The sequence below is a fragment of the Rattus norvegicus genome, chromosome 2, assembly GCF_021556685.1.
Source record: "Rattus norvegicus strain SHRSP/BbbUtx chromosome 2, alternate assembly SHRSP_T2T, whole genome shotgun sequence".
NCBI lineage: Eukaryota > Metazoa > Chordata > Mammalia > Rodentia > Muridae > Rattus > Rattus norvegicus.
In genome coordinates, this window is record NC_141535.1 from 250882434 (window position 1) to 250954522 (window position 72089).

At 37.9% G+C, this 72089-nt stretch overlaps 1 protein-coding gene and 1 long non-coding RNA gene across 3 annotated transcripts in view; one reads left to right on the plus strand and one right to left on the minus strand.

The window, feature by feature from the left end:
• The window catches only part of LOC108350149 (uncharacterized), a 15345-nt gene extending 14946 nt beyond the window's left edge, over nucleotides 1–399 (minus strand). The window contains exon 1 of the long non-coding RNA XR_015678403.1: nucleotides 360–399. This is a non-coding gene — a long non-coding RNA (uncharacterized LOC108350149). The remainder of the gene's footprint in view (nucleotides 1–359) is intronic.
• A 25056-nt stretch (nucleotides 400–25455) lies between these two features.
• On the plus strand, nucleotides 25456–59036 carry Depdc1 (DEP domain containing 1). Of its 2 annotated transcripts, NM_001305205.1 has the most exon segments (12): nucleotides 25456–25599; nucleotides 28518–28783; nucleotides 35323–35479; nucleotides 36473–36594; nucleotides 36992–37122; nucleotides 37889–37936; nucleotides 42995–43135; nucleotides 44685–45524; nucleotides 45942–46114; nucleotides 55734–55910; nucleotides 57102–57287; nucleotides 58095–59036. In NM_001305205.1, coding segments are annotated over 12 exon segments (2430 nt in total). In that variant the 5' UTR covers nucleotides 25456–25551; the 3' UTR covers nucleotides 58236–59036.
• The last annotated feature ends 13053 nt before the right edge of the window (nucleotides 59037–72089 follow it).

Sequence of the window (72089 nt, forward strand, 5' to 3'; positions counted from 1 at the left end):
CCTTGTCATTTGTGTAGCATATACTAGTTATTTTGTTCATATCTGAAAGGAAATGCCTGACAAAAAAGAAAGAATGATTCCTTAAGGCTGACAGTTTAGAAAGGTACAGTCCATAATGTCAAGAAAGGCATGGCAGACTTCATGGTGGAAGGACATGCATTTGGGACTATTGACATGTAAAGAGACTAAGAAACAGAGAGTAGAGAATGCTTATGCTCAGTTTATACTATATGTTCTTCCACATTCAGGATGGAGTTTCTTTGCTAAATTAATCCCCTCTAGAAACACCATTACAGATATACCTAGTGATAAACATCTTAGTTACTTCAAAGCCCAGTCAACTTTACTGTGAAGACTACCTGTCATCTAGGCCCAGTGTTAGCTGGTCAGGTCACAAGGAATTCCTAGTTGTTGAACATTCTAACCTTGAAGCCTAGTGTTCTATTCTTTATGACAAAATTTCCATAAGTATACTTTTAATGGGTTTTGAAGAAAGGGGCCAGAATTTATTAAACATTTTTGTCTCTTTGCAGTGGTTACTATGCATCTCATCATCCAACTTCTCCTTCACATATTAATGTTATCTCTTTGAAAAATGTGGGACTCCAGAAACTATAACAGCCATAATTTCCAGTATCAAAAAACATCACCTCCTTAATCTGAGAGTTTGGAAAGATTGTGCTGGCTTCTGTCTTTCTTTGTTTCTTTGGTTCTGTCTATTTATCTGTCTACCTATCTTCCTTTCATTTTCTCTTTGAAAATAGATTCCACTATCATGGAATACATTCCAGACACAGTTTACCCATCCTCAACTTTTTTTAGCTCCCCCTGATCTTCCCTCTCCTCCAGATCCAGCCCTCCTTCATCTCCCTTCAGAAAAGAACAGGCCTCTACAAGACAGCAATCGAACACAATAACACAAAATACAATAAAGCAACAAAAAAGTCCTCACAGAGAAGCTGAACGTGACAATCCAGTAGGAGGAAAAGAGTCTCAAAAGGAAGCAAAAGAGTCAGAGACACACACATTCTCACACTTAGGAGTCAACAAAACACCAAGCTAACAGCGACAACACATATTCATAAGATTTCATTCAGACCCATATAGGCCCAGCATTTGTCACTTCAGTCTATGTGAGTCCATAAGCACCATGTTTATTTTCAACAGTCTATGACACCTATACTATAAGAAGTTTTAGCATTTTCTTTTTTGGAATAGATCAATTCCCTTGGAACCACTCTTAGTCAAAAGCAATCAACTTATATCATCTTAATAGTCCTACATTTTCAAAGACATCTGTTTGATATTGTATTAGTCAAGTGACTGGGTAGCTGGAAAAATAGAGAGAGAGAAAAAACACATCTGAAATAGAGAAATCTGACTACATTTGGGGGGCTTTTCATTTGGTCAGATTACCAAAGTCTACATATAATAATTATATTCCTTTCATGAGATCCAAAATGTACACTCCATCTCCTAATCTTGAAAAAAAATCATGCCTAATAGTTGACTCCAGAGCCCCTAGGTATCAAGTCACCATCAAATCAGGACCAAGTCCAGAAGACATTTTCCTTTCCATCTGTACTTGCTGAACAAATAAACTGCCTAGTATAAAATACAGGATTTATGAGGCCCTAATATTATACAACTTGGGAGAGGAGTTCTTTTAAAAATATCATTAATTCTATATATGAATACAGATAATTATCTAAAATGATAAAATAAATGATAATTATCTAAAATGAAAAATAAATCTGACAAGTTACCATTTTTATTATCAAACTTTAAAAATGTATTTATTAATTACTATTTATTAAATTATTTTGGTTACCAGATCTTTTATTACTAGAAACATGTATAGTTTTAGCACTGTTGCAACATTTACAACAACCTTTTGAATAACCATTTTAATTTAGTATTATTGAAATATTTTTCTACTTCTAATTCAACAGATATTTGGATTAATTTTCCACAAACTAGTTTCTGGCTCTGTATCTTTCTAACTTTGTTCTCTTTGTCTTTAATATTACTAATTTTTATAATAAAATTTTCATGCAATATATTCTGATCATGGTTTCCCATTCCCCATCTCTTCCCAGATCTTCTCATGTTTCCAGCCCTACACCTTTTTTCTTTCTTATTAAAAAAACAAAAAGAAAGACAGAATAAAAGAAAAACAAAAAGCACAAGAAACACATATACGCATAAACAAAACACAAAACCATAAGACATAATATACAAGCAAAAGAACAATATAATTTTTAAAATGTCTAGACAAAGCACTACAAAACAGAAAAATCTACAGAAATAAAATACCATAGAATTCATTTTGTTTTTCCCATTTACTAAGGCATGAGGCACTCCCTTAAGTATCCCATTGGTCAATGAGATAATTTCTTCAGCATTAGGGCTGTAACATAAAACTTTGTTCTCTTCTACTAACACACATTAGTAGCTGAGGCTTAGAAAAGCTTTATTTTATGGTATAACTGCCTATGCTACTCTTTCATGTATCAAAAGTTGCACAGTCAAAACTGTAGGCACGGTAATACTCCTGAAAAATATCCCTATATAAGTATGGATAACAGTAATTTTAATCAGACAAAAATGGTTATAAATTACATAATTCTCACTAAATTGAGCCTATTGTAAATCAGTTTCTTACATAAGCTACATCCCTTAACTATTCACAATTACCACTACTGACTCTACATAAAAAGAAACAAGACTGAGGTAAAGATACTTTGGAACATTAGCTTTATCTTTAAAATATTTCACTTTAAAGAATATGACAAATAGGACTTGAGTGTTTTCAAAGTATATTATCTACATGTATTAGAATGACACAATGAAACATATTTTTACTTTTTACAATTAATATATTCTAATTAAAATTAAAATTTTGTGTGAGTATATGAATATGTTTAGGACTTCTTGGGAGACTATAAATGAGCTCAAACAAGAGGGAAGCCCAAAAGCTATGCCTTCATTGATCCATGCTAAATCATCCTATCATGATTCGTGCTTCCACTGGCAAACCCAGTGGTTTAAATAAGAATGCCCCCGATATAGTCAAATATTTAAATGTTTGGCTCCCCACTCTCTGGACTGTTTAGGAAGGATTAGACTTTATGGTCCTGTTGGGGGTAATGTAACACTAGGAGTGGCCTTTTAGGTTTAAGAAGCTTGTGCCAGGCTGAGTTCCCTCTCTCTGCCTCTTGCTTATCAGATGTGACCTCTCAACTACTGCCTCAGCATTGTGCTTACTTGCCTGCCCTCCTGCCTTCTTGCTACCATATTCCCCATCATGATAGTCAGAAACTAATCCCATGAAACTGTAAACTTTCCCCCAATTAAATGCTTTCCTTTATAAGCTGCCTTGGTCATGTTGTTTTGTCACAGTAATAGAACAGTATAAAGAAACCTTACCTTAGAAACATGGGATAATGACAGTTGATTTTAAAAAGATTATGAATTTAAAAGAGGTCAGAAAGGAGTAAAGAGGAGGGTATGAAAGGACAGGAAAAGGAGAAATGATTTAACTAATCAGATAGACAGACAGACAGACAGACAGACAGACAGAGACAGACAGACAGACAGATAGAGATAGAATTTAAAGCTGGGTGTTGTCTGAAGGTAATATACACTGGAATCAAAGAGATAGCGTATAATATCCGGGTTCTTAAACTTTCTATAATATCTGGCTTAGTTAAAGATTTACTGCTGAGAACAGATACCATGACCAAGACAAATCTTATAAGGACAACATTTGGGGCTAGCTTACAGGTTCAGAGGTTCAGTCCATTATTATCAAGGTGGGAGCATGACCGTGTCCAGGCAACCATAGTGCAGAAGGACCTGAGAGTTCTACATCTTCATCTGAAGGCACTAGGAAAAGACTGGCTCCAAAGTAGTTGAAGGTCTCATTGCCCACAACCACAATGACACACTTTCTCCAACAAGGCTATATCTTCTAATAGTGCCAGTCTCTGGGCCAAGCATAATCAAACCACCACAGAACCCATAATGTATTTTAGTTGCCTTGTTTTCATTACAAACCTGAAGATAATAATATCCCCAGGAAGATGTACATAAAGCAGTATCATTTTTAAATTCAAGGACATGTTTTATGTGAAATATGCTGCTCCAGAGTTTTTATGTTGAAATCTAATCCCCAGAATGATGATGGGGACTTCAGAAAGTAGTCACAGGAGGTCACAAGAAGAAAGTGCACTACCTAAAAGGGGCCCAACAAACACCAAGTCATCTAGAGCTTTGATCTTAGATCTTCCAGTCTCAAGAACTATGAGAAATCAATGCATGCTATAAAAGCCACATAGTCTATGCCGTTTTTCTTTTATCAGAACAAATGAATTAAGGGAAAGTAAATTATATGTTAACAATTACGTTTATTAATAATGTCAGAATTATGGTTAGACTAATGTTACTGGTCCTGTTTATAAATAAAAGTTAGGAAACTTATTTTGCCCTCTGCACTCTAAGCTTCTAATTCTTGCAATGCTACCTCCCCAGTTTCTAAACTAGAGAAAATTAAAAGTATACAACAATTTCAGCCTTGCTATGCATGAATATACACAACACAATTATCCTTTGCTAGTGAGGAAAATATTTCCCTGGTACCTTGTCATATGAAGGCTTCCTATAACTACTTGCAACTAGCCAAATATATAAGTAAATTTTTTGCCAAACACTATAATGTTCTAGCAATCTTTAGAATACTACCTCTGTAAAAGAGCTATTCCCTTTCTCCTCTTTCAAATATTTTTTAAATATTTTATCATTTTTTTCATGTTTAAACTTTGTTCATATCAAGTAATCTTGCTGATATATGTAAAAATTGCTGTGGGATAATTTCTCAGGCAAATCTTCTTGAGAACTGGCTAAAGGTCACAAAGTGTCTAAAGAATCATAAAACATAACACCCATTCCCTTTCAATGGACTTTTAGCCATTTAATTTGACAAATTAAATATAGTTTCTCTCGTTTATTTTACTTAAAAAGTAAGCTTTCAAAAATTTTAGATTATATCAAAGAAATTAAGTATATTAAAATAAGTATAAACAGACATAATTGTGGCAAGCCTTAAATCCAGCACTTGGGAGGCAGAGGTAGGGGGATTTCTGTGAGTTCTAGGCCAGCCTGATGTATATAGTAAGTTCCAGGACAGGGAGAGTCTATAAAAAACAGAATTATTAAATAAATTTAAATTAAGTACAACCCCCATACAAAATCAATTAAATGAATAATACACTTTGGAAAAGAGTGAGCAAAAATAGAATTTTTTTATTAATGGTGCACATTTTTTTCTATCTTCTCCCCTTTTTTTGGTTTCTAATTTTTTATTGGATTTTTTTATTTACATTTTAAATTTTATCCTCTTTCCCAGTTTCCCCTCCAGAAACACCTTATCTCATCTCCCCTCACCCTGCTTCTATAAGGGTGCTCTCCCACCAACATACCCACTCCATCCCACAACCTCCCCGCCTTGACATTCCTCTACACTGGGGCATAGAGCCTTGACAGGACCAGGGGTCTCTCCTCCCATTGATGCCCAACAATACCATCCTCTGCTACATATGATCCTGAAGCCATAGATCCATCCCTGTGTTCTCTTTGGATGGTGGTATAGTCACTGGAAGCTCTGTGGGGTCTGGTTGGTTGATATTGTTGTTCTTCTTATGGGGTTGCAAACCCTTTAGTTCCTTCATTGCTTTCTTTAACTCCTCCATTGGAGACCCCATTCTCAGTTCATTGGTTGGCTGCAAGCATCCGCCTCTGTATTTGTCAGGTTCTGGCAGAGCCTCTCAAGACACAGCTATATCAGGCTCCTGTCAGCATGAACTTGGCATCAGCAGCATTGTCTGGATTGGTGGCTGTATATGGGCTAGATCCTCAGGTGGGGCAGTCTCTGGGTGGCCTTTCCTTCAGTCTCTACTGAACGTTTTGTCTCCATATTTCCTCCTGTGAGTGTTTTTGTTCCCTCTTCTAAAAAGGACTAAAGCATCCACACTTTGGTCTTCCTTCTTCTTGAGATTCATAATCCCTTTATTATGAAACTATTTCATTTACATTGATTTTTATAAAGCTGGACTCTCATTATGTAGTACTTAAAATATGTAGCAAAAGACAAGGTGAAAGAACATAAGTAAAGATGTCACAGAGATGAGGAAAGTGAAGTGGTAGCCCCAGTCTGCCTTCAGTGACTCATTTAAAATCTTATGCACAGATCAGGCATGAAATGTGACAGAATTCTGTTTGACCTACATGGTGGTTTTAACTATAACAACAATATAACTGATGGAATGAAAGTCTTCACATGTGTAAGAACTGGTGATGGGCAAGACTGAATTTTTAATTTTGAGCTATTTGTCTGATATCTCAGCTCCTCTTCAACAACCCTGATCACAGAAATGAGTGCACAGGACGAGAAGCAACACTTAGGGGCAAGGATCTTTCCACAGCATTTAGAGTAGTCTGCTAATAGAAAATATATTAGCCATATCCACAGAAACTTACTGAGAAATTCAAAAGGTTAATATGAAATGCATCAAGGGAAATCACTTATGTAGTATTCTTCATCTATTAAACTTGACCTTATCATTGATGAAACTAATGTTTCCCTATCACTTGGATGATATTTCAGAAATGTCATAATCAGGCCTTATTTTAGGACTATGCTACAATTAAGGGCTTAACTGTTTCCTTGGTTTTAATTCCCATTAATTTTCCATTCTTTCAAAAGAATTTTCAACGACAAAACAAAAAACTCAGATTTTTTTTCTTTTCCTAATCTACTATTTGTAATATAATCGGGGTAAATAAATAAATAAATAAATAAATAAGGCTGACTTATGGATACAACTTAAATAACTGAAAAAACAAGAAGAAGAAAAATGAACAAACCAAACCCACTATACAGAGGGAGACTAAAAGTCAAAGCCAAAATTAATAAAATAGAAACAAAGACAACAACACACAGAGTCAATGAATCTAAGAGCTGTTTCTTTGAGAAAATAAACACAGTACATGGATCCTTGGCTCAATGAACAAAGCAAAACAAAGAGAATCCAAATAAACAAAATCAGAAATAAACAGGGTAAAACTATAATAGACAGCAAAGAAACTCAGATTATGAGGGTTTTCTGCTTTCCAGGGATCAAGAGCACAGGCTGTTCTTCCAGAGGTCTTGACTTCAATTCCCAGAAACTACATGGTGGCTCACAACCATCTGTAATGGAATCCAATCTAAAACAGTATATGAATTCACTCCAGAATTTTTCTAGACTTTCTTTAAACTCTTCAAATATGTGTGTTTGTGTGTGTGTATGTGTGTGTGCGTGCGTGTGTGTGTGTGTGTGTGTGTGTGTGTGTGTGAAGGAATACGCCCAAACTTCTTTTATAACTCCGAATCACACTAATATCAAAACTACGTTAAGACACACAAAAAATAAACTATAGTCCAATAGGTTTAATGAATAGAAATTAAAAAATGATAGATAAAATGCTGGAAAAATGAATACAAACATACATCAATAAGGTTATCCACAATGACCAAGTTAGCTTTAGCCTATAGATACAGAAGTGGTTCAATATATGCAAGTCAATAAATATAATAAATTTCATAAATAAACTTAAAAACAAAAATCACATGACTACCTCAATAGGTGCAAAAAAGTCCTTTGACAAAATCCAACATGCCTCCATGATTAAACTGTTAGAACAAGCAAGGTTAGAAGGATCATACCTAAACATAATAAAAGCACTATAAGAGGAACACACAACCAACATCATTGTAAATGGACCAACTTGAAGCATTCCCAATGAAATCAGGAATGACCATTACCACCACTCTTTTTCAGTATTGTATACTAAGTACTAACTGAAGCAATAATGCAAGAGAAAAATTAAAGGTATACAAATAGAAAAAGAATTCAAACTATACCTATTTGCAGAAGACATAATATTATATATAAGAGACTCCAAAAATTCTACTAGAAAAAAAATCTACAAATCAATAAGAATTTCAACATGGGGCCTGTGCCCAGAGCTGAAAGCCAATCTCCAGCAGCATTAACACAACTGAAAGCAGAGTAAGACCAACACTTCTGCTCCAAGCAACCGCATGGTGGCCGCAGGACACACAAAGGCAGGAGCAGTCTGGGACAGGACACTTCCCGTTTCTGCCTGCACTCAGAACTGAACAGCTCCCACAGCTCTCTGTACCCAAACCCCATGGGGGAAAGAGCTGGACTCTCAGAAATGTGGATAATCCTAAGAGCTCAGGAGAGACCTCCACTTCTGCTCACATTACTAGACCAAGAGGAACCTGCCTAGTACCCGCTGGATAAAGGAACCTAGGAACAGGCAGGGCCAGGACCCTTCCAGTTTCTACCTGATCTGAGAGCTGAAAGCCAGTTGCCAGGAACGCTGACACACCTAAGAACAGAGGTAAGACCAACTCTTCTGTTCCAAGCAAATTGCCTGGAGGCTACAGGACACACAAACCCAGGAGCAGCTCTCTGTTCCCAGATCCAGCTGAAAGAAAACAGGTCTACAGGAGTGCTGACACACAGGCCTACAAGAGAGTAAAGCGACTGTCAGAGACAGCAAGACAAGCTAACACCAGAGACACCTGATGGAGAGAGGCAAGCTTAGGAACCTAAACATCAGAAACCAAGACTACTTAGAATCATCAGAGACCAGTTCTCTCACCAAAGTAAATGCTGGATATACAAACACACTGGAAAAGCAAGATGTGGATTTAAAATCACATCTTATGATGATGATAGAGGACTGTAAGAAGAACATAAATAACTCCCTTAAAAAAAAATACAGGACAACACAAGTGAACAAGTAGAAGCCCTTAAAGACGAAACACAAAAATCCCTTAAAGAATTACAGGGAGAGTTCTCTGCACCCAAATCCCGTGGGAGGGAGAGCTAAACCTTCAGAGAGGCAGACACGCCTGGGAAACCAGAAGAGACTGCACTCTGCACACAAATCTCGGACGCCAGAGGAAAACACCAAACGCCATCTGGAACCCTGATGCACTGAAGCTCCCTTGCTGCCGCCACAGAGAGCTCATGGGCAGCACCCCGAGAGCGAACTTGAGCCTCGGGACCACAGGTAAGACCAACTTTTCTGCTGCAAGAGACCTGCCTGGTGAACTCGGGACACACAGAGGCAGAATTCCTCTAGGACCGGGCACCTCCTGTGTTTACTGGGAGTCCCACACCCGCGGATCCCTGCCCACAGCAGCTCTCTGCTCCCAGACCCCGTGGGAGAGAGACCTCACCACCTGGTCAGGTGGGCACTCCTGAGGCTGCAGAGCGGAAGAGACCACCAACACTGCCCACCCCTACCCACATCCCTGGCCCAAGAGGAAACTGTATAAGGCCTCTGGGTTCCCGTGGGGGAGGGCCCAGGAGCGGCAGGACCGCTGCGTCTGAGACACCACCAGAACCTGAAGGAAACAGACCGGATAAACAGTTCTCTGCACCCAAATCCCGTGGGAAGGAGAGCTAAACCTTCAGAGAGGCAGACACGCCTGGGAAACCAGAAGAGACTGCACTCTGCACACATATCTCGGACGCCAGAGGAAAACACCAAACGCCATCTGGAACCCTGGTGCACTGAAGCTCCCAGAAACAGCGGCGCAGATCTTCCTGGTTGCTGCCGCCGCAGAGAGCTCATGGGCAGCACCCCGCGAGCAAACTTGAGCCTCAGGACCACAGGTAAGACCAACTTTTGCTGAAAGAGACCTGCCTGGTGAACTCAAAACACAGGCTCACAGGAACAGCTGAAGACCTGTAGAGAGGAAAAACTACACACCCGAAAGCAGAACACTCTGTCCCCATAACAGGCTGAAAGAAAACAGGAAAACAGGTCTACAGCACTCCTGACACACAGGCTTATAGGGCAGTCTAGCCACTGTCAGAAATAGCAGAACAAAGTAACACTAGAGATAATCTGATGGCGAGAGGCAAGTGCAGGAACCCAAGCAACAGAAACCAAGACTACATGGCACCATCAGAGCCCAATTCTCCCATCAAAACAAACAAGGAATATCCAAACACACCAAAAAAGCAAGATCTAGTTTCAAAATCATATTTGATCATGATGCTTGAGGACTTCAAGAAAGACGTGAAGAACTCCTTTAGAGAACAAGCAGAAGCCTACAGAGAGGAATCTCAAAAATGCCTGAAAGAATTCCAGGAAAACATAAATAAACAAGTAGAAGCCCATAGAGAGGAGACACAAAAATCCCTGAAAGAATTCCAGGAAAACATAAATAAACAAGTAGAAGCCCATAGAGAGGAGACACCCATAAAGAAGGGGAGAGGGGAGGGGGATGTTTGCCCGGAAACCGGGAAAGGGAATAACACTCGAAATGTATATAAGAAATACTCAAGTTAATGAAAAAAAAATTTAACTAAACTAACAAAAAAGAAAAAAGAAAAAAGAAAAAGAAATACTCAAGTTAATAAAAAAAAAAGGAAAAAAAGAATTACAGGGAAACACAACCAATTAGGTGAAGGAATTGAACAAATCCATCCAGGATTTAAAAATCAAAGCAGAAACAATAAAGAAATCAGAAAAGTAGACAAACTGGAGATAGAAAACGTAGGAATGATAGATGCAAGCATAATCAACAGAATAGAAGAGATAGAAGAGAGAATCTCAGGGGTAGAAGATACCATAGAAAACATTGACACAACTATCAAAGATAATGTAAAATGTAAAAAACTCCTAACCCAAAACATACAGAAAATCCAGGTCACAATGAGAAGATGAAAGCTAAGGATAATAGGTATAGAAGAGAACAAAGATTCCCAAATTAAAGGGCTTGTAAACATCTTCAACAAAATTATAAAAGAAAATTCTCTTAACCTAAAGAAAGAGATGCCCATAAACATACAAGAAGCCTACAAAACTCCAAATAGATTGGACCAGAAAACAAATTCCTCCCATCGCATAATAGTCAACCGCCAGACTCACAAGACAAGGAAAGAATATCAAAAGGAGTAAGGGGAAAATATCAAGTAACATGGAAAGGTAGATCGATCAGAATTACACCAGATTTCTCTAGAGACTATGAAAGCCAGAAGATCTTGGGCAGATGTCACATAGACCCTAAGAATACAAAAGTGCCAGCCCAGGTTACTACATGCAGTAAAACTCTGAATTAACACAGATGGAGAAACCAAGATGACAAAACCAAATTAACACAATATTTTTCCACAAACCCAGCCCTACAAAGGATAATAGATGAAAAACTCGAACACAAGGAGGGAATATACACTCCAGAAAAAGCAAGAACATTATCTCCTGGCACTAAAACCAAAAGAAAAGAGCCACACAAACATAACAACTCTAACAACAAAAATAATAGGAAAAAATAATCATTATTCCTTAATATCTCTTAACATAAAGGGACTCAATTCCCCTCCAAAAAAAATAGACTAAAGACTGCATACATAGAAAGGACCCACCATTTTGCCACATACAGGAAACACCACTCAGTGACAAAGACAGATACTACCTCAGAGAAAAAGGCTGGAAAAAAATTTTCCAAGCAAATGGTCCCAAGAAACAAGATGGAATAGCAATTCAAATATCAAATAAAATCGACTTTCACTGAAAAATCATCAAAAAAGATAACAAAGGACACTTCATATTCATTAAAGGAAAACTCCACCAAGATGAACTCTCAATCCTGAATATCTATGCTACAAATGAAAGGGCACCTACAATCATAAAAGAAACCTTACTAAAGTTCAAAGCACACATTGCACCTCATACAATAATAGTCAGAGATTTCAACACCAGAATCTCATCAATGGACAGATCATGGAAACAGAAACTAAACAGAGACATAGAGAAACTGACAAGTTATGAAAATGGATTTAACAAATATTTATAGAACATTTCATCTTAAAACAAAAGAATATACCATCTTGCCAGCACCTCATCATACCTTCTCCAAAACTGACCATGTAATCAGTCAAAACAGGCCTCAACAGATAAAGAAGAATGACAGAATCCCATGCATCCTATAAGATCACCACAGATTAAGGCTGGTCTTCAATAACCAAAAAAAGAACAAAAAGCCCACATACACATGGAAGTTGAACAACACTCTACTGAATGGTAACTTGGTCAAGGAAGAAATAAAGAAAAATATTAAAGACTTTTTAGAACTTAAAGGAAATGAAAAAACAACATTCCCAAGCTTGTAGGGCACAATGAAAGCAGTGCTTAGGGGAAATCTCATAGCTCTGAGTGCCTCCAAATAGAAACTGGAGAGAGTATACATTAGCAGCTTGACAGCACACCTAAAAGCTCTAGAACAAAAAGAAGCAAATACACCCAAGAGGAGTAGAGAGCAGGAAATAATCAAATTCAGGGCTAAAATCACCCAAGTACAAACAAAAAGAAAGAATCAACAAAACCAGGAACTATTTTTTTTTTGAGGAAATCAACAAGATAGATAAACCCTTAGCCAGACTAACAAGAGGGCACAGAGAGTATATCCAAATTAACAAAATCAGAAATGAAAAGAGAGACATAATGAAAGAATTTGAGGAAATTCAAAAAATCATCAGATCCTACTATAAAAGCCTATATTCAACAAAACTGGAATATCTGGAAGAAATGGACAATTTTCTAGACAGATATCAGGTACCAAAGTTAAATCAGGATCACACAAACTATCTAAACAATCCCATTATCTCCTAAAGAAATAGAAGCTGTTATTAAAAGACTCCCAAACGACAGAAACCTAGGACCAGATTAGTTTAGTGCAGAATTCTATCAGACCTCCATAGAAGACCTCATGCAAATACTGTCCAAACTATTCCACAAAAGAAAAACAGATGGAGTTCTACCCAATTCCTTTGATGAATCTACAGCTATGCTTATACCTAAACCACACAAAGAATCAACAGAAAGAACTTCAGACAAATTTCCCTTATGACAATTGACAGAAAAATAATCAACAAAATTCTAACAAACCAAAATCAAGGGCACATCAAAACGATTATCCACCATGATCAATGGGGCATTATCCCACAGATGCAGGGATGGTTCAATATAGGGAAATGCATCAACCTTATCCATTACATCAACAAACTCAAAGAAAAAAACCATGATCATTGGCAGGATTAATATAGTAAAAATGGCCATTTTACCAATTATCTATAGATTCGATGCAATCCCCATCAAAATACCAATCCAATTCTTCATAGAGTTACAACAATTTGCAAATTCATCTGGAATAACAAAAAACACAGGAGAGCTGATATTATCCTCAACAATAAAAGGACTTTAGGGGGAATCACTATCCCTGAATTCAAGCAGTATTACAGAGCAATAGTGATAAAAACTGTATGGTATTGGTACACAGACCGGCAGAAAGACCAGTGGAATAGAAGTGAAGACCCAGAAATGAAGCCACACACCTATGGTCATTGGATATTTGACAAAGGCGTAAAAACCATCCAATGGATAAAAGATATCATTTTCAGCAAATGGTGCTGGTTCAACTGGAGGTCAGCATGTAGGAGAATGCAGATTGATCCATTCTTCTCACCCTGTACGAAGATTAACTCCAAGTGGATCAAGGACCTAAAAATCAAACCAGATGCACTCAAACTAATAGAAGAAAAAGTGAGGAAGACTCTCGAACACATGGGCACTGGAGAAAACTTCCTAAACAAAACAGCAAACGCTTAAGCTCTAAGATCAAGAATCAACAAACGGGACTCATACAACTACAAAGCTTCTGAAAGGCAAAGGACACTGATGTTAGGACAAAATGGCAACCAACAGATTGGGAAAAGATCTTTACCAATCCCACAACTGATAGAGGGCTCATATCCAAAATATACAAAGAACTCAAGAAGTTAGACTGCAGGGAGACAAATAATCCTATTAAAAATGGGGTTCAGAGCTAAACAAAGAATTCACAGCTGAGGAATGATGAATGGCTGAGAAGCACCAAAAGGAATGTTCAACATCTTTAGTCATAAAGGAAATACAAATCAAAACAACCCTGAGATTCCACCTCACACCAGTCAGAATGGCTAAAATCAAAAACTCAGGTGACAGCAGATGCTGAGGAGGATGTGGAGAAAGAGGAACACTCCTCCATTGTTGGTAGGATTACAACCTGCTGCAACCGTTCTGGAAACCAGTCTGGAGGTTCCTCAGAAACTGGACATTGAACTACCTGAGGAGCCAGCTATACCGCTCTTGGGCATATACCCAAAAGATGCCCCAACATACAACAAAGACACATGTTCCACTGTGTTCATAGCAGCCTTATTTGTAATAGCCAGAAGCTGGAAAGAACCCAGGTGCCCTACAACAGAGGAATAGATAGAGAAAATGTGGTACATCTACACAATGTACTCAGCTATAAAAAAAACAATGACTTTATGAAATTCATAGGCAAATGGATGGACTTGGAAAATATCATCCTGAGTGAGGTAACCCAATCACAGAAAAACATACATGGTATGCACTCATTGATAAGTGGATATTAGTCCAAATGCCCGAATTACCCTAAATGCACAGAATGCACGAAACTGTAGAAGGATGACCAAAATGCACATGCTTTACTCCTTCTTTAAAAGGGGAAAAGGAATACCCTTGGGAGGAGATAGGGAGGCAAAGTTTAGAATATAGACTAAAGGAACACCCATTCAGAGCCTGCCCCACATGTGGCCCATACATATACAGCCACCAAACTAGATAAGATGGCTGAAGCAAAGAAGTGCAGGCTGACAGGAACCGGATATAGATCTCTCCTGAGAGACACAGCCAGAATACAACAAATACATAGGCGAATGCCAGCAGCAAACCACAGAACTGAGAACGGGACCCCCATTGAAGGAATCAGAGAAAGGACTGAAAAAGCTTGAAAGGGCTTGAGACCCCATATGAGCAACAATACTAACCAACCAGAGCTTCCAGGGACTAAGCCACTATTCAAAGACTATACATGGACTGACCCTGGGCTCCAACTGCATAAGTAGCAATGAATAGCCTAGTAAGGGCACCAGTGGAAGGTGAAGCCATTGGTTCTGCCAAGACTGAACCCCTAGTGAACAGGATTGGTGGGGGGAGGGCGGTAATGGGGATAGGATGGGAAGGTAAACACCCTTACAGAAGGGGAGGGTGAAGGGTTACGGGGATGTTGGCCTGGAAACCAGGAAAGGGACTAACAATTAAAATGTAAATAAGAAATAAGCAAGTTAATAAAGATGGAGGAAAAATAAAAGAAATTGAAGCAGTCATTAAATGTCTCCCAACCAAAGAGAGCCCAGGACCAGATGGACCAGTGCAGAATTCTATCAGACCTATATAGAAGACCTCTTACCAATACTATCCAAACTATTCCACAAAATTGAAACGGACAAAGTCCTAACGAATTCCTACTATGAAGCCACAATTACTCTTATACCTAAACCACACAAAGACCCAACAAAAAAAGAGAACTACAGACCAATTTCCCTTATGAATATCGACGCAAAAATACTCAATAAAATTCTGGCAAACTGAATCCAAGAGCACATCAAAACAATCATCCATCATGATCAAGTAGGCTTCATCCCAGGCATGCAGGGATAGTTTGTTTTTGTTTTTGTATTTTTTTTATTAACTTGAGTATTTCTTATATACATTTCGAGTGTTATTACCTTTCCCAGTTTCCGGGCAATGCTGAATGGCTGAGAAACACCTAAAGAAATGTTCAACATCTTTACTCATTAGGGAAATGCAAATCAAAGCAACCCTGAGATTTCACCTCACACCAGTCAGAATGGCTAAGATCAAAAACTCAGGTGACAGCAAATGCTGGCGAGGATGTGGAGAAAGAGGAACACTCCTCCATTGTTGGTGGGATTGCAGAGTGCTATGTTCATAGCAGCCTTATTTGTAATAGCCAGAAGCTGGAAAGAACCCAGGTGCCCTACAACAGAGGAATGGATAGAGAAAATGTGGTACATCTACACAATGGAATACTACTCAGCTATCAAAAACAATGACTTTATGAAATTCATAGGCAAATGGATGGACCTGGAAAATATCATCCTGAGTGAGGTAACCCAATCACAGAAAAACATACATGGTATGCACTCATTGATAAGTGGATATTAGTCCAAATGCTTGAATTACCCTAGATGCACAGAACGCATGAAACTCAAGAAGGATGATGAAAATGCAAATGCTTCACTCCTTCTTTAAAAGGGAACATGAATACACTTGGGAGGGGATAGGAAGGCAAAGTTTAGAATATAGACTAAAGGAACACCCATTCAGATTCTGCCCCACATGTGGCCCATACATATACAGCCACCCAATTAGATAAGATGGATGAAGCAAAGAAGTGCAGGCTGACAGGAACCGGATATATATCTCTGCTGAGAGACACAGCCAGAATACAGCAAATACATTGGTGAATGCCAGCAGCAAACCACTGAACTGAGAACGGGACCTCCATTGAAGGAATCAAAGAAGGGACTGAAAGAGCTTGAAGGGCCTCGAGACCCCATATGAACAACAATGCCAAGCAACCAGGGCTTCCAGGGACTAAGCCACTACCCAAAGACTATACATGGACTGACCCTGGACTCTGACCTCATAGGTAGCAATGAATAGCCTAGTAAGAACACCAGTGGAAGGTGAAGCCCTTGGTCCTGCCAAGACTGAACCCCCAGTGAATGTGATTGTTGGGGGGGGAGCGTGATAATGGGGGGAGGATGGGAAGCGGAACACCCATGGAGAAGGGGAGCAGGACGGGTTAGGGGGATGTTGGCCCAGAAACCGGGAAGGGGAATAACAATCGAAATGAAAATTAGAAATACTCAAGTTAATAAAGATGGAAACAAATTTTAAAAAAAGAAAACAAAAAAAAGAAAATTGGATTAATATTTTTGAGGTATGTGGGTGGTCCCACCTTTCATCCGGGGCATTGCCTATCCAAGGCATATGTTCTTTACAGGTTCAGTCTCCCCTTTGTTGGGCATTTTGGCTAATATCCTCCCTTTTGGGTCCTTGGCATCTGGGACTATCTATTGGCTACCCCCAGTTCCACCTCCTGCACTGCTACACACCTACTTTCAAATTCCTGACCCTCTGTACTTCTCCCCATCTCAGCCCATATCTGAACTAGCCACCCATTTTCTCTACCCCTCCTCTCTCCTCCCCAGATTGCTCTTTCCCTCTACTTCACAGAGATTATTCCCCCTACTGAGTAGAACTGTAGCATCCACGCTTTGGTGTGATCATCTTTCTTCTTGGTTTTCATATGGTCTGTGAGTTGTAGCATGGGTATTCTGAGCTTTATTTATTTATTTATTTATTTATTTATTTATTTATTTATTTATTTATTTTTGGCTAATATCCACTTATCGGTGAGTACATGCCACGTGTGTTCTTTTGTAATTGGATTACCTCACTGGGGACTGTATTTTCTAGTTCCAGCCATTTGCCTAAGAATTCCATGAAACAATTGTTTTTAATAGCTGAGTAGTACTCCATTGTAAATGTGCCACATTTTCTGTATCCATTCCTCTGTTGAAGGGCATCTGGGTTCTTTCCAGCTTCTGGTTATTATAAATAAGGCTGATAGAAGCATAGTGCAGCATGTGTCCTTGTAATATGTTGGAGCGTCTTTTGGATATCTGCCCAGGAGCGGTATAGCTGGGTCCTCAGGTAGTACTATGCCCAATTTTCTGAGGAATCATCAGACTGATTTCCAGAATGGTTGTACCAGCTTGCAATCCCACCAACAATGGAGGAGTGCTCCTCAGGGTTGTTTTGATTTGTATTTCCCTGATGACTAAGGATGTTGAACATTTCATTAAGTGCTTCCAGACTTTGAGTATCCTCAGTTGAGAATTCTGTTTAGCTATGTACCCCAAATTTTAATAGGGGTTATTGGGTTCTCATGAGTCTAACTTCTTGAATTCCTTGTATATTTTTGATATTAGCCCTTTATCAGATTATCTATTTGATATTAACCCTCTATCATAGGGTTAATAAAGCTCTTTCCCCAATTTGTGGATTGCTCTTTTGTCCTATTGACAGTGTCTTTCGCCTTACTGAAGCTTTTCAATTTTATGAGGGCCCATTTGTCAATTCTTGATCTTAGAGCATAAGCCATTGGTGTTCTGTTCAGGAAATTTCCCCTTTGCCAATATGTTTAAGGTTCTTTCCCACTTTTCTTTCTATTAGGTTCAACTTATCTGGTTTTATGTGGAGATCCTTGATCCACTTGGACTTGAGCTTTGTTTAAGGAGATAAGAAAGGGTCAATTTTCATTCTTCTGCATGCTGACCTACAGTTGAACCAGTACCATTTGTTGAAAATACTGTCTTTTTTCCACTGGATGGTTTTGGCTCCTTTGTCAAAAACCAAGTGAACATAGGTGTGAGTTCATTTCCCATCTTTAATTCTATTCCAATGATTTACCTGTCTGTCTCTGTACCACTACCATGTAGTTTTTATCACTATTAGTGTGTAGTATAGCTTGGGGTCAGGAATAATAATTCCCCCAGAAGTTCTTTTATCATTGAGAATCATTTTTGATATCCTGAGTGTTTTGTTATTCCACATAAATTTGAGAATTTCTCTTTCAATATCTGTGAAGAATTGAGTTGGAATTTTGATGGGGATTACGCTGAATTTGTAGATTGCTTTTGGTAAGATGGCCGTTTTTACTATATTAATCTTGCCAATCAATGAACATGGGGGACCTTTTGATCATCTAAGATCATCTTTCCATTTCATTCTTCAGAGACTTGAAGTTCTTGTCATATAGGTTTTTCACTTGCTTGGTTTGAGTTACATACAAAAAGGTATATTGTACAATTTGTGACTATTGTGAAGGGTGTTGTTTTCCTAATTTCTTCCTCAACCAATTTATCCTTTGAGTAAAGAAAGCTACTGATTTGTTTGAGTTAATTTTATATCTAGTCACTTTGCTGAAGCCATTTATCAGCGGTAGGAATTCTTTCATGGATTTTTTTGGGTCACTTATGTATACTATCATATCATCTGCAAATAATGGTATCTTGACTCCCCCCTTTCCAATTCATATCCTTTGATCTCCTTTCATTGCTAAATTGCTCCGGCTAGAACTTCAAGTACTATATTGAATATATAGAGGGAGAGGAGTGGGCAGCCTGTCTTATCCCTGATTTTAGTGGGATTGCTTCAAGTTTTTCTCCATTTAATTTGATGTTGGCTATTGGTTTGCTGTATATTGCCTTTATTATATTTAGGTATGGACCTTGAATTCCTATTTCCTCCAACATTTTAGCATGAAGGAGTGTTCTATTTTGTCAAAGGCTTTTTCAGCATCTAATGAGAAGATCATGTGGCTTTTTTTTCTGAGTTTATTTATAGTAGATTACATTGATGGATTTCCTTATATTGAACCAATCCTGCATTCATGGGATGAAGCCGACTTTATTATGATGAATGATCTTTCTGATGTGTTCGGTTTGCAAGAATTTTATTGAGTATTTTTGCATCAATATTCATGAATGAAAGTGGTCTGAAGTTCTCTTTCTTTGTTCGGTCTTTCTGTAGTTTAAGTATTAATGTAACTGTGGCTTTATAGAATGTATTAGGTAGTGTTCCTTCTGCTTCTCCTGTATAAATTACTTTGAGAAGTATTGATTTTAGGTCTTCTTTGAAGCTCTGATAGAAATCTGCACTAAAACCATCTAGTCCTGGGGATTTTTTGGTTAGGAGACTTTTAAATGACTGCTTCTATTTCCATAGGGGTTATGAGACTGTTTAGACGGATTATTTGATACTGATGTCTTTTTATTGGGGAATCGAGTCCATTGATATTGAAAGATATCAATGCTTCCTGTTATTTTGTTTTTAGAGGTGGGATTATTTTGTGTGGTTCTCTTTTGGGTTTGTTGTGAAAAGATTAGTTTCTTGCTTTTGGGTGTAGTTTCTCTCTTTGTGTTAGAGTTTTTCTTTTATTATCCTCGGTAGAGATGGATTCATGGAAAGATATTTTTTAATTTGGTTTTGTTATGGACAATTTTGATTTCTTCCTTTATGGTAATTGAGAGTTTTGCTGGATATAGTAGCCTGGGTTGGCATTTTTGCTCTCTTGGGATCTATATGACATCTGCCCAAGATCTTCTGACTTTTAGAGTCTCTGTTGAGAAGTCTAGTTTAATTTTTATAGGTCTCCCTTCAAATGTTTCTTGACCCTTTCCTCTTACTGATTTTAATATTCTTTCTTTGTTCTGTGCATTTGGTGTTTTAATTGTTATGTATTGAGAGGAATTTCTTTTCTGGTCCCATCTGTTTTTGTAGGCTACTTGTATGTATATGGACATCTCTTTCTTTAGGTTAGGGAAGTTTTCTTCTACAATTTTGTTGACGATATTAACTGGCCCTTTGATTGGGGAGTCTTTACTCTCTTCTATACTTATTATTCTTAGGTTTGGTCTTTTCATCCTGTAATGGATTTTGCTTCTTGACTATTGCATTTTATTTTCTTTGACTATTGTTTCGATGTCCTCTAGGGTATCTTCTGTGCTTGAGATTCTCTTTTCTATCTCTTTTATTCTGTTGGTGATGCTTGCATTTGTGACTCCTGATCTCTTTCCTAAGTCTTCCATCTCCAACGTTGTCTCCCTTTGTATTTTCTTTAATATTTCTATTAAATGAGATATTAGATCTGAATCTTGCTTTTTTGGTGTGTTAGTGTATTCAGGGCTTGGTCTTGGGGGAGAACTGGGTTCTAATGTTGTCAAGTAGCATTGCTTTCTGTTGCTGATGTTCTTGTGTTTGCCTCTTGCCATTTGGTTATCCCTAGTGCTAACTGCCCTTGCAGTCTCTGACTGGAATTTGTCTTTCCTGTGATCCTGCAATATTGGGTGTGTCAGAGCTCCTAGAAGTCGAGCTACCTTTGAGATCCTGAAATCCTGGTGTGACCAATCTCCTGAGTTCCTGTTTTGTCAGAAAACCTGGGAGTGAAGCTTCCTCTGTGAGTTTTAGGAGTAGGTGCAGAGCCAATGCTCCAGGTCTGCTCCAGGTTCAGGTTCAAACAGGAAGGAATACATGCCTCGGGCTGCTTGGGGTTCCTGGGTCTCTGGATCCTAGGGGTCTCAGGTACTTCAAGTGTTGGGGCAGATGTTGTGGCCTCACCTGTGATCCTGGGAGTTTTTTTTTCCTTTTTTTTTTTTTTATTAACTTGAGTATTTCTTATTTACATTTCGAGTGTTATTCCCTTTCCGGTTTCTGGGCAAACATCCCCCTAATCCCTCCCCCTCCCCTTCTTTATGGGTGTTCCCCTCCCCATCCTCCCCCCATTGCCGCCCTCCCCCCAATAATCTAGTTCACTGGGGGTTCAGTCTTAGCAGGACCCAGGGCTTCCCCTTCCACTGGTGCTCTTACTAGGATATTCATTGCTTCCTATGAGGTTGGAGCCCAGCGTCAGTCCATGTAGAGTCTTTGGGTAGTGGCTTAGTCCCTGGAAGCTCTGGTTGCTTGGCATTGCTGTACATATGGGGTCTCGAGCCCCTTCGAGCTCTTCCAGTTCTTTCCCTGATTCCTTCAACGGGGGTCCTATTCTCAGTTCAGTGGTTTGCTGCTGGCATTCACCTCTGTATTTGCTGTATTCTGGCTGTGTCTCTCAGGAGCGATCTACATCAGGCTCCTGTCGGCCTGCACTTCTTTGCTTCACCCATCTTGTCTAATTTGATGGCTGTATATGTATGGGCCACATGTGGGACAGGCTCTAAATGGGTGCTCCTTCTGTGTCTGTTTTAATCTTTGCCTCTCTATTCCCTGCCAAGGGTATTCTTGTTCCCCTTTTAAAGAAGGAGTGAAGCATTCACATTTTGATCATCCAATCCTGGAAGTTTTAAAGCACGTTGGAGTTAGGCTCCCTCTGGGTGTTGAAGAAATGGGTGCATAGCCAGCCTCCCAGGTCTGCCCATGAATTTCCTTTAGATAGGAACAATTCTGGAAATGGTCTCTACAGTTTCTATCTTCTCTTTGTTGGTTATTTCAGCTAACGTCATCCATGTTGGGTCCTGGGAACCTCTTGCTTCTCTGGCATCTGGGAATTTCTAGTGGCTACACCCAGATCAACATCCCCTACTGCTACATATTTCTGTTCAATTTTCTGACCCTCTGTACTTCTCTCCTATCTCTTTCCATACCTGATTCTGCTCTCCGCCCCCCCTTTTCTCACTTTCCCTCCTCTCTTCCTCCCAGGTCTCTCCCTTTGCCTCCCATGATTATTTTGTTCCGCTTCTAAGTAGAATTGAAGCATACAGATTTTGGTCTTCCTTCTTGTTAAGAGTCATGTACCTTAGCAATAACTAACAGGTCCCTTATTGGTGTTAAATCCTGCTCAACAAGAGGGAAATCATGCCTGGTGATGGAAAGTAGCCAACTACCTGGTCATGGATAACTTACCATCATAAATTTACTAACTCAGTACTATCCCTAACTAACTTTTAAATAGTTGTCCTTTTACCCACAGATAAATGTAGTCTCCCTTCCTCAAAAAGAAGACTTCTGTTTAAAACAAAGGCCATTTAAAAAAAACACACACACAATCAATCAAATCACAGAGTTGTCGAATCCTGTCCCAGCTGAAAACATAACTCCTGGTTTTAGGGATCATTGCAAAAGGAAAGGCAGAAGAACAGAACAAGAACCAGAAGAACAAGAAGTTTGCTCTAAGACTGTGTCTTCTAGGAATGTGAGAAGCTACACTCATAAAGTTTCAACAATCTGACTGTGGTGGCTTGAATGAGAATGCTTCCCATAGACTCATATATTTGTTACTTACTCTGTATTTGGTAGAATTCTTTGGGAAGGATTAGGAAGTATAGCCTTGATGGAGTAAGCCTGTCACTGATGGTGAGCTTTGAGCTCTCTCTCTCTCTCTCTCTGTCTCTCTCTCTCTCTCTCTCTGTCTCTCTCTGTCTCTCTCTCTCTCTGTCTCTCTCTCTCTGTCTCTCTCTCTCTCTCTCTCTCTCTCTCTCTCTCTGTCTCTCTCTCTCTCAGTGGCTGTTTCAACATTCCATCCTACAGGGTGGTCTTTACTATTGCTGCATAGAGACATCATGGTCATGACAATTCTTATAAAAGAAAATATCTAATTGGGGCTTGCTTAGAGTTTCAAATGGTTTTAGTCCATTATTATCATGGCAAGAAAGCATGATGGCATTCAGGTAGACATGGTACTGCAGACGTATCTGAGAGTTCTACATCTGGGTCTACAGGCTGCAGGAAGAGAGTCAGTGGGACTGGCTTAGACTCTTGAAACCTCAAAGCCCATCTCCAGTGACACACTTTCTCCAAAAGGGTCACACCTACCCCACTGAGGACATACCTCCTAATCCTTTGTTCTACATTTTCTGTGCATGTTTATGAGAGCATTTCCAGATTTAGCTGAATATGGAAGACCCATCATGAATATGGATAGTGCTATCCCATGGGCTGAGATCATCTGCAGGAAAGAAAGAAAAATAGGAAGGAAGGAAGCAAAGAAGGAAGGAAGGTAGGACGGAAAGAAGAAAGGAAAGAAGGAAGGAAGGAAGCAAGGAAGGAAGGAAGGAAGGGAGGAAGGAAGGAAGGGAGGAAAGAAGGGAAGAAGGATGGAAGGATGGAAGGAAGGAAGGAAGGAAGGAAGGACGGACGGAAAGAAGAAAGGAAAGAAGGAAGGAAGGAAGGAAGCAAGGAAGCAAGGAAGGAAGGAAGGAAATCCAGCTGAGCACCAGAATTCATCTTTCTTATTTTTCTGATTGTGGATGTAATATGGCCAATTGTCTAATGCTCCTGTCACTGTAATCTCTGCCATGATAGACTGTTCACTCAAATTATAAAACAATGTAAACCATTCTTTAAGTTGATATTGTTGAGTATTTTGCAATGATATGGAAAAAATAGCTAATACAGATCATTATCCAGAAAAACAAAGGAATACATATTTTAAATTTAAGTAGGCCCTCCAGAACTCATGAAGCTATAAAATAGAGTTAAACAAAAAACCCTACCAAAAAGAAAGGCCTCATAACTTTTCTACCCATTCCACATAGTTCATTAAGGTTATCATAGTGATTAAGAAAATACACAATCTATTTATTTACTTCACAAGTTACATAAAACATGAATTGTGCTTACTGTAAATTTAGGCAAATTGAGAGAAAAACGTCTAAAAGGGACACTTTTTTGAATAGAGTAAACCTTTACAGACCCATTCCCCCTGGTTGATATATTTTCATTTTTTTCCAATAAATTGTCTTTTCAGAAACTAACAAAGCAGTGGATAAAAACAGATCATATACAAATACACATATTAGTAAATGCACATACATATAATATTAAAGATCATTGGGAAGTGTAAGAGAAATAGGAGAAAGAAAATCTTGATATTGCAAGTAAATGTGGACAAGAAAACAGATGATGTGAAATTTATAAATAAACGTCAAGTACTTTGAAAGAATGTTCCTTTTTCTATGAATTTCTATTATACACGTTAATTTCCAGACTTTTTGGTGGCCTTTTCTCAAAAACGACAACAAAATCTTCATAATGTTTTCACTCTTCTGTGCAAATTATTTCTGTCATTGTTATTATATAAATCATTACCTTTCCTAAGAGGAGATAGAAGAGCAAGTCAAAGGAGTTTTTACAGAGGTGTGACTTAACACACACACATGTATGCATCTTGGTTCTACAGTACAACTGTAAAACAGTACAACTAAGGACCACTGTTTTAAACGGTAATAAGTCATCCTAATTGAAAAAACATAAAAAGCATATTAAATAAGGTCAAATATTCTGTGTGCACATGTTACCTAAGCCAGCACTTTCTTCTAACAGGTAGGGCCTGAAAGATGCTAGGAAAACCTGCAAGCCTGGTCTGCTTTGATATGTCAAATAGGCACCTAAGCTGCTTGCCCTGGGTTTAAAACTTTGCGTGTGTGTGTGTGTGTGTGTGTGTGTGTGTGTGTGTGTGTGTGTGTGTGTGTGTGTGTGTGTGTGTGTGTGTGAGAGAGAGAGAGAGAGAGAGAGAGAGAGAGAGAGAGAGAGAGATACAGAGTCACAGAGACAGAGAAAGACAGAGAGACAGAGACGGGGGCGGGGGTCGTCATGGAGGGAAGTTGAAAGGAAACAAACACACAGAGGCCAGCCTTCTAGGTGTAGTGTCCGGGTAAAGCCCAATGTGGTTTATATTAGCATTGGTGAAGAATCAAGAAGGAAGAATCGTTTCTGCTGTCGTGCGGTTCATTCGCTTTGCAATTCCTTCGGATCTGAGCTCCACAGCCCTCCCGTACCACCCAGACAGGCTGCGTGCACGTCAGAGCGCCTTCTCCTCCGTGAAGCATCATGTGACTCAATGGCGCCGCCAATCAGCTTCGCTCCGAGATATTCAAATCAGCAGCGCGGCAGTTGTTCCGACACCAACTCCAGGCCACAGAAGTTCCTGCTACAGCGCTGTTTCCGCCGCCTCAGCCTGGCAATGACAGCATGGAGCGTCAGGGTGCTCCTCTTGGACCTTACCGGGCCACCAAGCTGGTAAGAACGTGGAGGAGAGGGACCAGGGACTGAGGTTTCCCGGGGAATCCTGGGTGTTTGAGGGACTTAAGTCTCCTGAGGGAACTCAGAGTTACCAGATTCATGACGAGCCAGGGATCTGGTACCTCTCCTGAGCCAAGGCTCCAAGATTTCTGAGATGCCGTGGGAAACTAAAGCGACTGCTCCCGCCCCACCCCCGTCTTTGACTTGCGCTCCACTCTGGTGTCTCTCAGCTTCAGATCCAAAGTGCTGTACCCCAAAGCTACACCACTTTCTGACTCTGTGAGACAAGTCCTCAGATGTCTTCTTTCCGGGTTCTCATAATAGTCTTAGCCACTTTACACGTGTGATTTACAGCCTCTCAGAATTAGAAATTAAAGTTTCAAGTCTGGAAGCCCAGACATGACAGTTTGACTTATTGACCCTGTAGAATTCGTAAGTAGCACTAGGAAAGAACTATTCAACCTAAACCCAGAATACTTTTAGTAACCACTTTTAATAATCACTGGGATTGTGCATTTGAATTACGGTAACAGGTTCACCTAACCTGTTTCCATTGGAAAATTGTACAATGGTGCAATACATACCCACTTTAAGAGATTTTCTAAAAATATTCTGTGTATAAGAATGTGTGGTAGTCTATAGAATAGCAAGCAAATTGTCCTCTCACAAATGCTGGTCCTACTTTACCATTGTGGGAACTAAGGCTCAAAGAAGGAATTCTCCTAAAGCCACATAAATGGTGAATGAAAGAACTAGAAAAAAATGAAGCTTTTTCTGGTATGTGATCTTGTTATTCTATTGCTCAACAAGTAGTGGTGGTTATGTTTATCCGTATAGTTCTGCAATGTACCATAAGGAGTTAGTCCTGTCACATTAAAAATTTACTGTATTAGACAAAAGTAGCATAGCACCACCCCCTAAATGCCAAGTACTTACAAATACTTTACATAAAGTAAGGTTCTTTTCTAATTACCACAAGATAGGTATTAATATAAGGATATTGGGGTACAGGGAAAGAAAGAACAAAGATTCATAAACAAGAAGTAAAGGTAAAGTTTAAGCAAAGCCTAAATGTTTCACTCTGGGACCTTATTAATCTGTCATATTTCAAAAGTATTCTGTGATGTCTGTGAGTGCAGAGTCACGTGTCACTTTACTATTGTAGTGAAGCAGTTCAGTAAAGTATTTTGAATGTAAGTAATGAGAGAAGTTTGGGAAGAAAAGAATTATGGTTATTGTTTTTCAGGTGCAAGGTCAATATTGTGATCTTATGTGTGACACAACAGTAATATAAGTAGTAGTCTCTTCAATCAGGTTAATAATCTGATTTCTAACATGACTTTTCTGTTAAAAAGTTATGTTTTTAGAAGCTGACAGGGCACCTTGGGCTCTCCAATTCACCAAGGCAACCTCAGTATCCTTTGGCAAACAGTAAAGGTTTCTGAGAGCACCTGCAGCAGGATGCATGGATAGAGAAGCAGGGACTGTGAATGTTCCCCAAGGGAAAAAAAAAAGTTATGTTTTTAATGTATTATGTTCTAGTGTTAATGTCACAAGTCTAGACAGTTGACTTATTTGAAGGTAGCTCAGAAAATAAGTGATTTTCTTTACACAAATATGCATAAGTTAATTAAATGTGCAATGGATTTGTTTTACTATCATTTTATCTATACGATGTTGATTATAGGTGTTTGTTTGTTTGTTTAGAGGCGGGTCTTTCTATGTGGTTCTGGCCGTCCTGGTACTCACCATGCAGACCAGGTTGTCCTTGAACTCACAGAGATCTGCTAACCTTTGCCACCATACCCAACACTATAGGAATCTTCATAAGAGGCACTGTACTAAGTAACTGGCATTGAAAGCCCTTCGGCATTATAATCGCTGCGTGCCAGAAGTCTTATCTGACTAGCACAGTAATTGAACACAGATTTAAGACAGAGTTGGTTAAACCTGTCTTTTGTTGTTTGTTCATTTTGTTTCGATTTTGTTTTGTGATAAGGACCTATGAAGTCAGTTCTACTTTTCCTTTTCAGACAGGGTTTCACTAAGTTGTGCAGAGTAGCTTTGAACTCACCCTGTATCCCATCCGGGATTTGAACATAACAAAGCTCATACCTCAGCCTCTGAAATTATAGGCTTAAACTTAAACATGGATCTGATTATTTACGTTAATCTTTTAGATCAGTAGTTCTTAACCTGTGGGTTGTGAACTGTTAGAGGATTGCATATCCAATATCCTGTATATCAGATATTTACATTATAATTCATAAGAGTAGCAAAATTACAGTTATGAAATAGCAATCAAATAATTTTATGGTTGGGTATCCCCACAACCTGGGGAACTATATCAAAGGATCCCAACATTAGGAAGGTTGAAAACCACTGATTTAGATACATGCTGTGCTTCTTTTACCTTATATGAAAATGAGCTAATAACATCTTTATAAAACTGAGATTTATAGCTAAATACTGAACATAAGCATATTGTTTGGTATAAATTATTAATGTTAATTAAACAAAAAAAAAACCCTAATAGTAAATGCTTCATTGACTAAGAAATAGGAACATTATACTTCTTTTCATTCTGAAGTTTCCTAAGTAATTGGAATTCCCAATGAATATTTAATAAAGAAAGCCTATTAAAATAAAATATTATTTTGACACTAGAATTAGTAGTAAAAAATCTGTGAGATAAGAGTTTATGTATCACAGATAAGATTTTTTTCTTCAATAATATTTACAGTATAATTACCTGTGAAATAAAGAATTTTCTTTGTTCCATTTGGTTATTTTGAGATAGGGCCTCATGTAGCCCAAACTAGCCTGTAACTGGCTACAAACCCAAATCAATGAGATTTCATTTTTGCTCTGTGTATGTGTGTGTGTGTATAAAAGTATTTTTCTTCTCTTTGCAGTGGAACGAAGTAACCACATCTTTTCGAGTAGGAATGCCTTTAAGAAAACATAGACAACATTTAAAAAAATATAGTAATTGTTTTACTGCAGTTGAAGCAGTAGATTGGCTTTATGATCTATTGAGAAGTAATAGTAATTTTGGTCCTGAAGTTACAAGACAACAGACTATTCAACTGTTGAGAAAATTTCTTAAGAATCATGTGATTGAAGATATCAAAGGTAGATGGGGATCAGAAAACCTTGATGACAACAATCAACTATTCAGGTACTGAATTGATATGTCATTACAAAGCCTAATTACCTCTGCTTTCACCATTATTCCTTGGTAAAAAGCCCCCTAAATAGTTACCCAATACCAGATGGTCATCCCCGAAATCATACACATACAAGTAACTTTATATAGATTGAGCAGGTTGTGTTTCTATATTTAAAACATGTATGTACAATATATACATGAATTTGAGAGAGCAAGGGTATGTGAGAAGGATTGGAGAGAGGAAAGAGAAGGAGGGAATCATATAATTATTTAATTTCAAAAATAAAAACACAAAAAAGATTAAAGAGCTGAAATTACAATATAATTGTAACTCCACATTTGTTACAGCTTCACTGCAATAGCAGCTTCTTTCTGTGGTAATGCTTTTTAGAAAGGTATTGCTGCTACTTTTTTCTTTTATTGAAAATAGATTTTTTTTGTACAATATATTCTGATTATGAATTTCTCTCCCCAAACTCCTGCTAATCCCTCCATACCTCCACTTCCACACAGATCTACATGCTTTCTTCTTGTTTTAGAAAACAAAAAACAAAAAACAAAACAAAACAAAAAAAAAACAGGTATCTAGGGAATACTAATAAAATAAAATATGATAAATAAGAAATAAATCATAACATGATAAAACAGCCAAAACACAAGAAATGTATTTTAGATGCAAAGACACACACATTCAAAAATCCCATAGAAACACAAAATAAGGAGTCATAAATTATATATATGGCTTGGTAAAGGACCTGTAAGGTAAACAAAACAAACCGTGCCTTAACCTTATGAGACAGAGAACCTTTAGAGTTGCTGTCAAGTTCATTTATGTTGGCCGTCTAGTGCTGGGCACAGGGCAATACCCTTAAAGAGTGTTTTGTTTCCCCAGGGAAACTCCCTTGAAGAAAACTTAATTTTTCATTTGAAGTAGATATCAATTGGAGGTAGCTTCTCCGTTAGGGATGGTGTACGTCCACTTCTTTCAGCTCTGGGATGCCGTCTGGTGCAGCCCCTGTGTATTCTGCCATAGTCTTTGTGAAGTCCTCTGTGTGCCAGTCCTCTCGTATCTAGAAGGCCTTGGTTTTTTACTGTTCTCCATCCCATCTGGCACTTACACTCTTTTCGCATTCTCTTCAATTTTTTCTGAGACCTGAGGGGAGGGGTTTGATGGAGACCATTTACAGCTGCGTGTTCCAAGAGCTCTCACTCAGCATAATGTCTGGCTGTGTGGGTCTCTGTACATTATTCCTATCTGCAGAGAAGCAGGAGGAAGCTTCTTGACGATGGCTGAGCATGGCACTAATTTACAAGTATAGTAGAATGTTGTCAAGTATCATTGCTACGTTTTGTTGTTTTGTTTTGTTTTGTTTTAAAATAGTAGTGTTTGGTTTTACCCTAGTTTATCTAGTATCAGGTTTTTAGTCAACCAAGCAATGTTGGGTATGGGTTCCATTCCACAGCCTGCTGCTTTGTTTGTAATGGTGATGTCTTGCTATACAGAAGCTTTTCAGTTTCATGAGGTCCTATTTATAAATTGTTGCTGTTAATGCCTATCCTATTAATGTTTTATTCAGAAAGTCTTTTCTTGTGCCAATGAGTTCAAGACTATTCCCTACTTTCTCTCAGATTTATTTTATCTGGTCTTCTGTTGGGTATTTGACCTATTTGTAATTGAGTTCTGTAGAGGTTGATAGATATGGATCTATGTGTATTCTTCTACATGCATTCAGTTTGATCAGTATCTTTCATTGAAGATGCTCTCGTTTTTCCTCCTTCTGTGTTTCTAGCTTCTTTATCAAAAACCAGGTGTCCATAGATGTGTGGAGCTATATTTGGGTCTTCAGTTTTACTCCATTGATCAACATGTCTGTTCTTGTGCCAATATCCTGCCATATATATATATATATATATATAGATAGATAGATAGATAGATAGATAGATAGATAGATATAGATATAGATATATATGAACTACAGCCCTATAATACAGTTTGAGATATAATATAATTTGAGATCAAAGATGGTGATACCTCCAGCAGTTCTTTTATCATTCGGGGGTGTTTTCGCTAACCTGGGTTCTATGAAGAATTGTGTTGGAATTTTGGTAGGGATTGTATTGAATCCGTAGATTGCTTTTGGTAGGATGATCATTTTTACTATGTTAATCCTAAAGATCCATGAGCATTGGACATATTTCCATCCTCTAACATCTTCAACTTTTTTTCCTCCAAGACTTAAAATTTTTATAATAAAGTCTTTCACTTGCTTTGTTAGAGTTAGCCCAATATATTTCATACTATTGAAACTATGGAGTATTGTGAAAACCATTTCTATGATTTCTTTCCCAGACCATTTGTCTTTTATACATGCAAAAGCTACTACTGTTTTTTGTGATTTAAATTTGTATTCAGCTTCATTGCTTAAAGTGTTTATCAGCTATAGGAGTTCCCTCAGGGAAAAATTTAGGATCACTTATATATACTATCATAACATCTGCAAATAATAATACTCTTTCTTCCTTTCCAGTTTGTATCTCCTTGATGTCCTTCAGTTGTCCCTTCAAGATCAATCTTGAATATGTATGAAAACAGTCGACCACCTTGTCTTGTTCCGGATTTTAGTGGAAATGCTTTGAAGTTCTCTACATTTAATTAGATATGTTGTATGGGCTTACTATAAGGGGATGTAGTGCTTGCCCATAGGGAAGATGCAGGATTCAGTGATGACCATGGAAATGTGTCTCATCGTAGCAGCTAATAGTGATAATGTATCCTGTTGCTGCTAAGTCCCTGGGGCAGGCAGTGGAGATGACTGGTTGCTAACAATAGGTCTGTTTAAATTGCTTATCTGATTTTGATTTAACTTTTATAAGTGATATATATCAAGAAAATTATGCATTTCTTTTAGATTCTCCAATTTAGTGGTGTACATGTAGTTAAAGTATGCCTTATGATTGAGTATGTGGTTAGTTTTAGAGAAAGTTTCATGAGCTATTCTTTTGCTCATGTATGAAATGTTCCATAAACATCTGTTAGATCTAGTTGTCTTATGATGTCACATAGTGCTAACATTTCTCTTCTCAGTTTCGTCTGGATGAGCTGTCAGTTGGTTTGTTGAGAGCGACATATTAAAGTCACCCAGTATCACTGTGTGAGGGTCAATATGTAATTTAAGCTGTATTAGTGTTTATGAACTTGGGTTCTCTTGTGTTTGATGTATAAATATTAACATTGCAATATTTTCTTGGTGGGTTTTTCCTTTGATGTTCTTCCCTATCTCTTCTGATTAGTTTTGGTTTGAAGTCTACTTTGGTGGGTTTTAAATAGCTACACTAGCTTCCTAGGAACATGTTTTTCTGTCCTTTTACCCTGGGTCATATGTTTGGTGCGTGCAGCAGAAGGATGGATCTTGTTTTTGAGTCCATTCTGTTTGGTTTTTGCAGAATTGAGTCTGTTGATGTTGTGTTAGCAATGAGCAGTATTTGTCGATCCCCCTATTTTGTCGTTGTAATGTGGGTCCTCTCCTTTTTTTTGTTTGCTGATCTAATTTACTCTTTTTGTTTGCTTGGGTGTGGTTAGATTCTTCAGGTTAAAGTTATCCTGGCACTTTCTATAACACTGGGTTTGTACACAGAGGCTGTTTAAATTTGTTTTCATCATGGAGTGACATTCTTTTTCCATCATTTGTGATAAAAGAATTTGCATGGAGTCTGGAGTGGATTCGGGTCTCCTAGTGTTTGGAACATCTCTTCAGGTCCTGCTGGCTTCTAGAGTCTCCATTGCAAAGTCAGGTGTTATTCTAATAGGCCTGCCTTTACAAATGATTGGTATTTTTCCCTTGCAGCTCTCAATATTCTTTCTTTGTTACATTTAGTGGTTTGATTATTATGTAACACTGAGGATTTCACTGATTCAGTCTATTTGGTCTTCTATATCCTTGTTCCGTTATAGACACCTCCTTCTTTAGGTTGAGAAACTTCCTTCTGTTTTTTGTTTTTGTTTTTTTGTTGTTGTTGTTGTTTTGTTTTGTTTTTTTAAAATATTTTCTGTGCCTTTGACCTGGGTTTCTTTCCCTTTCAATTTTCCTGTTATTCTTTGACTTGGTTTTCAGTGTCCCATATTTTCTGGATGTTTTTAGATTTAACATTTTCCTTGAGCAAGGTATCCATTTCTTCTCTTTCCTTCAACACCTTCCGTCTGTTGTATTCTGTTGGTTAGACCTACCTATGAGTTTCCCATTCGAGTGCCTAAATTTTTTATTTCTAGTTTTCTCTCAGTTTATATTTTCTTTATTGATTCTTTTTCCACTTGCAAACCTTGAACTATTTTCTTCATTTCATTCCACTGTTTGTGTTTTCATAGATATTTTTAAGAGATATTCATTTCCTCTTTAAAGACATTTATGTATTCATAACAGCTATTTTGAAATCCCTTCCTTGTGTTTCAGCTATATTACATTTCTCAGGACTGACTTACTGTATTATGGTTGCTGGGATTTAGTGGAGACATATTATCCTGGTTGTTACTTATTGTGTTTTTATAGCGGGTCTAGGTCTAGGCATCTGGGTTTGGTTATAATTCTAGGTGCTGATACATGGTCTTGTCTTTGTTGTGTGGGTGTCCTAGTCCTTGTTTTCTGTTGCCCTCTCTGTTTCTTAGAAGAGTGTAGTGACTTTAAATTGCCTGGTAGGGAATTCTGCCAGACATGGCCACTGAGGGTTCTGGTTAGAATTAGTTTCTTTGTATTGGGAGCTGACAGTTACAGTTGGAGATGTGCTAGAAATGGGGTGGGGAGCCATAGGAGGGATGAAAGCAGGATGTGCCCCCAACATCTGCCTTTTTTATTGGGAGTGCAGGAAGAGAGGGAGGAGAGGTCACAGCAGGTGATCTGCTACAGAGTTAGAGATAAGACTGGGGGAGGGGAGTTGTAGGAAATGAAGGAGAGTGAAGATCTAAAGATAACCGCTTGCTGCCCTGGCTTATCTGCTTCCCAGGGGCTGCCTGTGTAAGTTGGAGGGGAGACGAGTGGATGGAGTGGTGAGCAGGTGTAGATCTTCATGGTCTGCGAGAGAAGGGCAGAGAGGAAGGGAGATAGCAATAGGTTGTCAGAGCCTGAGATGAGAATGGGGGATTCGATTTGGAAAGGGGAGGGTAAGTGAAGGTCTGGAGATTGCCTTGTATCGCTGCTCTCAAGTCAATTAAAACGATGTAGAAAACTGTATGGTTGAAGGTTGTGAGTTACAGAGTTCAGCATTTTTGAATGTTAAATAAAACATAATAAAATAGGAAGTTGGAAGGATAACAGTACTTGTGTTTTTGTATGTTATGGAAGTTTTATCACGTTTCAGTGACATTATTATTGACCTTAAGTTTTATTAATTCTCTAGTTACAAAACAAAGTCACAGGTCCTTGCCTTTAGATAATGTATAATTATTATAACTTGTAATAAGATGATGAGGGTTAATTTGTTGCCTCTGGACTCTGAAGATACCTATAGTCACATGTACATACCTACACGTAATTAAAAGTTATATATTTTTTAAAAGAAAACACTATAACTGCTTCAAATACCTCAGTTAAAAAAATCAAAACTTTTATGAGATAATTTTAAAATTATATTGTAGCAAAGTTTCTCATGCCACAAAATGTTAAGTATAAATTTAGTATATGATGAAAGATACCAAAAAAGAACAATACACAAGACTATAATGTTTACGAATATTTATTGAAAGCCTAAACACATAAAAACCATAAGTTTGTGATTCTTCTTAGGGCAGGAATGAGATTTTTATATAGTCAAAGACTTTCTTGTACTTAAGAAAAAGACAACTATCCAGTAAAATATCAATAATTATATTGCTTGATGGTTACATAATGCATTTTGGTTTATATTCTGTTGGTTGTTTGTATCCTTGAAATGCTTCATATTAAGATGAAAAACAAAATGCACCGTAGTCAAAAAAAGTAAGAGACTAAATCCTAAAATTGGAACAAAATGTCAAAAGGCTGGAAATACATACAAACTATGAGGTTTTTTATGTTTTCTTATTTGTTTGTTTGGTTGATTGGTTGGTTTTGGTTGTGGTTTTTTGAGACAAAATTTCTCTGTACAGCTCTGACTGTCCTGGAACTCACCTGTAGACTAGGCTGGTCTCGCACTCACAGAGCTCCACCTGCCTCCCTCCTCCTGAGAACTGTAATTAAAGTCAGGCACCAACACTAACTACACAGCTATGTTTTTTTTTTCCAAAGAGATTTACACAGCAGTTTCCTAGAGCTATTTGTATGTATGCATTCTTTCTTCAAACAAATTAGTCCTAATTGTAACCCTGAACTGAATATAAGCAAAACTGAAATGTGCATGTATACAAAAGAAACAAGAAACTACTAAGATACTTTAAAGGTTTAATGGTAATATTGATTTAATCTAGAATTTCTATTGCTTGGTAGTGTAAGTAAATCAGATTTTTGTATGACTTTTAAAATATACTCTAGAAGTTTATTTTTTATCACATCCTATTTAACTCCATATTATTTTTATACCAGATTTCCTGCAACTTCTCCACTTAAAACTTTTCCACAAAGACATACAGAAATCAAGAAAACCAGCACAGAGTACTTTTCCAAAGACAGAGATAGTATTTTTAAATTACGAAACTTATCTCGTAAAACTCCTAAGAAGCGTGGACTACAGTTCTCTCAGGTAAAATATTCCTTTACTAACCAGTAGTTTAAATAGCATTACCATGTGGTTAATAGTAAGATCATTTAAAGTAAATGATGCTTTAGTATCTGAAGCCAATACCGAAATCTCCTAAATTACAATCTCAAAAAAAAAAAATTGTGTGAATGTGTTTGAAACCTGCCAAAACAGTGTCGAATACAACAATGAGGTATTTTTGAAAAGCATTTTTGTAATATAGTGTTTTGTCATTTGTTATACTTCCTATTTGTGTTAATCAGGTTACCAACCACTGTGATAAAAATCACTTTCAAAGTAGGTAAGCAACTTCAGATTCCAAAAGTTCAGTCCATATTCTCTAGTCTCTCTTACTTTAGGTTTTATAGCAAGGCACTGCGGTCACAATAGGAGCACATGAAGGAGGAAGCTGCTTATGGAAACAGGAAGGTGAAAGAAGGAAAAGGGTGCTAGATTGGGGTACCAGTAGCTCCTCCCAAGAACCTGCTGCTTGTGATACGATATCTTCCCATGAGGCTTTGCCTCTTAAAGATTCCACCATATAGTAAGACCAGGTTGGACATTAAGACTTAAATTTAGCTTGTTTGCAGCACATTTATGATCTGAACAATAGCCCTATAATTTTATAACTCTTTAACTCATCTCTCTGTCACTAGTCTTTTCTAAAAACCAAACTAGATACTTCATGTACCTAGACATGAAGTTGATTTGTAAGTGTTGGGAAAGCTGCAAAACTGAGTGAGAACTGTGTCCCATTAGTTTTCAGATACTTCGTAACTCCACAGGAGACTTTGACTTATACAGTTATTAAGTATGAAAAACTCTACCTCAATAAATAAGCTGGGATGCATCAAGAAAGACACCCGATGTCAACTTCAGTCCTACACATACATAAACACATGCACACACCAACAAACAAATGTGTGTTAACAGTGCTCACCATTCCTTCAGTTTGGGTATAGACTGTAACAAACCAAAGCCTTTTTTTCCCTTCAGGAAAATACAGAAAAGATAAATCATGAAAGAATAACCAATGAAGATCAAGAAAATGTACCTGAAAACAAAGAAATAAGTCAGGAGGATGTTGAAGATGTTTGGAGATACGTTACTATGATCTAGTAAGACAAAAAATAAGTAATAGTTAAGATTCTGAAGTATGTGGATTATTAATTTGATGTTTTTCATCCAAATATGAGAATGAATAAAATTATTACTTTTCGAAGCTTAGAATTTAAATACACGTGTATGGTTTTAGTAATTGCTTTTGGTATAGATCTAGTACAGCATAAAGAAGGAAGTTGCACCTTTTAAGTCATCACTGTAGCTTGAGATTTTTATTGGATTCCTCTGAGTTTTGTTGAGTAAGTATATGTGTAAAAATAGAGACTAAATACAATCCTTGAAGTTTTGTTAAGAGAAAAATAAAGTACTCTTTGTGACTTTGTTTGTTGCAAGACAGGTTGTGTTCCTCCTACTTTATAAAGAAAAAAATAATCGTTTATACTCTTCTTTTAGCCTGCAAACTATCTTAGGTGTGCCATCCATAGAAGAACTCATAAACCCAAACCAAGTAATTCCTCAATACATAATGTACAACATGGCCAACACAAGTAAGCATGGAGTGGTCATACTACAAAACAAATCAGGTAGGTGTTTAGAAAAGAATTTGGGATCTTTTCAAACCTAGTAACCAAAGGTGCATTTATAAGACAGTGCAGAGATCCAGGTATAGAAAGTGGAACACTTTCCAAGGGACATTCATTTAGCAATAATGATAGAATTTTTGTAAGTAAATATTATTCATGCTATCACAAAAATTATTTAGTTGCTAAAGTGAATTAATATATGACTTTAAATATATGATAGTGATAAGCATCCAAAATGTAGACAATAAAACTGTTATTAACAACACTTGTGTTAATGACCCACGATGTGCCAATATTTTACTAAAGCTTTAGTGATAAATAAGCTGGATATGGTGCCAATTTAAATATTTGAAGCAGGCCTCAATGTAAGAGTACCCTGATGTTCAGCCATAGTTAATTTCAGTTGTAAGCTTCACCTAGATCAGTAACGCTCCTGTAGAATAGCAATAGAACTAAAGTGGAACTAAAGAGAAATTACTAGTACATAAAGATGATATTTAGTTTATATCTCAACAGCCCCTCCTAGATAATTAATTCTTGGTTTTGGTAGCTACTTCTTTTAAGTATTATAGATAGAATCAAACTCGAGATCTCTATACATTTTTAACTTTTGTATTTTAAAATATTGATCTGTCCTTGGCTGATAGATAGCTAAGCTGGTAAGAGACTTTGATAGTAAGCAAAGTATAAAGTCTAAAAATAAAATAAAACAGATTATTAAAATGGTATAGCTAATTATACATTCTTTGTATTTTTTTTTATCTAGAGGATCTTCCACACTGGGTATTATCTGCTATGAAGTGCCTAGCAAATTGTAAGTTAAAGCAGACCACGTGTGTGTGTGTGTGTGAATCTGTCTATCCATTTTTCTGTCTGTCTTTCTGTGTGTTATATTGTGTTTAACAAGATTAAAAAATATTTCATGAGCCAAATGATTATCAAATAGAATTTATTATAAGCTTTTTTATTTCCTATGTAAAAAGTTATTTTGTGATTGGAATCTGTCATTTATGGTTCAGTTTAAATAAATCATAACTCAGAGGCTCATAGGGTTTGAAAGACTCAGGTAAAATCTGACTGCAGTAATTGCTACAAAGCCCAAAGGCTTAAAGGTGGCAGTTTAGAAGTATAATAGCATATGAGTAAAAGGTTAACACAGAAATATAGTTACGTAGAGCCCATGTTCATCCTTTTCATGATAATTACTTCTTAGAACATATTAATAGAAAAAGCTATGTTAGTAATCTATAAATCAGGTTTTAGCATTTTATTCTTCAGCCTTTGTTGTAGTATTTAATCTCAAATCAGGATTTCTGCCCCACCTTACTTAAATCATTCAGTTCCCAGGTAAAAGACACACAATTGTTATATTTATTATAAGCCTTTATCAGAAATAGCTGGGCAGATTATCTACTTACCATACTATATGTCTACTTTCCTATCATAACCCTGAGTTATAACTGGCTGCTCTTAACTCCAATTGGCCAGACCTCACAGCCTTGTTTTCCTAATTCACCTATCCCATGTCACCTCTCCACTCTCCACCGTCTACTCTTTCTTCCTCCTTCTGATGGTCTCCTGCTACCCTCAGCCTGGGACTCCAAACCTTGCCTACCTCCCTTCTGCCCAGCTCTGTGCTGTAGGCATCTTTATTCAGCCAGTAGTTTTAATTAAGGTCACATAGCATTACTTTGTGTACATGCAGATTCTCTAATCTCTGTGGAACACCAGGCCTTGGGGAGGGGAGGGCTAGCATTTAACATCACAATACATAGCAAAAGACCAAACCTCAACAAACCTTTTTCTTATTAATAAGTGAGGGTTAGGGGGTTGGGGATTTGGCTCAGTGGTAGAGCGCTTGCCTAGCAAGCGCAAGGCCCTGGGTTTTGTCCCCAGCTCTGAAAAAAAAAAAAAAAAGTGAGGAGTGAGGGTTGGTTTTTATAATGTAAGCCTCTGATTCAAGTAATAAATTCATACTGCTTTCAAAATAAATTTTTAAAATTTGCAGATATATGCTTTAAGTTACCAAAAGTTAAAGTGTATTTTAAAAATTCTGGTGATAGAGGTCCTTTTCCAGTTATTATAAAATTAGTATTGTTGAAATTTTAATGGGATTAAATATTGGAGATCATATTCCTTATCATATGTCAAAATAACAGAATAGCAAAATAAGTAGTCATTATGTAATAACTTGCAGAAACATTTTATTCATGGAATTAAGATGAAGAGCAGAGATTTAAGCATAGACTTCTGAGTATCTTTTTCTGTAGTGCCTGCCCAACACTCTTGTTCTCCTATGACTCATGGTGAGGAACACAGACAAACATACTCACAGAAATTTATCTGTCCATCTTTAGGGATCTTCCCAGTTCATATTATATAACAATTCTTCCACCTACTGGATTTCAGTTAATAACAGTGTGTTTAACTAGAGTCTATAGTGACGGTTCTCAACTACTGGGCATGATCTCTATCTCCAAAACTATTCACATTACAATTTATAACAGTAGCAAAATTCTAGTCATGAAGAAGCAACAAAAATAATTTTATGGTAGGGATCACCACAACATGAGGTATTAATGGGTTATAACATTTGGAAGGTTGAGAACCACTGGTCTAAGGGAAGAACAGTATTGGAAATTAATCTGTTTTTTTTAATTTTTTTAATTGGATATTTTCTTTATTTATATTTCAAATGTTATCCCCTTTCCCAGATTCCCCTCCAGAAACCCCCTATCCCACCCCACTCCCTCTGCTTCTATAAGGGTGCTCCCCTACCCACTCCCTCCTGCCTCCCCACCCTGGCATTCCTCTACACTGGGGCTTTGAGCTTTGACAGGACCAAGAACCTCTCCTCCCATTGATGCCCAACAAGGCCATCCTCTGCTACATATGCAACTGGAGCTGTGGGTCCCTCCATGTGTACTCTTTGGTTGATGCTTTAGTCCCTGGGAGCTCTGGGGGTTCTGGTTGATTAATATTGTTGCTCTTCCTATGGATTGAAAACCCCTTAAGCTCCTTCAGTCCTTTCTCTTAACTCCTCCATTGGGGACCCTAGGCTCAGTCCAATGGTTGGCTGCTATCATCCGCCTCTGTATTTGTCAGGCTATGGAGACAGCTCAGGAGATAACTATATCAGTCTCCTGTCAGCATGCACTTCCAGGCATCTGCAATACTGTCTGGGTTTGGTGACTGTATGTGGGATGGATCACCAGGAATGGCAGTCTCTGAATGGTCTTTCTTCAGTCTCTGTTCCACACTTTGTCTTCACATTTTCTCCTGTGAGTATTTTGTTCCCCCTTCTAAGAAGGACTGAAGCATCCACACTTCGGTCTTCCTTCTTTTTCTTGAGCTTCATGTGGTCTGTAAATCGTATCTTGGGTATTCTAAGCTTTTGTACTAATATCCACTTATCAGTGAGTGCATACCATGTGTGTTCTTTGGGTTGCCTTACTCAGGATATTTTCTAGTTCTCCACCCATTTGCCTAAGAATTTCATGAAGTCATTGTTTTTGATAGCTGAGTAGTATTCCATTGTGTAGATGTACCAAATTTTCTGTATCCATTCCTCTGTTGAAGGACATCAGGGTTCTTTCCAGCTTCTGGCTATTATAAATAAGGCTGCTATGAACATAGTGGAGCACATGTCTTTGTTATATGTTGGGGCATCTTTTGGGTATATGCCCAAGAGAGGTATAGCTGGATCCTCAGGTAGTTCATTGTCCAATTTTCTGAGGAACCTCCAGACTGATTTCCAGAATGGTTGTACCAGTCTGCAATCCCACCAACAATGGAGGAGTGTTCCTCTTTCTCCACATCCTCGCCAGCATCTGCTGTCACCTGAATTTTTTATCTTAGCCATTCTCACTGGTGTGAGGTGAAATCTCAGGGTTGTTTTGATTTGCATTTCCCTGATGACTAAGGATGTTGAACATTTCTTTTAGATGTTTTTTGGCCATTCAGTATTCCTCAGCTGAGAATGTTTTGTTTAGCCCTGTAGCCCATTTTTAAAATAGAGTTATTTGGCTCTCTGCAGTCTAACTTCTTAAGAAGAATACTATACACAACTTTTTCCCCCAGAGTTTAAAAATTAAGATTCTCAGAACCTTCTGACTAACTATATTGTCTAACTATAAAGTCTTTGGGTTTGTTTCTGTTGTTTCTATTGAACCTGTGGTTTCTATTTTAGAAAACTTGCTAATGATTACTTACTATTCTATTTATTAAAGGTGGAGTGAAGCTAGTCTGATCTACATAGTGAGTCCCCGGATAGCCATAGCTACACACTAAAACCGTCTTGAAAAGAACAAAACAAACAAAAAATGTAGAATTTAGGTCTAATTCCTCCCAGCCCTATGCCCCCAGATATAAGATTCAAACTCAAAATATATTTACAAATATGTTGGCCATATAGCTAGGGTCTTCTCTGACCATATCCTAACTTTATAAAACCCATTTATCTGATCTCCATTCTGCCCTGTGGCTGGTTACCTGTGCTCAGTTACCACAGGTCTGGCTTGTCAAGTCATCCCAGAATCCTTTCTGCCTCCTGGAAGTCTCACCTCCTATTTCCTGCCTAAGTTATAAGCCATCAGATTTTTATTGACAGTGCCATATCCATAAAGACAGAATTTAGTCTCTACAAAGAACATTTCTTAATGTCTGCTTTAGAAAAATATTGTTTAGTCCCTATAAATCAAACATTAGCTTTTAAACTGTTATGTATGTACTTTGCTTTTCTTTAATCATTTTCATTGTGTATGCTTACACATGTAAAGCCATATAAAAATTTAGAGATAGAAAAAAAACCCTATATTTGTTTCAGGGAGAAGGATATTTGATAATAATGGCTACAAAATCTGAATGTGTATTTTATTCACTAGGGAGATATCCCCAAAACTCCCATGCGGTTGAATCTTTTTTTTTTTTTTATAATAAACCATGTTCTTAAAGGAAAAGTCCCAAGTAAAAGTTTAGAGACCACTAAATTAGAGTAAATTAGAGAGTACAGAGTAACTAATCCTAAGGGAGTAAGTTCCTAACTTCCCTGATAGATTCTAACCTGTGTACAGAAGTTTTTGTTTTTAATAGATCAACAGTAATCAATTAAAAGTCATGGTTATTTCAATACTAGAATTAAGTCTAACACTTAATAATGACAAAATATTAAAGTCATTTAAAATTTTTAAAGAAGTGAATAAGTAAAAAAAATGAAATTTAAAAAAAAGTCACAACATAATAAAAGCTTGGACCAATATCTAATGATAGTGTGTTTACATTACAAATAATTCCATCCTTCTTGATATGTTTATGATGTATCTGATTTTTCTACTAATTAATGCATTAAAATTTATTCATACAAATATTGACATACAAAGGATGTTTAGAAGAAGTATGTTATCATTCAAATATTCTTGTCTTCACAAAATAAATTGCAACAAAATTTCATTAAAGTAATTGATGCATTTAAATTGATGGTAGCTGGCAGCTGACTGTAACTCCAATTCCAGGAGTCTATGGCACCAGGTATGCATGTGGTGCATATATACATATATAGTTATATGTATATATAATTTTTAAAAATCGCAACATAATAAAAAGTTGGACCAATATCTCATGATAGTTTGTTCACATTGCAAACAATTCCATTTGGCATATATGTATGCATGCAAATAAAATACTCATACACATAAAATAAATAAACTTCTAAAAAGAGAACAAGAGATATGAATTGATGAATTGCATATATTGTAACATGAATTGTTGTTAACCATAGCTCCTTCATGAAATATAAGTTTAAATGTATGCATACTTTTAACTATATTTAAATTGAAATTTATTTTGCCCATTTCTTTTGCCTTCTGTTTCTTAGGGCCAAGATGTAATGACACCAATAGTCTAACTTATGTTGGATTTGAACGTGATGTATTCAAAACAATTGCAGATTATTTTCTAGATCTCCCTGAACCTCTACTTACATTTGAATATTATGAATTGTTTGTGAACATTTTGGGTATGTGTGAATTTTACTTAATATTTAAATTTATTCTATTAAAGTCTTTAAATTTCTTCAAAGTTAAAAGTCTAAAAACATGGTAAATATGAATGTGGTAAGATATAAATTATTTCAGATTTTAATAATACTATGGTTATACCAGATCAGATGGTTTAAGTATGTTTTGACACCACTTGCCCTGCAATCAACTGACATATAGTTCTATTTAGTTCTGACATCGTTCCCTAGAGTTAGCCCTAATCCTACAGGAGAAAAGCTCAGATCCACAAACCTTCCCTTACTTCTGGTGCTGGCAACAAATAAGTTCCCTTTGCTCCCTACACTTATGCTCAACTACCTACTAATCAAAAGGTCCCTTTGAACTCCTCTATAATTTAGTCATTCACTCATGAAACCCTGGAAAGTAATTGTTTGTTATTTTGTTTTAAAAAGGATAGAATTCAGGAACAGACAAATTGAAGAGACGCTCATGGAAGAGAGTAGGGGTGACCCAGAGCCTCTATAACCTCTCAGGAAAGACACCCTGAACATCTGTGTGTGTTCAACCCAAAGCTACCTAAGCGTCATTGTTTCAGAATTTTAAGTAGGTTTTATTGGCTAAGTATGATAGTGTAGTTGATTAAGTTTTTTGTTGCTGTTGTTTTGTTTTGTTTTTCTTGATATTGAACTCAATCTCCATCTCCCTTCCCTTCCCAAGAGGTTGTAGGCAATACAGATACGTGACTAGCCATGAGTTACATTAGCACAAACTCATGTATATTTGCAATAGCTCCTGGATAACAAGATTGATTACTCAGGAAATTCAAGGATTTTAGTGGTTCTATGCCAATAACCAAGAACAGAGACCAAGTATAGATACAAGTATCACTGTTTTTCATGTGCTGTATTTGCCTACCTCTGGATTCAACCAGTCCATAATCAAAAGTGTTTACTGTTCAGTGTAGCTACATAGAACTACAGGGTGTTTTTTGTTGTTTTGGTTTGGTTGTTGTCATTATTCTCTAAACAACAAATATATACATAATGTTTAACTTGTGTTATTGTATGAATAATCTAGAGATTATTTAAAATAAATGTTTAGGTTATATGTATGTACATGACACCATTTTAGATAAGAGACATAAATTTTCAGATTTTATCCATGGGTATCCCTGGAACCACTCTTCCCATAAACACTGAGATGACTATATATGTGCTGCTATATATACAGTTGTCATATAATTAAAGGCTTCTAAGTACTTGTAAAATTAAAAACAAGTATTTATAAGTGTGTTCTGATTCAATCCTCCTAATTATTTTGCTAAATTAATTTTTAATTAATTATTTATATCACAAATGGAAATACCACTAGTCAGTCTTGCATGTTTATAACTGAATGTTGCATGTGTCCTATTGAAATGGCTTCCAAATTAAGCATCTGCTATGTGTTCTCTACTAACAATGTATGTCATAGTGATGCCTTATTTTTTTAACTTTACTTTGTTTCTGTTGTATTTTTATTCACTGTCTTGCAGTTGCATCTTAATTTTTGTTTATTTTCTGGTAGTTGTTTGTGGTTACATCACAGTTTCAGATAAAACAAATGGGATACATAAAATCCAAGATGATCCACGGTCTTCACAAATCCATGATTTAAGCAATTTGAATTCCTTCAAATCAACTGAGTGCCTTCTTCTCAGTCTGCTTTCCAAAGACAAAAGCAATGAAGAATTGGATTCTACTGAGAGACTACAAAGAAGTGATCAAGGATTTCAAGAAAGATGCACCAAGAAAATGCAGCTAGTTAATTTAAGAAACAGAAGAGCTAGTGCTAATGACATAATGGGAGGAAGCTGTCATAATTTAATAGGCTTAAGTAATACAAATGCCCTGTCGTCTAACATAAAACCAAGGTGCTCTTCTTTGGAAGGAATTATAGATATGCCAGTGAATTCAAGTGAAAAGAAGTCCAGTGTCTTCTACCTGTCAGTTCTGAATATAGAAGAACACAGTAGTGAGCAGTCATTAGCACCGGTGCCCAAGCAGAAATCCCTACTTAATCTTCACTCAGAGGAATATGCTCAGCAGCCACACTCTGTTGGTTTTAAAAGAACTTCTGCTTTGACTATTGAAGACCAAGAAGACGTATGTAATGGAAAGTACACGTCAAAACAGCTTTGTAGATCTCAGAGTTTACTTTTAAGAAGTAGTACAAGGCAGAATAGTTCTATCAATAAACCAGTGGCTGAAATTATAATGAAACCAAATGTTGGACAAGGCAGTACAAGTGTACAAAGTAAGCTCGGAGGGTCTATTACCACAATCAATAAAAGACTGTGCAAAAGCACCATAGAACTTTCAGAGAATTCCTTACCTCCAGCTGCTTCTGTGTTGACTGGCACACAAAGTAAGGCTGGTTTTGGTGCATGTGATGTTAACTTTTAATGTTTGCTAACTCAGCTTTGTATTCCTGGCTTTTCTTCCCTGAAATTGCTTTGTTCTTTCCTTGAGAAAAAATGATTGTGAAATACTTTGGTCATGGCATAACCAACAATTATTCTACCCTACTTAAAGCACTTAATTTCTTTTCCTTTAATTTTACTTAATCCGTGTCACTTTATTTTCTAAGTGAAGGATTTTAATACTTAGAAATAAGCTGCAAAACAACAATGATTATCTTGCTATATTTTAAATGTATGTAGGAATTTGTAACCATAATTGAAAGAATACTATTATATTATCCTTGTTATATAACTGTCTTCTGTTCATTTGAAACCCATCATCATTGATGATTCTTTTGGGGTGGGGTGACTTTGCCTTCTAGGTTTGCTGCAGCCTCACTTAGAGAGGGTTGCCATCAATGCTCTACAGTTGTGTTGTTTGTTACTTCCCCCACCAAATCGTAGAAAGCTTCAACTCTTAATGCGCATGATTTCTCGAATGAGTCAAAATGTTGATTTGCCCAAACTTCATGAAGAGATAGGTACAAGATCATTGGTAAGTTGAATTTCTAAGAATAATTTTTGTTTCTTAAGAATTTCATAAATGTATACAATATACTTTGACTATATTCACCCCTTCCTCTGTCTCCTCCCAGCTTCATATCCTGATTTTTAAATAAATCATTAAACCCAATTAATGTTGCCCATATGTACATGGAGATAGGGCCGTCACTGGAGGATCATTGATCATGCTGGGGCCACACCTCTAAAGCAAGCTGGCTTTCCCTCCCCTAATGGACATCAACTGTCAATAGCTCCTTGGCTATGAGTGGGGTTTGTAAATCCCTCCACCTCCATACTGGAATGTTGATTGGATTGATCTTGTGCAGGCAAACATTTTTGTGAGTTCTGTCATATCAGGAAGACCATGTTTCATTCAAGTTCTCCCTGATTTCTGCCTCTTCCATGATGTTCCCAGAATTGTGTTTGTGCGTGCGTGTGTACATGTGTGCACACACGTGCTGGTGCATGAATGTTTCAATCTGGTGGTGTTTCTTCCTCACCCCCAGTAGAAAAAAGACAGCATTTTTATTTATTTATTCATTCATTCATTAATTCATTCATTCATTCTCCATTCATTCATTCATTTATTTCTACACTCCAGACTTTATTGCCCTCATGGTCTACCCTCCAACTGTTCCACATCCCATACCTCCTCCCTACCCCCTGTCTCCATGAGGATGTCCCCTCCCCTCACCCCACCAGACTTCTAATCTCCCTGGGACCTTCAGTCTTTTGAGGGTTAGGTACATCTTCTCTGACTGGACCCAGACCCTGCATTCCTCTGCTGTATATGTGTTGGGAGCCTCATATCAGCTGGTGTATGCTGCCTGGTAGATGGTCCAATGTCTAAGAGATCTTAGGGGTCCAGGTTTATTGAAACTGCTGGTCCTCCTACAGGGTCGCCCTCCTCAGTTTCTTCTAGCTTTTCATTAATTCAACCACAGGAGTCAGCAGCTTCTGTACATTTGTTGGATACAAACATCTGCATCTACTCTTTGAGCTGCTTGATAGTCTTTCAGACAGCAGTCATGATAGGTCCTTTTTGTGAGCTCTCCATAGCCTCAGTAATAGTGTCAGGCCTTGGGGGCCTCCCCTTGAGCTGAATCCCACTTTGGGCCTGTCACTGTATCTTCTTTTCCTCTCCCTTTCTGTCCATCCCTGCAGTTCTTTCACTCAGGAACAAATGGGTCAGAGTTTTGTCTGGAATGGCAACCTCATTTGATGCCCTGTCTTTCTGCTGGAGGAGGGTTTCATAAGTTCTCTCTCCCCACTGTAGGACACTTCACCTAAGGCCCCTCCCTTTGAGTTCTTAATGTCACCTTCCAGGTCTCTGGTACATTCTGGAGGGTTCCCCCTACCTCTTACCTTCCAGGGTTGTCTGTTTTATTCTTTCTGCTGGCCCTCAAGGCTTCAGTCCTTCTACCCACCCAATAACAGAGATCGTGTTTCCCTCCTTCCTTTTCCCCCTCCCAACCTCCCATCCCCTTTCCTTTCCAGATCCCTCCCTCCCTACCCTCTGGTGATTGCTTTCTTCTCCCTCTCAAGTGGGACTGAGGTGTCCTCACTTGGGCCCTTCAGCTTGTTGACCTTATTGATTTCTATGGACTGTGTTTTGGGTATTCTGTACTTTTTTTGGCTAATATCCACTTATTAGTGAGTACATATGTGGCATGTCCTTTTGGGTCTCAGTTACCTCACTTAGGATGATATTTTCTAGTTCCATATATTTGCCTATAAAACTCAGGATGTCCTTGATTTTAATAGCTGAGTACTATTCCATATTGTAAATGAATCACATTTTATATATCCATTCTTCTATTGTTGGACATCTAGGTTGTTTCCAGCTTCTGGCTATCACAAATAAGGCTACTATGAACAAAATGAAACACATGCCCCTGTGGCATGGTGGGGCATCTTTTGGGTGTATTCCCAAGAGTAGTATTTCTGGGTCTTCAGGTAGATCTATTTCCAATTTTCTGAGGAAACTCCATATTGATTTCCAGAGTGGTTGTACCAATTTGCAATCCCACCAGCAATGGAAGAATGTTCCTCTTTCTCTACATCCTCACCAACATGTTGTTGCCTGAGGTTTTGATCTTAGCCATTCAGATTGGTCTAAGTTGGAATCTCAGAGTCATTTTGATTTGCATTTCTCTGATCACTAAGGACTTTGAACATTTCTTTAGGTGCTTCTCAGACATTTGAGATTCCTCTGTTGTGAATTCTTGGTTTAGTTCTATACCCCATTTTTTTAATTGGATTTTTGGGGGTTTTGGTGGTTGGCTTCTTGAGTTCTTTATGTATTTATTCATTCATTCATTCATTCTCCATTCATTCATTCATTTATTTTTACACTCCAGACTTAGCCCTCTTTTGGACGTGGAGTTAGTGAAGTTTTTTCTTAATCTTTAGGTTGCCAATTTGTCTTATTGGCCTTTCAGAAGCTTTCCCATTTATCAATTCCCATTTATCAATTCTTGATTTTAGAGCATGAACCATTCTGTTTAGGAAATTTCCCCCTGTGCCAAAGAGTTCTCTCCCACTTTCTCTTTTATTAGATTTAGTGTATCTTGTTTTATGTTGAGGTCCTTGAGCCAATTGGATTTGAGCTTTGTGCAAAGTGACAAATATGGGTCTGTTTTCATTTTTCTACATATAGACAGCCAATTAGACCATCACCATTTATTGAAGATGCTTTCTTCTTTCTTGTATATTTTTGGCTTCTTTGTCAAAGATCAAGTGTGTGTAAGCATGTGGTTTTATTTCTGGGTCTTCAATTCTTTACCATTGTTCAACCTGTCTGTCTCTGTACTAATACCATGCAGTTTTTATCACTATTGCTCTGTAGTAGAGCTTGAAGTCAGGGATGGTGATTCCCCCTGCCTTTCTTTTATTGTTAAGAATTGTTTTCGCTATTCTGGGTTTTTTGCCTTTCCAGATGAATTTGAAAATTGCTCCTTCCATGTCTTTGAAGAATAATGTTGGGATTTTGAATGGTATTGCATTGAATCTGTAGCTTGCCTTTGGTTGGATGGATATTTTTCCTGTTAATTCTGCCAATCCATGAGCATGAGAGGTCTCTCTATTTTTCTGAGATCTTCTTCGATCTCCTTCTTGAGAGACTTGAAGTTATTGTCATACAGATCTTTTACTTGTTTGGTTTGAGTTACTCCAAGATATTTTAAATTATTTGTGGCTATTGTGAAGGGAGTTGTTTCCCTAATTTCTTTCTCAGCCTGTTTATCATTTGTATAAAGGAAGGCTACTGATTTATTTGAGTTAATTTTATATCCAGCCACTTTGCTGACAGTGTTTATCAGCTGGAGAAATTCTCTTGTAGAATTTTGGGGGGTGCTTATGTATACTATCATATCATCTGCAAATAGTGATATCTTTAATTCTTCTTTGCCAGCTTGTATCCCTTTGATCTCTTTTTGTTGTCTTATTGTTCTAGCTAGCACTTTGAGTACTATATTGAATAGATATGGTAAGAGTGGAATCCTTGTCTTGTTCCCGATTGCTTCAAGTATCTCTCCATTTGATTTGATATTGGCTGTTGTTGTGCAGTAAATTGCTTTTATTATGTTTAGGTATGGGCCCTGAAGTCCTGATCTATCCAATACTTTTAACATGAAGGGATGTTGTATTTTGTCAAATGCTTTTTCTGCATCTAAGGAGATGATCATGTGATTTTTTTTCTTTGAGTTTGTTTATGTAGTGGATTACATTAATGAATTTTCATATATTGAACCAACATGCATCCCTGGGATGAAGCCTACTTGATGGTGGTGAATGATGGTTTTGATGTGTTCTTGGATTCGGTTTTCAAGAATTTTATTGACTATTTTTGCATCAATATTCATAAGCAAGATTTGTCTGAAGTTCTCTCTTTTGCTTGAGTCCTTATGTGGTTTAGGTATCAGAGTAATTGTGGCTTCATAGAATGAATTACGTAGTGTTCTTTCTGTTTGTATTTTATGGAATAGTTTGAGGAATATTGGTATTAGGTCTTCTTTGAAGGTCCGGTAGAATTCTGTACAAAAATCCATCTGGCCCTGGGCGTTTTATGGTTGGAAGGTTTTTAATGATTTCTTCCATTTCCTTATGGGATATGGGCCTGTTTAAATAGTTTATCTGATCCTGATTTAACTTTGGTACTTGGTGTCTGTCTAGAAAATCATCCATTTCATCTAGATTTTCCAATTTTGTTGAGTATAGGCTTTTGTAGTGGGATCTGGTGTATTTTTAGTTTCTTCCCTTTCTGTTGTTATGTGTCCCTTTTCATTTCTTATTTTGTTTATTTGGATACTTGTTGTAAAAATATAAAAATAAAAAAGGTATTGGTTGTCTTTTACCCTGCTAGGTCCACACCATGGTGCCCCAAGATATCTGCTAGATACCTTGGGAGAAACACATCCCAACTTCACCATGGTGGCCCAGTGTCTCCTGCCACCACACACTTTCCTACACTCAAACTGTCACATAAAAGAACACACAACACAATAATCTTTGACCCAATTGATAAGATATAATTGCCCACTTAAACATACAAAGCCCGGTACCAACCATCCCTTAGGAACATTGATAACAACCTGTAAATACACAGAGCGAGATCTTTACGGCAGCCTCCATTGTCCTGCCACGGCTTCTCCCCTTCTCTCTCCCTCCTGTCTCCTTTCTGTTCCAGTCTCCTCTTCCTTCAAACTTCTCTCCCGCCCACCCTTCCTTCTCCTCCAATGACAGGCCTCCTTCTATCCTGTACCTGCCCCTCGCCTGTTTTACAAATTCAATGGAGAGAAGGTTCTGGTGAAGTCACCTGATTCCTGAGTACTGTGACTAGGCAGCTGTCCTTGGGGCAGTGGAATTAGCATCAAAATACAGATAACTTCAGGGCAAACCACAACAGACACTACCTTTGAGTTCTTTAGTTAGTTATCTAAGGGCTTATCTAGTATATTCTCTCAAAAAAAAACCAACTTTTGATATTATTGATTGTTTTATCCTCTTTGTTTCTATTTGGTTGATTTTGGCACTGAGTTTATTTCTTGCCCTCTACTCTTGGATGTTTTTGCTTCCTTTTGTTCTAGAGCTCTCAGGTGTTGTGTTGCTAGTAAGATCTTCCCAGGTTCTTTATCAGGGCAGTTAGTGCTATGAACTTCCTCTTAGCACTGCTTTCATTGTGCCCCATAAGTTTGGGTACGATGTTTCAACATTTTCATTAAATTCCAGGAAGTATGTAATTTCTTTATTTCTCTCCTGACCATGTTATCATTGAGTAGAAAATTGTTCAGTTTCCACATGTATGTGGACTTTCTGTTGTTTTTTCTGTTTTTGAAGACCAGCCTTAGGCCATGGTGGTCTGATTGAATGCATGAGATTTTTTTTCAGTCTTCTTGTATAGGTTGAGAATTATTTTGTGACCATTTATATTGTCAATTTTGGAGAAGGTACCATGAGGTACTGAAAAGTAGATGTATTCTTTTGTTTTAGGGTGAAATGTTCTGTAGATATCTATTAAATCCATTTGGTTCATAACCTCTATTAGTTTCACTGTGTCTCTGTTTAGTTTCTGTTTCAAAGACCTGTCCATTGGTGAGAGTGGGGTATTGAAGCCTCTCACTATTCTTTATGGGGTTCAATGTGTGTTTTGAGCTTTAGTAAAGTTTCTTTTATGAATGTGGGTGCCCTTGCATTTGGAGCATAGATGTTCAGAATTGAGACTTTCTCTTAGTGGATTTTCCCTTTGGTGAATATGAAGTGTCCTTCCTCATCATACTTGATAACTTTTGGTTGAAAGTCCATTTTATTGGATATTAGGATGGCAACTCCAGCTTGTTTCTTGGGATCATTTTCTTGGAAGCCCTCTTTCCATCGTTTCACTATGAGATAATATCTATCTTTGTTATTGGGGTGTGTTTCCTGTTTGCAGAAAAATACTATATCTTGTTTGCATATCCAGTCCATTAGCTTATGTGTTTTTATAGGCGAGTTGTGTCCATTAATATTGAGAGATATTAAAGACAGATGACTGTTGGTTCCTGTTATGTTTGTTTTTGTAGGCAGCTTTATGTGCTTGTGGTTCTCTCCTTTTGACTTTGTTGTAAGATGCTTAATATCTTTTTTTCTTCCTTTGGTGTAGGTACCTTCCTTGTATTAGACTTTTCCTTCTAGGATCCTCTATAGGGCTGGATTGGTAGATAGATACTGTTAAATTTGGTTTTGTCCTGGAATATTTTGGTTTCTCCATCTATATTTATTGAGAGTTTTCCCGGTATAGTAGCCTGGGCTGGCATTTGTGTTCTCTTAGAGTCTACATGACCTCTGACCAGGCTCTTCTGGCTTCCATAGTCTCTGTAAAGAAGTCTGCCTTTGCATGTTACTTGGCCCTTTTCCCTTGCAGCTTTTAATATTCTTTCTTTATTCTGTGCTTTTAGTGTTTTGACTATTATGTGACTAGAGGATTTTCTTTTCTGGTCCCATTTGTTTTGTGTTCTGTAGGCTTCTTGTACCTTTGTGGCCATCTCTTTCTTTAGGTTGGGGCAGTTTTCTTCTATGATTTTGTTGAAGACATTTTCAGGTCCTTTGTGCTGAGAATCTTTGTTCTCTATTCCAATTATTCTTAGATTTGGTCTTTTCATTGTGTCCTGACTTTCCTGGAGGTTTGGGGTTAGGAGTTTTTTGTGTTTTGAATTTTCTTTGACAGTTGTGTTACTCTCTTCAGAGAGATTCTCTCTTCTATCTCTTGTATTCTGTTGGTGATACTTATATCTGTAATTCCTGACCTCTTTCCTAGATTTTCCATTTCCTGCTTTGCCTCCATTTGTTTTTGGTTTGTTGTTGTTGTTGTTGTTGTTGTTGTTGTTGTTGTTGTTGTTGTTTTTAATTGTTTCTACTTCCACTTTTAGGTCTTGGACCACTTTATGCAACTCCTTCACCTGTATGATTATGTTTTCTTGTATTTCTTTAAGAGATTTATTTGTTTCCTCTTTAAGGTCTTCTACCTGTTTACGTATGTTTTCCTGTATTTCTTTCAGTGAGTTATTTATATCCTCCTTAAAGGACTCTATTATCTTCATGAGATAGGATTTTAGTTTAGCTTCCTGATGTTCAGATGTGTTGTTGTATTCAGGGGTAGCTGTGGTGGGAGAACTGGATGATGCCCACGTATATTGGCTGCTATTGCTTACCATCATGTGCTTGCCTCTTACCATCTGGTTATCCCTGGTGTTTGCTGGTCTGGGTGACTCTGTCTGGAATCTGGCTCTTTTGTCCCTGGGTTGTTTCAGTTCTTCCTGGTAGGCCTGTGGCCCTGGCTGTAGCATACCTCCGATGGAGCCTTCCAACTAGGGAGGTCTTCAGAGGGGCAAAGAAGCTGCTGGTCTGTTGCCCTGACTGCAGTAGATCTCCTGGGAGGCCTTCAGTCTGTTAGGTCTTCAGAGGAAAAGCAGTCATACTGTTGTCCTGAGTGAAGCTGTTCTTCAAGGGAACCTATGGACTGTGGTTTCTGTTTCCCTGTGTGCAGCAGAACTCCATGGACCCTTTCATTCTGTTGGGTCAGTTGCCCTGTATGACACAGAGCCCCCAAGAGGTTTTCAGACTGTGGTGTCAATTGCCCAGTTGCCCTGTGTACAGAGAAACTCCTGGGATGCCTTCAAGGTGTGGTGTCTTCAGAGGAGCAGACAAGCTGGCAATCACTTGCTCAGTTGCTCTGTATGCAGCAGACCTTCTGGGATGTCTCAGGCTGTGGTGTCTTCAGGGGAGCAGGCTTGCTAGCAGTCTGTCCCAGCAGAAAGGACCAGGCAGAAGGGGACTGGGGATGTTTCTTATAATGGAAAAAGTAAGTCATAAAACTAAAAGAAAACCAGGTTATTTGAAAGTGCTATTTAACTGATATTTCTATCTTATAATGCTTGATTAGAAAATCCTTCAATAATAAAATAAAGTATAAAATATTTTTAAAAATCATTTTAAAGAAAACAAAGCAGCCTCAGAAAATCAAAGCCATGTATGCAAAGCACAAAATAAAGTTTAATAATTTTACAGTGGTAAACTATTCTACCAAGGTTACATTCTTTTTTGTTTTGTATGATTGGCCAGTTCATTGTTGTTTCACTTTATGCCAAATATTTGGATTAAAAAGTTGGTTAAATTTTAAAGCATAAGAAAAACAGACCCTAAAAACTTGACCTTTTCAAGCAAAAAGTAGTGTTACACAAATTGTTTGTGTTTAGGCTCTTATACTTTCACATTTTATTAATCTTAGCAGATGACTTTACATTCTTTCTCCTTTTGCCCACCTCACAGTGATTGATCTAGTCAGCCAAACCAGAATATATCACCTCATATTAGTTCTGTCTGATTGGGAGGGAAATGGACTTGTAAGTGCTATTAAAATTAAGAGCACTTCAGCCGTGAGGTAGAGAGTAAGGAAATAATCAATGAATAATTTGCCAAAGTGTTTCCAAGAATATGCCAGTGGGGAAATGATATCTGATGAGTTATAACAATAATCACTATGGACAAGAGGTACTGGAAAACAAAACAGACAAACAAGAACTATTACCAAGCAGCCCTAGATCAGGCTGCTTAAAAATGAGGATAGAGGGATTGATATACAGATATTGATGGGAGATGAATTTTTGAAAATTTCTGTCTCTCTGTGTCTCTCTCTCTCTGTGTCTATTTCTCTATCTCTATCTCTGTCTCTCTCATTTTTTTTCTTATGAATTGTCACTCTTTAGACTCCAGCTTAAATCTATAAAATGTTCTCATAATAAGCCTGGGTACTCTGCTTAGCTGTTCTGCTCATCACTGTGGATAATTCATTAACAATGACAGAATAGATAAAAAAAGAAAAATGTTAGTGAATATTTATAGCATTGAAAAGCATAAGAATTCAGTACAGGATGGTGTTTGAAAAGGAGATAATTTTAGTTTTCTTCTTTTTGGTTTTAAAGTTATTAAAGCATCTAAATAAAGTTTGTCCAACAGAATTTTGGAAATATGAGCCTTGTAAAGGAAAATCAAGGCAGAAGATATAGATTATATAGCTATGAGAGTAATGAATTTTCCATTTTTCCAGAGTTTCAAAATCCTTATGATAGAAATAGAGATCTGTGCATTAACTCACTGCCTAAACACTAATTATCATTAACAACCGTTTTCCAGAGTTTCAAAATATAAATAGTGCCAACTTTGCAACTTCTGCTGAACATGTGTTCCATATTATATAATCCTGGTTTGTGGTTTCGTGTAATTGGTTTAATATAAAAAGTCATTATTCTCTAACAATTTTTGATTTAAGGCTTGCATCTCTATATTAACGGAAGCTGTGATATATATTAATAAAATTATGACAGACTGAAATAAAAGCCTGTTATACATGATCCATTAGAACTTTGATAACATAATGCATAACAAATGTTATTACTGTACTGTAATGTAATATAATAAAATTCTTATCTTCCTAACTATAATAAATTATTTCCATGTGTCATAAACTGAAAGCTGCTTATCATTTTATCCCTATACATCATGCAATGAAAATTGGAAATTATTGACACTGTCATTTATATGAAAACTTGGGTTTTTAAATTGACATCTTTTTGTAGATGATAAATACTTTTTCTCGATGTGTCCTGTGTTGCGCTGAAGAAGTGGATCTTGATGAGCTTCTGGCTACAAGATTAGTTTCTTTCCTAATGGATCATCATCAGGAAATTCTTCAAGTACCCACTTATTTACAGGCTGCAGTGGAGAAACATCTTGACTACATTAAAAAGGGCCATGTAGGTATTTTAAGCCTTAAAAATCTCCGCATTGCTTATTAGCAAGTAGCAAATCCATCTCAGAGTAACCCCATAAAAAATGGACACTTAATAGCTCATATATTCATTCTCTAAGTCAGGAATATATACAGCCCTGGGACTTTTCTTTGCCTTTCCTCTCTTGCAGTCCCATGTTGACAAATGTTTCCTTTACATTACGAAAAATATGATTATTTTTTAATGCACATAACATTGGGTTTCAAATCTAAAGTAAAAAGAAAATAAATCCCTTTACCTCCCAATTTTTAAAAAAAAAAGAAAAAAAGTACCCTCAGCTCTGGTGTAAGACAAGCATGTCACTGTGGCCAGTTTTTATGTTGGTGCTGGTAATCCAAACTCAAGGCCTTATGTCTGCTTGGTAAACACTTTACCCACTGAGCCATCTCCCCAGTTCCTATGTATGAACTCTTGATTATCTCATGCTAAGTTAAATGTCAATTCTTTGAAAATCTAATGGTAAGTAGGATGAAAAGAGTCTTATTCTGATACATTCTATATAATTAATTTATTATAGAATTTGTTGTAAAAGTAGAAAAGAAGAAGGTTAATGGAATAAGCAGAATGGAAAAAAAATGTTAGAAAAGGGGGGAACAAAACACTAAACAAAATATCTACCATATTCAGGAGTTGGCTAGCCAGCACATTTTGTTGGTGCTTTTTCTCACGTATGCTATTATAATGTTATACTGGCTTACTATAGATGTGTACCTTAAACTTTATTATCAGTAGGTATGTAGGCTCTGATAGTATTCTGGTTCTCAAAAACAATTGATCAATACTTCATTACTAAGTGAAAATATTGGTGTTTTAAACTGAATTAAAATATTTAAATTGTTATATTTTATATTTCAAATAATAAAATCTGTGATAAAAATTAGAATACCTTCCTTTAATGCTTTTATATACATGAAACTTTCATTTTTATGATTAGGAGACAGATCAAGAAAAGTTAATTCAGGGCTATAAAATAAGTTGTGGTGCTTAGATTTAGATCCTGCTCACTTTCCTCTAGTGTATAATCTTCAATTTTCTTAATACACTGAATGTGTGATTGAGGCCAAATGATAGATTATAGATTCCATCAAAAGTGTTCTATATGGGAAAAATATAACCGGAATGTACACGTTTCACTGTCTTGCTTTTCATTGACAGGTTAAAAATCATGGAGATGGACTAGTTGTTCCTTTGCCAACATATTCTTACTGTAAGCAGATTAGTGCTAAAGAATTTGATGAACAGAAAATTTCAACTTCCCAAGCTGCAATTGCAGAACTTTTGGAGAATATTGTTAGAAGTAAAAGCTTGCCACTAAAGGAGAAAAGAAGAAAGCTGAAACAGGTACAGAATGTACAACTCTCCATCCTGCAAATGTTTTCCAGTGTGTGGTTAGTGATTGCTGCTTCTAATGACATTTGGGATAAGATTTTAACTTTTACATATATAGATTGCTTATTGTTCTTCATTATGTATTTGAAGTAATTATTTTAAATTTAAAATAACTACAGCAATATTAATTGATTTTCTTTTATGTTGCTTTTATTTGTTATAATTATATCTTGAATTATCCTGAGAAAGCATTAGTAAAATCTGGATTATAACACCTGTCTCTCGGTGACTCGTCCCTGCCACTGTTTAGAATCTTCAGCTCTAAAGCAAAATGCAAGAGTCACATAATTCTAGAAAGAACACAACCTGTAAAACTCAAAAGTGAAATACAAACTGTACCAAATCCCTGTGACCTTCATAGGCCTTACCAGTGAGAAAGATTTGGGTTTAGGGTAAAAATTAACAGACGAGAACCCTAGGATTTTAACATTGACAGGGAGGGGTCTGAAGGATCTTGCAGTGACCCCCGTCAGAAAAATAGAGAGAAGTAAGTGTCAGATGAAAAATACACTTGACTAGTTTTATATGAGAAAATATTCAGGAACTTCAGGAAGTTTTTTGTTTGTTTTATTGTTGTTGTTTTTGTTAGTTTTGTTTTGTTTTTGAGGCATGTTTCTCTGTACAACAACCCTGCTTTGTAGACCAGTCTGGCCTTGAACTCTCAGAGATCAGCCTGCCTCTGCCTCCCTAATTCTGGGGATTAAAGGTGTGTGTCACCACACCTGGCCAGGATTGCTAATCCTTCCCCTCCTTTTTAAGTTTCAGAAGGAATACCCCTTGATATATCAGAAAAGATTCCCAACCACTGAGAGTGAAGCAGCACTTTTTGATGATAAACCTACAATCAAGCAACCAATGCTGAATTTAAGAAACCCCAAGCTTCACAGTCTGCGATACTGACTTAAAACTTCAACAAATGAAGCCATACAAGAGAATATTTCTACTTAAAAGGAAGTCTGTTGATATTACAGTTTTCCTTAAAAGGACATTATACAAGGAGATGACAAAACCGTCTTTTTGTCTGTACTAGGCTGCTAAAACTACAGGATCTTAGCTAAGTGCCTAACGAAAAGTAATACCAAATATTTTAATTAGAAACTTTTTTAATGTAATGATCTGGTAAGACTATCAGAATGAATTGTATCTTCCAGATAAAATTGTGGTGCTCTTTTAAAAGAAAACACATCTGTGTCTATATGTATATTAGCTAAAGAACGGGTTGTTTAGGATTGCTTCTTTATTTATAAGTATCAGATTATGAAAAATATTGTACTCTTGTTTAATCTTTTTATACTTGTGATCTATTTAACTGTATATAAACACACTTGTAGCTTGGCTTTTATTATTGGACTTTGGTTTATTCGAGGACAAAAGGAGGAATTTTTTGAGATAAAGTCTCCCTGTGCACCCTATTCTAACCTCAAACTCATTCCTCCTGCCTTATTTTCTTGAGTGGTAGGAATACCGCCATTCCTGACTTATATGTGTATTTTAAAAATATGTGTGAGATTTTTGTTTTCCGCTAAACATTATCTCAATTACTTCAGTTTTTTCCCGAAATATGTTTTGAATGCTTACATTTACTATCTATTCTGCTATACCAAAATAGATGTAAAATAGTTATTTAGCAACAAAAATGTGTCTTTCATTGTTTCTTAAATGTGTAGACTGTGATGAATAAAGCAAAATTTCCTCTCTTAAGACATTTATCTTTTTTAATCAAGGCTACTACAGGAAAAAGAAAAAAGGAAAAAAACCTGAAGATGTTGGAGTAGCAAAGATTTTTAGCTAAGAGCCACATGCAACAAAAAAAAAAAAAAAAAGAGAGAGAGAGAGAGAGAAAGAAAGAAAGAAAGAAAGAGAGAAAGAGAGAAAGAAGGAAAGAAAAAGAAAGCAAGGGAGACAGGCTGCTGCTCTGCTGGAAGATCAGAATCTTGTTCCCAGCACCCGCTTTGGGCCTCTTAGAATTATCTGTAACTCTAGTTCTAGGTAAGTTAAGAATATGCAGTCTTCTCCACAGAAGCCTGGAGAAACTTGTGTGGCTGCATGCACAGAGCCACACAAACACATATTTTTTTTAATTTAACATACATACTTAATAAGTAGGATTCAGCTGTGGAAAAGTATGAACTCTCATTTGTGACAATATGGATGAAAATGGGTAACACTGATAAATGGAGTAATCCAAGTACAGAAAGACAAATATGTTTGATTTGTCATATAAAAATTGTTGTCAAATATAATAGGAATGAATTAGAGTCATATATAGGAACAGAATGTTTTTTTTTATTTCTGACAAAGAAGTGATAAGTGATTTTTATTGTTTTCTATTATCTTTTCTGTGTTTTTTTTAATTCTTCTCTCATACAATATATCTCAACATAATTTCTGCTCCATTAACTCCTCAGTCCATCCCCACTATCTCTCCATTCCCCAGATCCACTCCTCCATTTTTCTTCATAAAAGAGCAGTCATCTTGAAGGGGCTTGAGACCCCATATGAACAACAATGCCAATCAACCAGAGCTTCCAGGACTAAGCCACTACCCAAAGACTATACATGAACTGACCCTGGGCTCCAACCTCATAGGTAGCAATGAATAGCCTAGTAAGAGCACCAGTGGAAGGGGAAGCCCTTGGTCCTGCCAAGACTGAACCCCCAGTGAATGTGATTGTTGGGGGGAGGGTGGTAATGGGGGGAGGATGGGGAGAGGAAGCCCATATAGAAGGGGACGGGAAGGGATTAGGGGGATGTTGACCCGGAAACCAGGAAGGGGAATAATAATCGAAATGTAAGTAAGAAATACTCAAGTTAATAAAGATTTAAAAAAAAAAAGAAGCTTCCTGGTTGCTGCCACCGCAGAGAGCTCGTAGGCAGCACCCCACGAGCAAACTTGAGCATCCGGACCACAGGTACGACCAACTTTTCTGCTGCAAGAGACCTGCCTGGTGAACTCAGGACACAGAGGCAAAATTCCTCTAGGACCGGGCACTTCCTGTGTTTACCGGGAGTCCCAAACCCGCGGATCCCGGCCCACAGCAGCTCTCTGCTCCCAGACACCGTGGGAGAGAGACCTCACCGCCTGGTCAGGTGGGCACTCCAGAGGCTGCATAGCGGAAGAGACCACCAACACTGCCCACCCCTGCCCACATCCCTGGCCCAAGAGGAAACTGTATACGGCCTCTGGGCTCCCGTGGGGGAGGGCCCAGGAGCGGCAGGACCCCTGCCTGAGACACCGCTGGAACCTGAAGGAACAGACCTGATAAACAGTTCTCTACACCCAAATCCCGTGGGAGGGAGAGCTAAACCTTCAGAGAGGCAGACACGCCTGGGAAACCAGAAGAGACTGCACTCTGCACACATCTCTGACGCCAGAGGAAAACACCAAACGCCATCTGGAACCCTGGTGCACGGAGGCTCCTGGAAAGAGCGGCGCAGATCTTCCTGGTTGCTGCCACCACAGAGAGCTCGTACGCAGCACCCCACGAGCAAACTTGAGCCTCCGGACCACAGGTAAGACCAACATTTCTGCTGCAAGTGACCTGCCTGGTGAACACCAGACACAGGCCCACAGGAACAGCTGAAGACCTGTAGATAGGAAAAACTACACGCCCGAAAGCAGAACACTCTGTCCCCATAACTGGCTGAAAGAAAACAGGAAAACAGGTCTACAGCACTCCTGACACACAGGGTATAGGACAGTCTAGCCACTGTCAGAAATAGCAGAACAAAGTAACACTAGAGATAATCTGATGGCGAGAGGCAAGCGCAGGAACCCAAGCAACAGAAACCAAGACTACATGGCATCATCGGAGCCCAATTCTCCCACCAAAGCAAACACGGAATATCCAAACACACCAAAAAAGCAAGATCTAGTTTCAAAATCATATTTGATCATGATGCTGGAGGACTTCAAGAAAGACGTGAAGAACTCCCTTAGAGAACAAGTAGAAGCCTACAGAAAGGAATCGCAAAAATCCCTGAAAGAATTCCAGGAAATCATAATTAAACAAGTAGAAGCCCATAGAGAGGAGTCACAAAAATCCCTGAAAGAATTCCAGGAAATTATAAATAAACAAGTAGCTGGTGCACTGAAGCTCCCGGAAGGGGCGGCACAGGTCTTCCTGGTTGCTGCCGCCTCAGAGAGCCCTTGGGCAGCACCCCGCGAGCAAACTTGAGCCTCGGGACCACAGGTAAGACCAACTTGTCTGCTGCAAGAGAGCTGCCTGGTGAGATCGGGACACACAGAGGCAGAGTTCATCTAGGACCGGGCACGTCCTGTGTTTGCCGGATGTCCCACGCCCGTGGATCCCGGGCCCGCAGCAGCTCTCTGCTCCCAGACCCTGTGGGAAAGAGACCTCACCGCCTGATCAGGTGGGCACTCCTGAGGCTGCAGAGCGGAAGAGACCACCAACACTGCCCCACCCTGCCCACATCCCTGGCCCAAGAGGAAACTGTATAAGGCCTCTGGGCTCCCGTGGGGGGGGGGGGGGCAGGAGCGGCAGGACCCCTGCCTGAGACACCACCAGAACCTGAGGGAAACAGACCGGATAAACAGTCCTCTGCACCCAAATCCCGTGGGAGGGAGAGCTGAACCTTCAGAGAGGCAGACAAGCCTGGGAAACCAGAAGAGACTGCTCTCTGTACATACATCTCGGACGCCAGAGAAAAACACCAAAGGCCATCTGCAACCCTGGTGCACTGAAGCTCCCGGAAGGGGCGGCACAGGTCTTCCTGGTTGCTGCCGCCGCAGAGAGCCCTTGGGCAGCACCCCGCGAGCAAACTTGAGCCTCGGGACCACAGGTAAGACCAACTTGTCTGCTGCAAGAAAGCTGCCTGGTGAACTCAAGACACAGGCCCACAGGAACAGCTGAAGACCTGTAGATAGGAAAAACTACACGCCCGAAAGCAGAACACTCTGTCCCCATAACTGACTGAAAGAGAGGAAAACAGGTCTACAGCACTCCTGACACACAGGCTTATAGGACAGTCTAGCCACTGTCAGAAATAGCAGAACAAAGTAACACTAGAGATAATCTGATGGCGAGAGGCAAGCGCAGGACCCAAGCAACAGAAACCAAGACTACATGCCATCATCGGAGCCCAATTCTCTCACCAAAACAAACATGGAATATCCAAACACACCAGAAAAGCAAGATCTAGTTTCAAAATCATATTTGATCATGATGCTGGAGGACTTCAAGAAAGACATGAACACACTTAGGGAAACACAGGAAAACATTAATAAACAAGTAGAAGCCTACAGAGAGGAATCGCAAAAATCCCTGAAAGAATTCCAGGAAAACACAATCAAACAGTTGAAGGAATTAAAAATGGAAATAGAAGCAATCAAGAAAGAACACATGGAAACAACCCTAGATATAGAAAACCAAAAGAAGAGACAAGGAGCTGTAGATACAAGCCTCACCAACAGAATTCAAGAGATGGAAGAGAGAATCTCAGGAGCAGAAGATTCCATAGAAATCATTGACTCAACTGTCAAAGATAATGTAAAGCGGGAAAAAAAAAAACTGGTCCAAAACATACAGGAAATCCAAGACTCAATGAGAAGATCAAACCTAAGGATAATAGGTATAGAAGAGAGTGAAGACTCCCAGCTCAAAGGACCAGTAAATATCTTCAACAAAATCATAGAAGAAAACTTCCCTAACCTAAAAAAAGAGATACCCATAGGCATACAAGATGCCTACAGAACTCCAAATAGATTGGACCAGAAAAGAAACACCTCCCGTCACATAATAGTCAAAACACCAAATGCACAAAATAAAGAAAGAATATTAAAAGCAGTAAGGGAAAAAGGTCAAGTAACATATAAAGGCAGACCTATCAGAATCACACCAGACTTCTCGCCAGAAACTATGAAGGCCAGAAGATCCTGGACTGATGTCATACAGACCCTAAGAGAACACAAATGCCAGCCCAGGTTACTGTATCCTGCAAAACTCTCAATTAACATAGATGGAGAAACCAAGATATTCCATGACAAAACCAAATTTACACAATATCTTTCTACAAATCCAGCACTACAAAGGATAATAAATGGTAAAGCCCAACATAAGGAGGCAAGCTATACCCTAGAAGAAGCAAGAAACTAATCGTCTTGGCAACAAAACAAAAAGAATGAAAGCACACAAACATAACCTCACATCCAAATATGAATATAACAGGAAGCAATAACCACTATTCCTTAATATCTCTCAACATCAATGGCCTCAACACCCCAATAAAAAGAAATAGATTAACAAACTGGATACGCAACGAGGACCCTGCATTCTGCTGCCTACAGGAAACACACCTCAGAGACAAAGACAGACACTACCTCAGAGTGAAAGGCTGGAAAACAACTTTCCAAGCAAATGGTCAGAAGAAGCAAGCTGGAGTAGCCATTCTAATATCAAATAAAATCAATTTTCAACGAAAAGTCATCAAAAAAGATAAGGAAGGACACTTCATATTCATCAAAGGAAAAATCCACCAAGATGAACTCTCAATCCTAAATATCTATGCCCCAAATAAAAGGGCACCTACATATGTAAAAGAAACCTTACTAAAGCTCAAAACACACATTGGACCTCACACAATAATAGTGGGAGATTTCAACACCCCACTCTCATCAATGGACAGATCATGGAAACAGAAATTAAACAGAGATGTAGACAGACTAAGAGAAGTCATGAGCCAAATGGACCTAACGGATATTTATAGAACATTCTATCCTAAAGCAAAAAGATATACCTTCTTCTCAGCTCCTCATGGTACTTTCTCCAAAACTGACCATATAATTGGTCAAAAAACGGGCCTCAACAGGTACAGAAAGATAGAAATAATCCCATGCGTGCTATCGGACCACCACGGCCTAAAACTGGTCTACAATAACAATCAAGGAAGAATGTCGACATATACTTGGAAATTGAACAATGCTCTTCTCAATGATAACCTGGTCAAGGAAGAAATAAAGAAAGAAATTAAAAACTTTTTAGAATTTAATGAAAATGAAGGTACAACATACCTAAACTTATGGGACACAATGAAAGCTGTGCTAAGAGGAAAACTCATAGCGCTGAGTGCCTGCAGAAAGAAACAGGAAAGAGCATATGTCAGCAGCTTGACAGCACACCTAAAATCTCTAGAACAAAAAGAAGCAAATACACCCAGGAGGAGTAGAAGGCAGGAAATAATCAAACTCAGAGCTGAAATCAACCAAGTAGAAACAAAAAGGACCATAGAAAGAATCAACAGAACCAAAAGTTGGTTCTTTGAGAAAATCAACAAGATAGATAAACCCTTAGCCAGACTAACGAGAGGACACAGAGAGTGCGTCCAAATTAACAAAATCAGAAATGAAAAGGGAGACATAACAACAGATTCAGAGGAAATTCAAAAAAATCATCAGATCTTACTACAAAAACCTATATTCAACAAAACTTGAAAATCTTCAGGAAATGGACAATTTCCTAGACAGATACCAGGTACCGAAGTTAAATCAGGAACAGATAAACCAGTTAAACAACCCCATAACTCCTAAGGAAATATAAGCAGTCATTAAAGGTCTCCCAACCAAAAAGAGCCCAGGTCCAGACGGGTTTAGTGCAGAATTCTATCAAACCTTCATAGAAGACCTCATACCAATATTATCCAAACTATTCCACTAAATTGAAACAGATGGATCACTACCGAATACCTTCTACGAAGCCACAATTACTCTTATACCTAAACCACACAAAGACACAACAAAGAAAGAGAACTTCAGACCAATTTCCCTTATGAATATCGACGCAAAAATACTCAACAAAATTCTGGCAAACCGAATCCAAGAGCACATCAAAACAATCATCCACCATGATCAAGTAGGCTTCATCCCAGGCATGCAGGGATGGTTTAATATACGGAAAACCATCAACGTGATCCATTATATAAACAAACTGAAAGAACAAAACCACATGATCATTTCATTAGATGCTGAGAAAGCATTTGACAAAATTCAACACCCCTTCATGATAAAAGTCCTGGAAAGAATAGGAATTCAAGGCCCATACCTGAACATGGTAAAAGCCATATACAGCAAACCAGTTGCTAACATTAAACTAAATGGAGAGAAACTTGAAGCAATCCCACTAAAATCAGGGACTAGACAAGGCTGCCCACTCTCTCCCTACTTATTCAATATAGTTCTTGAAGCTCTAGCCAGAGCAATCAGACAACAAAAGGATGTCAAGGGGATACAGATCGGAAAAGAAGAAGTCAAAATATCACTATTTGCAGATGATATGATAGCATATTTAAGTGATCCCAAAAGTTCCACCAGAGAACTACTAAAGCTGATAAACAACTTCAGCAAAGTGGCTGGGTATAAAATTAACTCAAATAAATCAGTTGCCTTCCTCTATACAAAAGAGAAACAAGCCGAGAAAGAAATTAGGGAAACGACACCCTTCATAATAGACCCAAATAATATAAAGTATCTCGGAGTGACTTTAACAAAGCAAGTAAAAGATCTGTACAATAAGAACTTCAAGACACTGAAGAAGGAAATTGAAGAAGACCTCAGAAGATGGAAAGATCTCCCATGCTCATGGATTGGCAGGATTAATATAGTAAAAATGGCCATTTTACCAAAAGCAATCTACAGATTCAATGCAATCCCCATCAAAATACCAATCCAATTCTTCAAAGAGTTAGACAGAACAATTTGCAAATTCATCTGGAATAACAAAAAACCCAGGATAGCTAAAGCTATCCTCAACAATGAAAGGACTTCAGGGGGAATCACTATCCCTGAACTCAAGCAGTATTACAGAGCAATAGTGATAAAAACTGCATGGTATTGGTACAGAGACAGACAGATAGACCAATGGAATAGAATTGAAGACCCAGAAATGAACCCACACACCTATGGTCACTTGATTTTTGACAAAGGAGCCAAAACCATCCAATGGAAAAAAGATAGCATTTTCAGCAAATGGTGCTGGTTCAACTGGAGGGCAACATGTAGAAGAATGCAGATCGATCCATGCTTATCACCCTGTACAAAGCTTAAGTCCAAGTGGATCAAGGACCTCCACATCAAACCAGACACACTCAAACTAATAGAAGAAAAACTAGGGAAGCATCTGGAACACATGGGCACTGGAAAAAATTTCCTGAACAAAACACCAATGGCTTATGCTCTAAGATCAAGAATCGACAAATGGGATCTCATAAAACTGCAAAGCTTCTGTAAGGCAAAGGACACTGTGGTTAGGAGAAAACGACAACCAACAGATTGGGAAAAGATCTTTACCAATCCTATAACAGATAGAGGCCTTATATCCAAAATATACAAAGAACTCAAGAAGTTAGACCGCAGGGAAACAAATAACCCTATTAAAAAATGGGGTTCAGAGCTAAACAAAGAATTCACAGCTGAGGAATGCCGAATGGCTGAGAAACACCTAAAGAAATGTTCAACATCTTTAGTCATAAGGGAAATGCAAATCAAAACAACCCTGAGATTTCACCTCACACCAGTGAGAATGGCTAAGATCAAAAACTCAGGTGACAGCAGATGCTGGCGAGGATGTGGAGAAAGAGGAACACTCCTCCATTGTTGGTGGGATTGCAGACTGGTAAAACCATTCTGGAAATCAGTCTGGAGGTTCCTCAGAAAATTGGACATTGAACTGCCTGAGGATCCAGCCATACCTCTCTTGGGCATATACCCAAAAGATGCCTCAACATATAAAAGAGACACGTGCTCCACTATGTTCATCGCAGCCTTATTTATAATAGCCAGAAACTGGAAAGAACCCAGATGCCCTTCAACAGAGGAATGGATACAGAAAATGTGGTACATCTACACAATGGAATATTACTCAGCTATCAAAAACAACGACTTTATGAAATTCGTAGGCAAATGGCTGGAACTGGAAAATATCATCCTGAGTGAGCTAACCCAAACACAGAAAGACATACATGGTATGCACTCACTGATAAGTGGCTATTAGCCCAAATGCTTGAATTACCCTAAATGCCTAGAACAAATGAAACTCAAGACAGATTATCAAAATGTGAATGGTTCACTCCTTCTTTAAAAGGGGAACAAGAATACCCTTGGCAGGGAAGAGAGAGGCAAAGATTAAAACAGAGACTGAAGGAACACCCATTCAGAGTCTGCCCCACATGTGGCCCATGCATATACAGCCATCCAATTAGACAAGATGGATGAAGCAAAGAAGTGCAGACCGACAGGAGCCGGATGTAGATCGCTCCTGAGAGACACAGCCAGAATACAGCAAATACAGAGGCGAATACCAGCAGCAAACCACTGAACTGAGAATAGGACCCCCGTTGAAGGAATCAGAGAAAGAACTGGAAGAGCTTGAAGGGGCTCGAGACCCCATATGTACAACAATGCCAAGCAACCAGAGCTTCCAGGGACTAAGCCACTACCTAAAGCCTATACATGGACTGACCCTGGACTCTGACCTCATAGGTAGCAATGAATATCCTAGTAAGAGCACCAGTGGAAGGGGTAGCCCTGGGTCCTGTTAAGACTGAACCCCCAGTGAACTAGACTGTTGGGGGGAGGGGGACAATGGGGGGAGGGTTGGGAGGGGAACACCGATAAGAAAGTGGAGGGGGGAGGGCGATGTTTGCCTGGAAACTGGGAAAGGGAATAACACTCGAAATGTATATAAGAAATACTCAAGTTAATAAAAAAAAAAAATAAACAAGTAGAAGCCCATAGAGAGGAATCACAAAAATCCCTGAAAGAATTCCAGGAAAACACAATCAAACAGTTGAAGGAGTTAAAAATGGAAATAGAAACAATCAACAAAGAACACATGGAAACAACCCTAGATATAGAAAACCAAAAGAAGAGACAAGGAGCTGTAGATACGAGCTTCACCAACAGAATACAAGAGATGGAAGAGAGAATCTCAGGAGCAGAAGATTCCATAGAAATCATTGACTCAACTGTCAAAGATAATGTAAAGCGGGAAAAAAAAAACTGGTCCAAAACATACAGGAAATCCAGGACTCAATGAGAAGATCAAACCTAAGGATAATAGATATAGAAGAGAGTGAAGACTCCCAGCTCAAAGGACCAGTTAATATCTTCAAAAAAATCATAGAAGAAAACTTCCCTAACCTAAAAAATGAGATACCCATCGGCATACAAGAAGCCTACAGAACTCCAAATAGATTGGACCAGAAAAGAAACACCTCCCGTCACATAATAGTCAAAACACCAAACGCACAAAATAAAGAAAGAATATTAAAAGCAGTGAGGGAAAAAGGTCAAGTAACATATAAAGGCAGATCTATCAGAATCACACCAGACTTCTCACCAGAGACTATGAAAGCCAGAAGATCCTGGGTAGATGTCATACAGACCCTAAGAGAACACAAATGCCAGCCCAGGTTACTGTATCCTGCAAAACTCTCAATTAACATGGATGGAGAAACCAAGATATTCCATGACAAAACCAAATTTACACAATATCTTTCTACAAATCCATCCCTACAAAGGATAATAGATAGAAAACTCCAACACAAGGAGAGAAACTACACCCTAGAGAAAGGAAGAAAGTAATCTTGCAACAAAAGCAAGAGAGCCACACAAACAAAACAACTCTAACAATAAAAATAACAGGAAACAGCAATCATTATTCCTTAACATCTCATAGCATCAAGGGACTCAATTCCTTAATAAAAAGACATAGACTAACAGACTGGATACTTATAAAGGACCCACCATTTTGCCACGTACAGGAAACACACAAATCAACAACTCAACAAAGACAGACACTACCTCAGAGTAAAAGGCTGGAAAACAATTTCCCAAGCAAATGGTCCCTAGCAACAAGATGGAGTAGCAATTTTAATATTGAATGAGATCAACTTTCAACCAAAAGTTATCAAAAAAGATAAGGAAGGAAACTTCATATTCATCAAAGGAAAAATCCACCACGATGAACTCTCAATTCCTGAATATCTATGCTCCAAATCCAAGGGCACCTACATTCCTAAAATAAACCTTACAAAAGCCCAAAGCACACATTACACCTCACACAATAATAGTGGGAGACCTCAACATCCCACTCTCATCAATGGACAGATCATGGAAACAGAAACTAAACAAAGACAGAGAAACTACAGATGTTATGAAAAACTGAGTAATACTTCATTGTGTAAAGGTATCACATTTTCTTTATTCTTCAGTTGAGGGACATCTAGACAGTTTTTAGCTTCTGATTATTATTAATAAAAGTGTCATGCACACATTTGAGGAAGTTTTCTTGTGGTATAGTGGAGCAATCTTTTGGGTATATGCTCAAGTGGAATAGCCAGGTCTTGAGGTAGTGAGATTCCCAGCTATCTGAAGAACCATCACATCGATTTCCAAAATGGCTGTACAAGTTTGTATTCTTACCAGCAATGGATGAAGATTGCCCTTGGGCCATATCCTCACCAGCATGGGCTGTTACTTCTTTGATCTTAGCCATTCTGTCATGTATAAGAGGGAATCTCAAAGTAGTTTTGATTTAACTTTCCCTGATAACTAATTATACTGAACATTTCTCTAAGTGTTTCTCAGTCATTTGAGATTCTTTTACTCCTCTGTTTAGATCTGTACACCAGTTTTTATTTGCTTTGTTGATGTCTAGTTTTTTTTAGTTCTTTTTATATTTTAGATATTAGCCCTCTGTGAGATAACGAGTTGTTGAAAATCTTTTCCCATTTTGTAGGATGCCGTTTTCTCCTATTGATGGTGTCCTTTTGTCTTACAAAAGCTTCTCTGTTTCATGTGGTCCCATTGTTGATCTTAGTACTTGCACTATGTTGTTCTGTTCAGGAACTTGTCTCCTGTGCCAATGTGCTCAAGGCTATTCCCACTTTCTCATCTCTCAGGTTTAGTATATCTGGGTTTATGATGAGATCTTTGATCTGCTTGGACTTGAGTTTTTTCAGGGTGATAGATATGGATCTATTTGCATTCTTCTACAGGCAGGCATCCAATTAGATCAGCACCATTTACTGAAGATAATTTTTCCCATTGTATAATTTTGGCTTCCTTGAGTGTTTATCAGTCTGTGGATTTATACCTACATCCTCAATTTGATTCCATTGATCAGCCTGTCTGTTTCTATACAAAGACCATGCAGTTTTTATTACTATTTCTTTGTAATACAACTTGAAATAGGGGATGGTGATACCTTCAGAAGTTCTTTATCGTACAGGATTATTTTAGCTGTCCTGGGATTTTTGTGTTTCTACATGAAGTTGAGTATTGTTCTTTCAAAGTCTGTAAAGAATTGTGTTGGCATTTTGATGAGAATTCTGTACAATCTGTAGATTGCTTTTGGTAAGACAGTCATTTTATTACTTTAATCTTATGAATCCATGAGCATGGTAGATCTTTCCATCTTCTGATGTCTTCTTCAATTTCTATATTCAAAACTTGAAATTATGTCCTGCAGGTCTTTTACTTGTGTGGTTATTTGAATATCCTTGGCCCATGTGAAGTGGCACTGTTAGAAGATGTGGCCTTGTAGAGGACATGTGTCCACTGTGTAAGTAGTCTTTGGGGTCTTCGCCTATGCTCAGGCCCTTCCCAGAGCAGTTGAGACCCCTCATTGACTGCAAAGGAGTCTCCTGGCAGCTTTGGGTCAAGGTGTAGAACTCTCAGTTCCTTCTCCAGCACCATGTCTTCCTGTTTCCCTTCCATGCCTGCAGGCTGCCATGCTTCCCTCCTTAATGATAATGGACAGAATCTCTGAAATGCTAAGTCAGCCCCAATTAAATATTTCCCTTTAATAAGAGCTGCCTTGGTCATCAAATCTCTTCACAGCAATAAAACCCTAACTAAAACAAACTTTTGGTTAGAATTATATCAAGATATTTTATATTATTTGTGGCTATTGTGAATGATGTTGTTTCCCTAATTTCTTCTCAGATGGTTTGTCATTTATATAAAGGAGAGCTACCATTTTGTTATTATTGTCATTGTTTTGTTTCGTTTTGTTTTTAGTTTTTTTTTGTGTCTAGTCATTTTGCTGAAGAGGTTTATCAGCTATTGAAATTCCCTGATTTTATTTTTTGAGATAGTATATAGGTTATGTTATCTCAAAATATATATTTATATTATTTGCAAATAATGATAGTTTGACTTCCTTTCCAATTTGTATCCCCTTAATCTCCTTCAGTTGTCTTTTTGCTCTAGCTCAAACTTCAAGTAATATATTGAGTCGATATTGAGAGGGTGGACAGCTTGTCTTGCTCTTGGTTTTAGTGGAATTGATTTGAGTTTTTCTCCACTTAATTTAATCTCGGCTATAGGCTTGCTGTAAATTTGCCTTTATTATGTTTAGGTATATTACTTGTATCCCTAATTCCTTCAAGACATTTATCATAAGGAGGTGTTGGATTTTGTCAGCATCTAAAGAGATGATCATTTTTTTCTTTCAGTTTATTTATATGACTAATTACATTGACTGACTTTTATATGTTAAACCACCCTACATCTCTGGGATGAACCTTACTTGGTCATGATGTATGATCTTTACAAGTTAGAGTCATCAAAAGGAAAAGAGCCTCAATTGAAGAAATTCCTTCATGAGATTCAGCTGTATGGCATTTTTTAAATTATTGATCAATGGGCAAGGGTAGTCCTGGATTCTATAAGAAAATAGGCTGAGCAAACTATGTGAAGCAAGCAAGTAAGCAGCACCTTTCCATGACCTCTGCATC

Bases quoted from the DNA above. Each gene is read 5' to 3' on its own strand.
- Depdc1 (XM_087620897.1), top strand. From the start codon at position 25,552: ATGGAGCGTCAGGGTGCTCCTCTTGGACCTTACCGGGCCACCAAGCTG. The intron at 37,937-42,994 runs GTAAGTTAAAGC...TCTGTTTCTTAG, and splicing joins TATGAAGTGCCTAGCAAATT to GGCCAAGATGTAATGACACC. The intron at 57,288-58,094 runs GTACAGAATGTA...CTCCTTTTTAAG, and splicing joins AAAGAAGAAAGCTGAAACAG to TTTCAGAAGGAATACCCCTT.